This window comes from Diabrotica virgifera, chromosome 4 (genome assembly GCF_917563875.1).
Source record: "Diabrotica virgifera virgifera chromosome 4, PGI_DIABVI_V3a".
NCBI classification, from domain to species: Eukaryota; Metazoa; Arthropoda; class Insecta; order Coleoptera; family Chrysomelidae; genus Diabrotica; species Diabrotica virgifera.
This window is the reverse complement of record NC_065446.1, coordinates 152,859,760-152,919,223: the sequence shown is the minus strand read 5'-3', so window position 1 is coordinate 152,919,223 and position 59,464 is coordinate 152,859,760. Positions and strand designations below refer to the sequence as shown.

Below are 59,464 nucleotides of genomic sequence, written 5' to 3'. Positions count from 1 at the left end.
CGGGGATTCGATTCTTATTTTTGGAAGGGAAATCGCGCAGTGAAATCAAAGAGTGCTTATCCTAACAACACAAAACATTCCAGGAATGTACTACCAAAGTTCTATCAATATTTGAATGCCCTGGCAATTCAGGGAACATTCGGTGAACATCTGATTACATTATTCCTGGAATGTTCCCATAAGATATTCTGTGAACATACTACCAATGTTCCTATATTTTAAGCTGCCAAATAATAAATACTTGTAACAGATATAACATTACTTATAACAGAAACTTATGCAAAAACGAAGAGAGGCATTTATAATTATTCTTAATTGCGTTCATTTTCAAATTCGCCGCGTGTGTATTTGTCAGAATTTGTGAACGGCGCTTAGAGAGGGCATCACGTGACTAAAAACGACCAACGAAAACGACCACAACGAACGACCTCACTTCGGCGCTTCGCGCGCCTTCGCTTCGGCCATCTTGCCGTGCGTGACCGTTGGATTGTTTTCGATTTGGTAAAGTTTGGTAAACGAAACGTGTATGCTTTTTATTGTTTGTTTTGTTTTGTATTGGTGCTTGTATAGTGCATCAAATGATGTCCTGTTCTCAACGAAGTTGCAGTAGCAGAAGCAATGTATTCTGCAGGAATAACCCATATTTCAGAAAATAAATTAATACTAATACCCTAATAAATACTATTCATAAAATACCTTTTAAGTAACCTAGATATAACAAAGTGCACAAAATGCATAAATCAGAAGAATTATTATTTTGTAAGTTAATAATTGGTCATATCCATTTATTATTTTAATTGCGAATAAGCCACAAACTTCGCTTAATCCTAATTAAAATAGTAAATAAAGATAATAACAAAAGGATTATTTATAAAATTAAAATAATAAATCTTCTTTTTGCGTTTTTGCTAATGTATGCGTTTATAAACATGACGGTAGACCACACACTATAATAGTACCAACTACATAATATAATAAATACACAGAATATAAAGATATTGTCGGTCCGCTAAACTCAGAGTCACAGTACCACTGAGTCTCAGACACAACTGGCTAGTGAATTTAGAAAATAATTTTGAAAATTCTACCAATAAAAAATAATTACTAAATAGTTAATAATTACTAAATAGTTAGTAATAGGGCTTTTCATTCAGTCATTTGTTTCGAGCATCTATCATAATATGTCGTATAATCCGTGTATATTAATATTATACACAGATTATACAACATATACAGGAGCTGGAAACAAATAACAATCGATGAAAAGCCCTATTTTGCCAATTTTGACAAAATTGGCCAAAAACAAAAAAATTACCTACTAAAATCACTAGCCAGTTGTGACTGAGTTTAGCGAACCTACTATATTAATAAACAATTTTTAAGTTGTTTTATAACATTTTTGAGTTCATTAATCATATTTTTTATTTAAAACATAAATTCGTTAATAATACTTATGCATATATTTTTATTTTTAGCTTTCCAGAAGATCCTGCGAAGAAGGCGTGAAGTATAGATCAGATTTGTTAGTAGAGGAGTATGTTCAAAACATTTTTTAGAAAAAGATATTGACAGAACTTCACTTTCATCTGTTCATTGAGAGACTGTGCTGTTCCAATAGCTTATGCCACACACGTAATATGCTTAACCTAATTAATAATACAGTTCGTACAATATAGATACCGTTGCACTTCATTATCTACATCAGAGATCTGAGTTGACATTGTTTAATTATTTAATTAATATTCAATGTAAATAAATAAAAACATCAGAAATAGAAAACAAGAATTAAGTTATAATCTTACGTTAAAGTAAATAATAAAAACAAAAATATTATAATAAAATAAATACTTATTTGTTTGTGAAAAAGCTATTTCTTTGTGGCATTTTTATAATCAACTACTCTAATTGGGAAATAAGCAACAATTTACTTGAAAAAATAATTGTATTAAAGTTTCTACTCCCACATCGGACGTCATTGTCAAAATACAAAATATTATTTATTATTTATTTAATTATTATTTAATATTTATTTTCCAGATTTAGCCATACGGCTCACACTCCCTCTAAGGGGAAAATTGACTCATCTCAGATACCTACGGTATCAAAAGGATTGAGCTCTCGTGGGACTCTTTCCGCGTTATCGAGCCCTAAGTGACTTGGAATGCAGGTGTACCTCCCAAAAATTTTCGTACATTTAAGGCCGTCGCGAGTAGTACAGCTTTCTGCATGGTCTTATAAAGATGTTCATTAAGACCCAGCTTTTTTATGCTTTCGAGGAGGGTCTTCGGAATGACTCCAGTAGTAGACTTAATAATCGGTATTGTCTGGGTACTTTGCATTCTCCATTGTCTCCGTATTTGAATTTCCAGATCTCTATACTTGGCGATCTTTTCAGTAAAACTACGTAGATTATTTTTGTTAGGTATCGCCACATCAATTAGTGTTGTTTGCCTTGTAAATTTATTAACTAGTACGAGATTTTGTCTATTATGTGCCACTATTTGGTCCGTGAGCACAGTGTGGTCCCAGCATAGCTTGTAGTTGCCATCCTCAAGCATACTCTCAAGAACATATTGATAATATGAAAGATGGTCCGTTTGGAGGAGTCCCAGCTTGCTAACTATCTCTTGTTGAAGGATTTTTCCCACTGCGTCATGCCGTACCTTGTATTCAGTTGCAGCAAATGCCTGGCAGCCCTCTATAATATGTTGGATGGTTTCTTGGGCTTGACATCCATATCGGCATCTGTCGCTTTGAATCTGAGGGTCTTTGACGATATATTTCAGGTAATTTCTGGTTGGTATAACCTGATCCTGAATGGCCAGTAATGATCCCTTCGTTTTAGGGAACATCTTTCCTGATGTCAACCAATAGTTCGACGCTGTATTGTCGACATAGTCTTGGCTGACCTCATTGGGATGTCGCCCGTGCAGAGGTTTACCCATTCAGGTGCGCAGTTTTTTGTCCTTAGTAAGGTGGTTTATGCGTATTTCTGGTTCCCTCAGTTTGATCGGTGTTGTGTCATCTACTGCGCAAATTGCGCGGTGTAGAGTAGATGTCTCAGCCTCCACCTGAAAGTAAGTTCTTAAATTAGCAATCTGTTTATCTAATTGTTCACCTATATCCATAAGTCCTCTTCCTGCTAAATACCGGGATAATGTCGTTCGTTCTACTGCACTTTTAGGGTGGTGTTTTGTGCCTTTGTGAGGTGTGTTCGTACTTTTCGATGAAGATTTTCTATATCCATTTTTGTCCACTTAACAATACCAAATGAATAGCTAAGCGCGGAACAAGCGTAGGTGTTTAGTGCCTTAAACAAATTTTTACTGTTAAACTGTGAACGAAGCAGCTTTTTTACCCTTCTTATAAACTCAGTAGTTATCTCACTTTTCATTTGCTTATGGTCAATTTTCCGCGCCTGCTTTACTCCAAGATATTTGTACATATCGTTATCTCCCATGGCCTCGATGTTCTGGCCATTTTGCATATCGAATCCACCGGGCTGTACCTTTCCTCTGACTATATTCAAAACACGGCACTTGTCTAGACCGAACTGCATACTAATACCATTAGAGAATGTTTCTACAGTTTTTAGCATCTCTTCTAGATGTTCTCGGGTCGAAGCCATTAATTTCAAATCATCCATATACAACAGGTGATTGAGCTTCGCTACCACAGTATTGTTGTTTTTAATGCTAAAACCTGAATCAGTGGAGTTTAATAGCTGGGAAAGGGGGTTCAAAGCTAAACAGAACCACAATGGACTCAACGAGTCTTCTTGAAACAGTCCCCGGTTGATTGAGATATTTTCGGTTTCGATATTGTTTTCACCAGGTATTTGGAGGTGAATTTTAGTCTTCCAATCTCTCATTATATGCCTTAAAAAGGTCACTATGTTATCATCAACTTTATATATTTTCAATATATCTATTAGCCATTCATGCGGTACTGATTCAAAGGCCTTTTTATAGTCAATAAAAGCAGTAAAAATGTTCCTATTTTTAGTGAATGCCTGGTTAGGAATGACTGAGTCGATGATAAGTTGTTCTTTGCAACCCATAGAACCCTTAGCGCATCCTTTCTGTTGAGGCTCTATGATATTGTTTAGAGCACAGTGTTGGTAGATACGCCGGGTTACACAGGATGTGACCAATTTATACAAAGTTGGAAGGCAAGTAATTGGGCGGTACTTGGATGGATCTTGGGTGTTATTTTGATCCTTGGGTATTAAATAAGTAGTTCCCTGAGTAAGAAATGATGGTATTTCCTGCGGATTAGAAATAACATGATTAATTAATGTTGATAAGCACTCATGAATACTCCAAAACTTTTTAAGCCAGATGTTCTGAACTCCTTCTGGTCCAGGAGATGTCCAGTTATTGATGACATTTGAGACTTCTTCAGTCGTGAATGGTTCGTAGTTAGCAGGGACGTAGTGGTGACAGTTGTGCGTCGTATCTTCCATCCAGCCAGCATTGTTGTTAAAAGCAGCTGGTGTGGAAAGTTGATTTCCCCAAAACTCATGAATTTCTTCTTGGCTTGGGTAAGACTTGTCGACACTTTCTACGGTGGAATTGAGTTTTCGGTAGAACGCCTTCTCAGGGTTCCCAAAAAGTGCATTGTCACATTTTCGATTGTTACTAACTTTATACCTTCTTAATCGTCCTGAATAGATGGAGAGTTTTTGTTTTAATGTATCCAGACACTGTTGGACTGTGTTATTTTCTGGATCGTATCTCGAGTGTCTTGCAGTCCTCCGCATTATTTCTTCAGCTCTCTTAATGGCTTTTCTACTTGTTACACCTCTTATATATTCTGTGACTTGACCAATATCCCTACGCAGTAATTCAATTTTTCCGAGAAGTCTTTTTTCCCAGGGTGCAATTCTATTACCAGTCCTTCCGTTATTAGTACCCCCGTCGTGTTCTGATCTTAACGCCCATTACATTGGCAATTGCTGTTGCTGCACAGTAGATTAGCATATGCAGATATTCCAATGTGTGGGCTTCTACGACATAATTGGGTAGGATTTCAGTGTTCACAATTTGTAACAGCGCACCTAGTCTCTTACAAGAGTTTATTCGTGGTAGCGGTGGTCTGCTAAGTGGATTTATTCCATATATTTATTTTATTATTATTATTATTTATCCATATTATTACCTGTAAATAATATTTCTTCTTATTGTTAATTGTAAAGGATAGAAAAATTACCATTTATTTTAATTTTTTTTAGAATCAACTGAGAAGAGTAAGTGTTCTACAAAAAACCAGGAAGGAAACGGAATAAATGGCTACGAAAGGCAAAAGAAAGTTTTACAAAGCAAATGTGACACATTTTTTTATAGGAATATCAGTAACTTACATTTAAAAAAATGTATGATTTCGTATAATTTTGTATAAAATATATATAATTATAAATATATATAATTTGTATAAAAATGTATAATTTTGTGCAATAAAAATGTTTATATTTATCAAGGATGCATTATTTGGTATGGCCACATATCGTCAGTGATGTGACAATACCTCCTATCTGTTTTTTCATGAGATTTGTAAGAGAGACTAAACACTTGTTTGGGTCACCTCCTGTTTTCATATATTTTTTGACTTGTTTTGTAGTAAATTCAACTATCTATTTACTACAAAACAAGTCAAAACTTACGAATGAAAAGAGAAGGTGGCCTTAAAAATGTGATTCGTCTCCTGCAAAACTCATGAAAAAACATATAGGAGGTATTGTCACATCACTGACGACATATTTCAGAGAATGTCTAAAAAATATACTGTGAATGTCCTACGAACATTCGTGGACATTCATGAAATGTTTCAACAAGATATTCAGTCTAAAAAATATACTGTGAATGTCCAAAGAACAATCGTAGACATTCATGGAATGTTCCAACCAGACATTCAAGGAATGTTTAAAATGCGGACACAGCACTTTCCTGGGACTTTCCAGGGACATTCGTGTGCTTTTGGGGACATTCCAGGAATGTTTTCAATGTCCTGTGTGTACCTTCTAGGAACATTCCTGGAATGTTTTGTGTTATTAGGGTACATGCTTTGTATGGTAAATTTTATCCTCCGCTGATGACCGGCAAAAATTGGTCTTTTGAGTTCCAACGTAATGTCTTAGACTAAAAGTTTGCGAGACATCTGAGATAGTAGACATCACAAAAGATCGCATGAAATTTTGGGCACAAGGAAGCTGTCAGCGCGATATGTACCACGTGTTCACACTCATCCTAACGACACAAAACATTCCAGAAATGTACTATCAAAATTCTATTAATGTTTGAATATCCTGGACATTCAAGGAACATTCGGTGAACATCCGATTAAATTATTGGTGGAATGTTACCACAAGACATTCTATGAACATACTCTCTCTCTCCTGTCGTTTCCCCATTACTGAGGATCGTGATTTCTTCCAATATTCCTAACAATGTTTCTCCATTGGTCTCTATCTTCAGCTGCTCTAAGAGCTGCGCAGAATGAGTTTCCAGCTGAATGCTTTATTTGGTCAGACCATCTAGTTGGTGATCGTCCTCTTGATCTTCTCCCCGGAACGTTTCCAGAAACAATTAATCTCTCCAAACTGTCGTCACCTCTGCGAACTACGTGACCAAAGAACTGCAGAATTCGTTGCAGACATATTGTGGACAGCCTTTTTTTAATATTGAGTTGGTTTAGAATGGAAACGTTTGTCCTATGAGCTGTCCAAGGTATGCGCAGCATTCTTCTCCAGCACCACATCTCAAAGGCATCAATTTTTTGGCGCTCGCATGCGCGAAGAGTCCAAGTCTCTGCTCCGTATAGAAATATTGAGAATACAAGGGCATTCACCAGTCTCATCTTGATATTTTGAGAGATAGATCTGTCTTTCCAAACTTTAGTTAGGCGACTCATCGCATTTTTTGCCATACCAATACGTCTCCGAACTTCTGCTTCACAGTTACCATCGTTAGTTATACTAGACCCGAGATAGACAAAGGTGTTTACTATCTGGTATTCCTGTAATATGTTAGTTGAATAGTGTCAAATCTGTCGACCACCATTATTTTTGTCTTAGCTTTATTGATTTTCAGACCAACTCTATTGCTTTCGTACTCAACTCTTCGCAGAAGATCAAACATTTCTTGCTCATTTGCTGCTATAAGTGTAGTGTCATCAGCAAATCTTAAATTGGAGATTTTCTTACCAGCTACTGTTACTCCACCGGCCCATCCTTCTAAAACCATCCTCATGACATGTTCACCATAAATGTTAAATAAGTCAGGTGACAACACGCATCCTTGTCTAACACCTCTCTCGGTCTTGAATTGGTTTGAGAACTTCTGATCTAGTCGTACTGTCGCTATATATATGAACATACTACCAATGTCCTATATTTTAAGAGAGGCCATTTACTATTCAATTTGCGTTCATTTTCAAATTTGCCGCGCGTGTATCTATGTATTAGGCAATCCAAACCACGTGATTTCTGGTTGGCGTTGGCATACAAAAAGTTACAGAGGTTATGTTTGTAATAGCTATTTTTCATTGTTAATCGTCGTATTTTGGATTCGTTTGGATTTCGTTTGCAGTATTTTGTGAACTTTATAAACTTTACCACAATGCAAAGTGATAATTTAAGGAAATTATTATTGGAAGTTGGAGAAAGGTCGGGGAAACAATTTTTATTTACTGTTCATTTTTCCCTGATATTTATCAATATTGATGAATTTTGCAAGCAAAAACATTATTTCTTTTATGTTTTAGATATTTATTAAAGCTGAAAATAATTGGGGAAAATAATAGCTGAAAATAATTGAAAATAATCCATATAAAATTTAGCCAGAATTGGATTTTACAATAAAGTGCATTCCACCAAATTACTATTATAGATATTTATACATATCTGGTGGAGTCTCACAGTTACTACTCTAAGCAGCAGATGAAAGCATACAAAAGCCTTCAGGCACATAAATATTTTACTGCTGGATTTGTTTTTAAAGTTGGAAGTCACGAGCAACTCATAAGTACCTACAAGAATATTGAGGAAATCCAGATCTTTGATACTACTGGGCAAGCTAGAAGATTGAAGAGGACAAAGCCTTTTGAAATAGTTTGAGTGAAAGGTGATAGTGAAAAGCAGAGCATAGTGCTTGTGTGCCTGTATATGTTAGAATAGTGCATCATCTTGTTAGATTAGATAAGAGACGCTATGGGGTAAGCTCTTCATTTTAAGGAACAGTAGTAATTTAGGTTAAATTAAAATTGCTCATTGGTCAGTTATGACCAGATCGTAATTGTAATGTACAATTCAATACAATAAATCATCATCGTAGTGATGATTATGGAAAAAAATATATGACAAAATTTTGTGCAATAAAAATGTTTATATTTATGAAGGATGTATTATTTGGTATGGCCACATATACTTCTGGTATATCGTCGGTGATGTGACAATATCTCCTATCTGCTTTTTCATGAATTTTGTATGAGACGCAAAACCATTTTTCGGGTCATCTCCTGTTTTCACATGTAAATTTGGCATATCTTGTAGTAAATAGATAGTTGAATTTACTACAAAACATGTCAAAAAATATCATGAAAATAGGAGGCGACTGTAAAAAGGGTTTTTAGTCTCTCTTACAAAACTCATGAAAAAACAAATCGGAGGTATTATGTCACATCAGTGACTATATCCAGGGAATATCCTATATAAAAAATATACTGTGAATGTCCAAAAAACATTCGTAGACATTCATGGAATGTTCCAAAAAGACATTCAAGGAATGTTTAAAATGCTGACAGAGGACTTTCCTGGGACATTTAGGGGACATTCTTGTGCTTTTGAGGACATTCCAGGAATGTTATCAATATCCTGTGTGTACATTCTACGAACATACATGGAATGTTTGGTGTTATTAGGGCAGGAGTTTCTATGTAACTTCATAATCGTCAACGAAACTTGGATCTACTGGTACTCACCAGAAACCAAGAAACAGTCGAATCAGCGGATATCATACCGCGAACGTGCACATAAGAAGGCGAAGACTGTCCTATCGAATGGGAACGTGATGACCAGCGTTTTCTGAAATTGATAAAGTGTGATATATATCAACTTACTCGAAAAAGACAAAACAGTCACAGGGCTTGAGTATGCAGCGTTATTGGGTCGATTCGACGCCGAAATGCAGAAAAAACAGAGCCAATTGGGAAAGAGAAAAGTGCTCTTCTACCATGACAACGCACTGGCTCACACATCCGCCGTCATCATGGCCAAGCTGGTCGATTTGAGCTACGAACTACAATCCTACCCGCGTATTCTTCAGATTTGATTCTCTACAACTTTTTTTCCAAACCTGAAAGAGCTACCGGTCGGACAGAAATTAAAGTCGAATGAAGAGTTCATCACCGCCACGGAAGCCTACTTTACAAACCTCGAGAAAACGTATTTTTCAGACGGGTTAAAGAAATTGGAGCATCGCTGCATCACGTGTATCGAGCTAAAAATAGTCTATGTGCAAAAATAAATCACCACTTTTCCAACATTTTCGTTTTCCTTTTTAAGGCTAAGTAATTATCGGTCCACCCTAGTAAAAATCCAGCCAACATAATGAATAGTTCGATAACAACAATATAGACATCGATAACACACAGTTAGTCCGGACAGTGTGGGTGCACTAGCTAGGAAAAATATTCTGATTCCATATTTTTACATCAGCTTACTTGAAAAAGTCCGCTTACAACAAAGTGTCCCCTTATAGATGATGTCAAGGGAAATTGATTTGTATAATTCTTTTGTCCGGATAAAGTGTTTTCGAATAATTAGCTCATTCTTAGCAACAAAGTTCCATAGTAACTTTTCTCTGGTTTTCGAGCTATTAACAATTTTAGGTTTGAAGAAGCGCAAAAATGACCATTTTCAAGGATCAATAACTCAGTCAAAAATTAATAGTTTTAAGTTTAGTGATCGGTAAATTAAACTGATTATTTCATTCGTAGGAGATTCTGGCCAATATGAAGCTATAGAAATAAAAATTAAAGTGATAATTTTTGATAATATCCCGTCGTTAAGCATTACAGCATTACGTCAGATGCCCTTCGTTACTATGCAAAAATGAACATTCAGTGACATTAATGACAATTAATGTTTTACAAATTCTCACAGAGAACACCAAGAAACACGTTTAAAAAAACTAGTAACACATATTCAGGTAAAGGTATCGATAAAATATTAAATACAATGATTTAAAAAGACAGCTTTATTCATGAAATAAACTCAAAAAATTACCCTCGATCTCTAAAATTATTATCGACTTGTTGCCCTCGTGCCACTTTGACATAATTTTACTCCCCTTCGGGTCGTGAAATTAAAACTGTCAAAGTGTCACTCGGGAAACAATTCAATAATTTTAGAGCTCTCGTGCAATTACTACTGAAAACTCCATTTTATAGTATCGCGGAGAGTTTTTGTCCTTTATTGCAACGCATTTTTTAATTGTTAGTTTTTTACCCAACCGAGTTACGCGACTGTTATAAATATGTATAATTGGTAAATGATCAAATCCATGATTCCACAATGATTCTCTCATTTCATCTACAAGGACCGTTTTCCTAATTCAGATTTCCCTTTTTTTTGTTCCACAAAACATAAATTCTCCTAGTGTTAATCAGAATTTTGTTTTGAAGTTATACTTCTTTAGGCGCGTTGGGTGCAAATTTATATGTGCGCGAATTCATCAAAAGTCTTGGTCCTGAGCGCAGCTCAAACGTTATACGGGCTCTGATTGGGTAATTACAATGACCTGTCAACAATTGTTTAATATAGAAGCTATGGGTAAACAAATATTGTGTATATTAGTTTTTATTTTTGTGAGGACAGAGAAAAAAGCAAGCTTATAATTATTGTAGTGACTTTTTAAATAGATTTTAAAAGCAACAGGTAATTATTGTAAATGTTTCAAGATTGTAATAAAAAATTACATAGGTACTCATCTTTTTGGAAAATGTATGTACCTATCTAGTAGGTAATGCTTTAATTTATATAAATTGAATACCAACAAAATTTCTACCATTCTTCATCTAATATAATATTGTTTTCGTACTCTATGTTTTGTTGTATTTTAATATTTTAATTCCACAAAAATCAAACTAATTTGATTAAATTTAAGACTTAGAAACAGTAAAACGTTCAGTTGGCCTATCTTTAGTTAAAAATTTTGCCAACAAATATTGTTCAGAAATAATTTCTTTGTGGCATTTTTCAATGTGTTTGTGTGTGTTTTATTCTTTTATTTTTGTAATTTTTGGTATTGTTTTAATAAAATTTTTTAGAAAGTAGTAAGTATTAAAATTAGTTTAATGTTTAAATAAAATATAAATAAACTGTTTAAAGTACATATTAATTTCGTTGGAATCATATAATAAAAGTATAACTTCTTACGTGCGTACAAAGTACACACACATTCTTTTGCTTCGGCAACTCATGGCCATTGGCATGGTAGGTACGGTGAATTTTTGCAGTTAGGTACCTAGTGTCATGTGTAGTGTGTGTGTTGAGTAAGTGTCATGTTACTTTGCAAAGTCGACGTCATTGTCTTTGCATCTTTGCAAAGAGACGCTAATTGTATCCGAACGTCTGCGGTCCCTCCGGTGAGTACCGATCCCACAAGGACAGAAACTATTTTCATTTATTAATTTATAATAGCTAATCAGAATTAAATTATGAAGAATTTACAAATTACTGATATCCTTCGAACTATATCCATTTTTCCATTACGTTAATTACAATTATTCCATCCAACTATTTACAATATATATGTTAAATAGGTGTAGAATGATTTTAAATGTTTTTTTAATATTACCAAGTTTTGAAATATTTTCGGTATGTCTCAGGAATGTTATCACGGGTATCAACTCCGCCTTATCTTTTCGTTTTAAACTCTAGTTACACTTGGACAGGAGACGTATATGTTTTATGTCCGTTATGTTTTTGTTCTACCTCTGAACGGTGTTTACTAGCAAGCAAGCAATACAGATAGGAATAGAGGCCTCACGCTGGCCTGCATTAATCGGGGTAGGATTTCGTGTGGGAGTGCACGTACCAAGGATTTCCATAATATTGTAAGCACTTTACTGATAGAGAGTCCCTACAGCACATCAGAGGGGGGAAAGTGAATGGTCTGGAGCATTGGGGCGGGGTGGAGTGATTCCTGCACACATGAGTTAATCCTCTTCGCCCCATGGAATTGTATTACCCGAATGTTATTTTCAAGGGGTGAGCAAGTCTCCCAGGCTGGATTAATCACTATTGCTTGCTTGCTTGCGAGCTGCACACTGCACAGTCACATCACTACGATAAATCGTTGTCGTGTATACCGGCCATTAATCGTGTCTTTGTCTGGGGCCTCATTAGGTTCTTCGCTGGCCTGTTTGGGTGGTTTTGTAGTCTTCTGTCGTATTTTTGAAAGTAACTGGCGATTTATTGTTTCACAGCCTTCATTTGAAGATCGCGATTGATGTATTCATTGGGCGTGTACCTCGGCACATTTGTGATAACGCGGAAGATCTTCGATTTTAATCTCTTCTGGATATCGATATTGGAGCTCGACGCAGATCCTCACAGTTGGATTCCGTAGCTTCATACTAGCTTTATCACTGAGCTTTATAGTAGAATTTTATTGTGAAAATTCAGTTACGATCTTTTTACTATTAACCAGTAAATTTTACTCAGTTTCAGACTCAACTGTTTTCTTTTCGCAAATATGTGTTTGTTCCACTTTATTATGTGATCAAAGTGCATAGTGCTAGTAGATATTGTACATCATCCCTCTGTTATAGTACTTAGTTATTTAATGAAACGGTTGGGCATGTACCTTTTCGATTAGTGAACGTTATATGTACTGCCTTTTTTATATGCTTTCGTTTACTTTAATTCGCCATGTTTGTCACTTAACTTTTATTATATCAAGACTGATCTGTAGCTCTTGGAAGGCGCCGTACGAATTTGAGTGAGTAGCAAAACTTGCTGTGTCGTCTGCATCTGTTGCTGTAATGATGTTTTGACTTGTAGGAAGATCTGCGCCGTGTAGAGGAGGTAGAGAGCTAGCAGGTCCAAGGACACTATCCTAAAGGTACTCGACCTTTAATTGGATGTGTTTCGACCCTATGTGTTTCGACGCGATATTACCTTCGTTAAGACATGCTGGTTAAGTAGTGATAAAATTGTGTGAAAAGATATGAATTTATTGGCCCTAAAAACACAAGATTAACAGTAAAATATTAAGATAGTCCCGTTAGAACTTCACTGTCGATGTTAGATAAATCCGACACAAAACAGTACTTATAATGTTTGCGTGAGAGAATGGGCGCGTTCACCAGATGCAACGTTGGCAATCAGTTTGCGCTTTATGCTTCTGAACGACTTGCTAACGTCAAACATGTTTGGAAAGCGTTCGCCATTTTTGCAAACATAAAATATTTAAGTTGAACTTTGCAAACGTGTTGAATATTGAAAAAATATGGCGGGAATTTAAATTGTATATATTGTGGAATATATTGATAAGGGTTTTATATATAAAATAAAGGCTACTGAAGACATTCTGTTACGTTATTATCTATTAAATAAATTTTCTTTTTTCCTTTAATAAAAAAAAAAATAAATTCAAAAACGTATTTATTGAGAAAATTTATTTTAGGTTACGTTCAAAACAAGCAAGCAAAATGTCAAATTTTAACCTAAACAACCAACCGTTCAGCTCGCTGTCAACAAGTTTAGAATCAAAGCGCAAACATTTGTGAACGTGTTTGCATCTGGTGAACGCAGTCAATGTTTCACTCTCCGAACTGCACTTCTTGGATAGGTAATGACGACTGCCTTTTTCGCATGAGGATATGTAAATATCAGTATAAGAATACGACGTTGCCACGTCATCAGAAAAGGCATTAAAATTAAAATAAACCAGAAGTGGACATAAACACTATGCAATGATCTTTTACTTTTACAAGGAAATAAATTTACAAAACTAAAATAATGCAATAAAGTGGTGAAATTAAGTACATTTTATTAGAAATTCATCTTCCTAAGGACCTAAAACAAATCAAACTTATCAACACACTACTGCTAAATGTCGATTTGTAACGTTCTCCGTCGTTTTCCGATTTGTCTATTCCTTCGATCCAACTTTTTATCGAATTACCTAGTTTTCTCTTTCCTTCTGGTTGCCATTTTAGTATTTCCTTTGGTATTCATTATTCATCGATGATTTGTATATTTTTAAACGTTAACAAAAGAGTAAAATTGAGACATAGTAAGGGTCTACATATCCATCCGTATCTATTATAGTGTACAAAATACTAACTAAAATAGTAAATTGATATGACAAATTTTTAATTTATACAGTTAAAATAATAATTCTTCTGATTTATGCATTTTATTCACTTTGATTTTTTTACTGGCACTGTATCTGTGTGGCTAAACGATACCATATTTTTCTAATCTTTTCTCAGACCACTATAATAAGAATCTTTACGAAGTGAATAAAATGCATAAATCAGAAGAATTATTCGAATTTAATAATTGGCCGTATCAATTTATTATTTTAATTGCGAATAAGCCACAAACTTCGCTTATTCCTAACTAAAATAGTAAATAGAGATAATAACAAAAGAATTATTTGTAAAACTAAAATAAGTATTCTTCTTTTTGCGTGTTTGCTAATGTATGCGTTTATAAACGTTTATAAACACGACGGTAGACCACACATTATAATGGTACCAACTAATGAACACACAAGAATATAAAGATACTAATAAACAATTTCTAAGCTGTTTTATAATATTTTTAAGTTCATTAATCATATTTTTTATTTAAAATATAAATTTATTAATAATGCTTAGTAATGCATATATTTGTATTTTTAGCTTTTCAGCAGATCCTGAAAGGCATCACCAAATGGGTGTTTTAATGAGTGGAACATGTAGAATATGTCAAATGACAGGAATTATGACAGGTGATAAATAGCAGTCTGATTTTTGCATGAGAGTTTAATCTCGGTTCGGAGAGTTTAAGTCTGTTTTGTCGGACAAAATAAATGTGCCCTTTTCGTGGTCTTACCGTTCCAAATTTTTAACCTGTTCCACAATTAAAACTACCCCTGTTACAGTGTTCCCATATATCAAAGTTTATCCGACTAGACACCCTTAAGTTATTAACAAATTTTCAGCTTGCTATTAATCAACTTTTTTTTCATACGCGGGATCCAGACCTATATGTTACACAGGTAATATGCTTAACCTAATTAATAATACAGTCCGTACAATATTGATACCGTTGCAATTCATTATTTACATCAGAGATCTAAGTTGACATTGTTTAATTATTTGATTAATATTCAATGTAAATAAATAAAAACATCAGAAATAGAAAACAAGAATTAAGTTATAATCTTACGTTAAGGTAAATAATAAAAACAATAAATATAATAAAACAAATACTTATTTGTTTGTGAAGAAGCTATTTCTTTGTGGCATTTCTGTAATCAACTATTCTAATTAGGGGAAATAAGCCACAATTTACTTGAAAAAATAATTTTATTAAGGTTTCTGCTTCCACATCCGATGTCAATGTCAAAATACAAAATATTATTTATTTAAATATTATTTAATATTTATTTTATTATTATTATTATTATTTATCCATATTATTACCTGTAAATAATATTTCTTCTGATTGTTAATTGTAAAGGATAGAAAAATTACCATTTATTTTAATTTTTTTTAGAATCAGCTGAGAGAAGTGGTCTACAATAAACAGGAAGGAAACGGAATATATGGCTACGAAAGGCAAAAGAAAGGTTTACAAAACAAATGTGACACATTTTTTTATAGGAATATCAGTAAATTACATTAAAAAAATGTATGAAAAGATTTTGTGAAATAAAAATGTTTATATTTGTCAAGGATGCATTATTTTGTATGTCCACATATCGTCAGTGATATGACAATACCTCCTATCTGTTTTTTCATGAGATTTTTAAGAGAGACTAAACACTTGTTTGGGCCACCTCCTGTTTTCATATATTTTTTGACTTGTTTTGTAGTAAATTCAACTATCTGTTTACTACAAAACAAGTCAAAACTTACGTATGAAAAGAGAAGGTGGCCTTAAAAATGTTTTTCGTCTCCTGCAAAACTCATGATAAAACATATAGGAGGTATTGTCACATCATTAACGATATATTTCAGAGAATGTCTAGAAAATATACTGTGAATATCGTACGAATATTCGTGGACATTCATGGAATGTTCCAACGAGACATTCAGTCTAAAAAATATACTGTGAATGTCCAAAGAATATTCGTGGACATTCATGGAATGTTCCAACAAGACATTCAAGGAATGTTTAAAATGCTGACACAGCACTTTCCTGGGACTTTCCAGGGACATTCGTGTGCTTTTGGGGACTTTCCGGGAATGTTTTCAATGTCCTGTGTGTACCTTCTACGAACATTCCTGGAATGTTTTGTGTTATTAGGGTTCTACCTTACGTATTTCTTTCTCTTATGGCTTTGTCTAATGTTCCATCGTTCAAAATATTTATACCTAGATATATTATATCGTCGTAGCAGTGCTTTATCGTGGTCATGATATCTAATATGAGACCTTTTTGATCTCAACCAAGTGTTCGATTTTTTTATTCACTTCTAGACATCATATTTAATAATCTTTAATTAATTTTCGGGCCATATAAGTAGTTTATATCGTCATAATCTTGAGCCATTATTACTTGATCGTCTGCAAAGTTACGTATATAGTATATGTATATAACATAGTATTGGTTATTGGTATCCCCATTGCTCTAAATTTTTGTTTCCATCTTTTTAAAGCACTTTCGACGTATGTTTTAGATAATATGGAGGACAGGCCACATCCTTGCTGTAATCCTTATGATAGGATGTTAAAATCTGTTCGCTAAACTCAGACGCATTTTTCTAGATATTTTAGTCGGTAATTTTGCCAATTTTAGTAAAATTGGCAAAAAATAATTACTAAATAGTTAATAATCACTAAATAGTTATTAATTTTGCCAATTTTTGCAAAATTGGCAAAAAACAAAAAAATTATCGACTAAAATATGTAGCCAGTTGCGTCTGAGTATAGCGAACAGACTATACAAAACTTGTTGTTATTTTTGTAATTGTTTTTATTTTTGTTATGGCTTGACTTTATAGTAGTTTTACGGCTTTTGTCAATTCTATATTAACATTCGTCCTTTTCATTGATTGCCACAGCTTCTTCAGTGGAACACTATCGTAGGTTTTCCGTGGGCAACGAACAACATAATATAGATGTGAATTTCTTGGTTCCGTTCCATCTTTTATTCTATTATCAGGGTTAAGGAGAAAATGTGGTCAATAGTGGATCGACCCGTAAAAAATCCTGCTAGTTATTGAGCTTCAGAATATAGATAATATTTTTGATCTTGCGCATAAAGATCAGTATACAAAAATTATTTTATATACATATAGGATAAGGAGACAATGAAAACTGTGTTTTATATTTTATAAAACATTAGTTTCTTTAACTAACATATATCATTAGAGAGAAAATTTTATATTGGTCGTAGAAAATCGGTAGCTTCGGTTGAACAATATGCTGACAGGTGACTGTATATAAAAGATAAGTATACAAAAACTATTTTATCTACTCTATCTGATATTATTATCTATAAGTTTTTAGTTTGTGAAAACTGTCATTATAGATAGCAGTGCATGAAGGATTTAAAGTGTGCGCGAAGTAACAATGCATTTTAAATGGGATTTATTTTTCGCACTGTTTTTTGGCACACTTTCATATAATCAAATACCCTTAACTTTCGCGTTGTCATGGTGATGACATGTGAGCAATAAATTACAACAAAAGGTTTGACAGTTTTGTGGTTTGAAAGAAGTTAGAATTTTTAAATATCAAAGTTCTAAACATTCTAAATGATTGTATGAAACTGTGCGTGAAGTACTTTTTGCGCACTTACTCGATGTATAACACAACACTCGCTACGCTCGTGTTCTAAACATCGCGCGCTTGCGCAAAAAGCATACTTCACGAACTATTTCATAATTAACTATTATATATATAGGATAAGGAGACAATGAAAAAAGTGTTTTATATTTTATCAAACATTAGTTTATTAACTAACATATATCATCAGAAAGAATATTTAATATTGGTTGTAGAAAATTGGTAGCTTCGGTTGAACAATATTCTGACAGGTGACTTACAAAGCATTGCTTAAATCGGTTAAAATTCCTAAAAAATAAATAAAGCTTAAAAATATGATTATTTACTTAATCATTTTCATATCCATTTAACATCCAGTTACCAAAATGCGTGAATTCAAGATCTAGAAGGTAGTATAAAATAATCCTATATTATATTTCTTTTCAACAAAATATAAAAAAAGAATAAAGGTTTTTATTGGAAATGAACAAATTGATAAAACAAGCAGCTAGCCTAGCTTAATAAGTTATAGAATATTTGCTCTAGTTTTAAATTTAAAGAAAATAAAAAGTACACTTTGCGTTCAAAAACGAAAATATGCCTTATATGGGGTTAACGAACGTAGAAAGAGGAAAGATTATTGGTGTGGAGCAATGGATGTACTGTAGAGACAAAACCATAGTAGTCTGCGTAAAAACCTATTATATGCTAGGTATTAGGGTGGTGCGAAAAAAGTCAAGTTGTTAGTTCCGTGTCGCTATAGTGCGCAAAAGTTGCGATTGGTAATTACAAGAAAAACAAAAAAATAATTATTCAAATCGGACTTTATCTTCCGATCCCGCAACGGGCTTAAAAATTATGAAAAAAAATGAAATTTTACCTTTTCTTCCAAAATTTTTATTTGTCCTCCATGTACATATTATTTATCGCTATGGTAAGATTTATTTACAGTTTGTATGGTTGAGTAATAAAAAAATAGTTTTACGCATTAACGAATATCTTTCGATCCCGCAAGGTCAATCAAAATCTATAAAAAAAATGAAATTTTTGATGATTTTGATAAATTAAAACATTTTTAGTTCTCATTTTTTTGTTACATTGTGCAGCTCTCTGCTTATTTAGATATTATATAGCAATATTTAAATAACCCAGAAATCACAACGAGGAGGTGGTTGCACTTCTAGCTCCACCCACACCCTTCTCTCCATCCAACCAATGACTGTGTGTTTTTTGCATTATTTACAAAGGTACATTTCTTTTTGATCTGCTTGTGTCAAGCTTTTAAACGCCAACTTTGTATTGTGATTTGGTGTTAAAATCTGGCAGCATGTAGCTTGATCTAAGTGTTGCCCTGATGAATCCATCTCTTGATTGGGACCCACGACCCACATACATTAGACGATGCAACCAACGTGACCAACTTTCCTCACCACTCGACAGCTTGCGGGTGGCATTGATAGTTTTGTACATTCCAGTCTGGCATGATGCAATGCAGGAACTTATATCTTCATTTGAAACTCTGCGAAGAACTGGTGGATACGATACATTAGGCATCAGACGATGCTTCTGTGACCAATTCTACGCACCGCTCGTCAGCTTGCGTGTGGCGGGGATAGTTTTGTACATTCCAAATTCCAGTCTGGCATGTCGCCTGACGTAATGCAATAACTTATGTCTTCATTTGAAACTCTTCGAAGGAGTGATGGAGAAGATAGTTTTGCAACATTCCTGTCTATTATTATTTTAGTGTAGTCCTGCGCTTCAAAACTTAAAGTAGGAGGAATGAAACTTCTAATACTTTAGCCCTTGGCATTAGTCTGTCCAGCTTTTAACGCTCTCCTTGTCCCTAGCTCTCTAATGTGTTTCCTTTCTCCCTACTACTTAAAATTTTGAAGCACAGGACTAAACTAAAACAATAGACTGGATTGTTGCAAAACTATCTTCTCCACCACTTCTTCGAAGAGTTTCAAATGAAGATATAAGTTATTGCATTACATCGGGCGACATGCCAGACTGGAATCTGGAATGTACAAAACTATCCCCGCCACACGCAAGCTGACGAGCGGTGCGTAGAGTTGGTCACGGAAGCATCGTCTGATGCCTAATGTATGTGGGGCCCCAATCAAGAGGTGGCTTGATCAGGGCAACACTTAAATCAAGATCCATGCTGCCAGATTTTACCACCAAATCACAATAGAAAGTTGGCATTTAAAAGCTAGATACAAACAGACCAAAAAAATGTACATATGTAAATATTGCAAAAAACACACACTTATTGGTTGGTTGGAGAGAAGGGTGTGGGCGGAGCTAGAAGTGCAACCACCTCCTCGTTTTGAGTTATGGGTTGTTTAAATATTGTCATACAATATCCAAACAAGCAACAGGATTTCAGAAAGAAATCAATTCGTGATAGAAGAAGATCAACTACACCCTTCAGAAGTCCACAAAATCATCAAGAAACTCAAAGGCCCCAGAGCTCCAGGACAGGAAGACATCCACAACATCGTCCTCAAGGAACTACTGAAGAAAATGATAGTACAACTGTACTACATTTTCAGGTACTGCCTTGAAAAAGCTCATTTCCCAAACAACTGGAAACACGCAAAGACGATACCTCTCCTGAAGCCAAGAAAAGATGGAAGAAGACCAGAAAGCTGCAGGCCAATTTCACTGCTAGAACCCTTAGGAAAAATACTGAAAAAAATCATATTCAAGAGGCTCATGAAACACGCTGAAAGAAGAAGAATCATCCAAGAAGACCAATTCGGATTCAGATAAGGAAAAAACTGCGAACTACAACTTGCAAGAGTTGTCAGCGACACCAAAATCAGGTTCAACAGAAAACAGAAAACAGGGATGGCAATACTGGACATCGAAAAAGCATACGACACGGTCTGGAAGAAAGCACTTATCTTCAAAATGGACAAGGCTAGATTACCACATCATATTGTTAATATTTGTGATACATATTTAACTAATAGAACTTTTCAAGTTACAGCTGACAAAAAGATGTCCAGGATACAACAAATTCAGGAAGGGATGCCACAAGGCAGTATTTTGTCTCCTATTTTGTATAACATTTTTGTTTCAGACTTACCAACAGATGCAAGAACCAATACAGCTTTGTATGCAGATGACACAGCAATCTACACTTCAGGCAAACAAGACAGAAGAATAGTCCAAACTTTAGAAGGCCACTTAGAGAGGATTTCAGAATTCACGGATAAATGGAAAATCAAGATCAACGCGGAGAAGACACAGTTCATCATCTTTACGCAGCAAAACAACCCATCCCAAGAAGAGCTAACGATGAGAGGAAACATCATACCAGCCACACCATCAGTGAAATACCTAGGCGTCCACTTAGACAGAAGATTGACCTTCCATCTGCATACAAAGCAAATTAAGAAAAAAGCCACACCCATTAAAAGACTAATTCTGCCTTATATTTTCAGGTTATCTCCATTGTCAAAGAAGAAGAAGATTCAACTTTACCAAGCATACGTCAGGTCAACAATGTTATACGCTGTCCCAATATGGAGCTCAACTACCAAATTCAACTGGAAGAGACTAGAAGCCACCGAGGCGTCATGCTACAGGATAATAGACGGCGCAGCATGGCAGGACCGGGTGACAAATGCAACCATCCAGGAAAGGCTCCAATATACACCACTGAGGGAGGTGGCCGAGAAAAGGACTCATTACTTCTTCCACCAAGCCACAAGAAGACTCCTTAGAACCAGAGACATCCTCGAGAATAACAGGATCCAGAGGATGATCAAAGAACAACATCGTCTAATCGACCATATGATCAGACAATAGCCAGGTGGTTGCAAACCGGTCAGGAAAGTAGGTACGGAGCCAGAAAAACAACCTACAGAAGAAGACGTCCAGGATACAACAAGTGGAGAATCAACGCCGAAAGGATGGAGTTCAAAGGAAGTGGTGCACTCGCGGAACATTTAGAAGAAAATAAAGTATCTTAGGAATGAAATGTATATATTATTAGGGCAATAAATGTTTTTATTTTTTTATTTTATTTTATTTTATTTTTATTTTTATTTTTTTATTCCAAACAAGCGAAGAGCTTCACAATGTAAGAGAAAAATAAGAACTAAATGTTTTTTAATTCATCAAAATCATCCGAAATTTCATGTTTTTATAGATTTTGATCGACCTTGCGGGATCGGAAGATATTCGTTAAAAGAGTAAAATTATTTTTTTTTATTACTCATCCATGCAAACTGTAAATAAATTTTACTATAGCAATAAATAAAACGTACATGGAGGTCATATAAATTTTTTTGAAAAAAAGGTAAAATTTCTTTTTTTTTTCATAATCTTTAGGCCCGTTGCGGGATCGGAAGATAAAGTCCGATTTGAATAATTATTTTTTGTTTTTCTTGTAATTACCAATCGCAACTTTTCCGCACTATAGCGACACGGAATTATCATCTTGACTTTTTTCGCACCACCCTACTAGGTATCCAAAATTAAGAAAGCTTAAACATAGACCAAAGTAAAGTCATCAAAAAGGAACAGCGGCTTGCCTCGATCTTTTCCTTCTCTAACAAGCTAGAAGGGACACAGCAATTTGCATCCAAAGTTAGTTCGTGGAAGCTACAGTTATAGGTGTTTTAGTTGAGATAAGAAAAGGAGTTCGAGCCTAAGAACTATATGTATAGCAGCAGAGAATTGTAATTGGTTCCCGTATTATCCAGACAGCATAAGATTTATCTGACTCAGCTAAAATACTAAAATTCCTGCCCAGTGTAACGAGCCCCAAAATTTTTAATTTGCGCAATATGAAAGCTCATAAATAGCTCGCATTTGTTTTTTAATTTCAGCAAGTGGGGAGGGGACAGCTCAACAGGGGTAATTAGGTTTCATCTTTCTCAAGGACAGGTAAATACCAAGAGGCACTTAGGTGCTACTACCGATTGAGAGAACCATGTGCACGGTTTTATATGTATGCGCATATTGCTTGTAGCCCCTAAGGATATGAGCCACGATTCTTCTTTTTAGGGCCTGCTTCACTAATCACTTTATGTGACATTCTATTTTCTTTCCTACCTTTTTCTTCGCAAGTAAGTCAACCAACTCTAAAGCAGAAAGGTAACATTTATTTTTGAGTTTCCTATCAATAATAATAAAAAATCAATATTTATTAGATTTTACTTTGAATTTTACCTGCAGGGGGCTAAAGTATTTGGTAAGTTAGTTATAAATTTGGAACATTCATTTGAAACGGTTCTGAGTCCTTGGTCCCAACATTTTTCTCCTTCAAATTTAAATATGCCTAAAACGTAAAAGATATTAACAAAAATATCAATTCAATTAGAAAAATAGTAAAAACCGTTTAACACTCTTCCCGCTTAATTATTTATTTTGCGAAACTCATATTGCGAAGCTCTTAGAGCAGCTGAAGATAGAGACCAATGGAGAAACATTGTTAGGAATATTGGAAGAAATCACGATCCTCGGTAATGGGGAAACGACAGGAGAGAGAGAGAGAAACTTTGTTAGTTGTCCATGTATCTTTGCCTGTATTCGATTATCGAAGTAGATGTCTTCGATGGTTTGTATAATATTGATTGGTATGTTTTTTCTATACAGTAAGTGTAAGACGTCTTCGACGTGGATGCGATCTTAAGCCTTTGTCAGATCTCTAAATCATCGATATGCTGGTTTATTGTACTCGATAGCCTTTTCAGTGATTAGTCTTAGTACAAATACGGCGTCTACGCAGGACTTCCAGATCTGAATCCCTGTTGTTCATCTGATAAAGTTATTAGCTTATTGATTTTATTGGTTAGGAATTTTGTGGTTAGCCTAAGTGCGGTGTTCGGTAGATTTATACCTCTATATTTGTTGGGGGTTAGTGAGCTTGGAGAGGTAGTACCTTTGTATCGGTTTGACTGAACACTGGTCCTCACAAGCTCACAGGGCTAGATGAAGCGAATATAGCTCTTCCAAGTGGAGCCTTAGCCTCTCTCTAGTGAAGACCGTAATGCGTGGTGAAGAGCCACATCCTACACGAGGTGCCCCTGTTAACGCAGAACATTACGGATCTAGACCGGAAGGTCGATAAATATTCCTGAAAATGGTAAGCAGCATTTCCAGTACCATGTTGGGGCGTATGGAAATTTATCCAGGACCGACCTAATATTGGATAGTAGGAGGCAAGACTGCAGCAGTTTGATTGGCTTCTATACTGCGACTCACCAACCCGTTCGGCAAGCGTGGTGTTTTATGTTGCCAACATCCCCTCAAATAAATCGAAATGTCAGATTTTAAAACAAAGACGAAAAGACCCCAGGTGAGTAGGATAAATCCAGAGTCTCACACTGATTTATCAGTGTGTCCCAAGGATTCTGGGGGGGACAAAAAACTGACGAAACGAGAAATACGAAAACCCTTTTCATTCTACGTTGCCACCTATAATGCCAGAACTCTATTGTCAGAAGAAAAATTCTTCGAAATGGAAGATGCAATCAAAGAAATTAAATGGGACGTAATAGGAGTCTGCGAAATACGACACCGTGGTGAAAACTTAAAGACGCTGAAATCAGGACACCTCTTCTATAGCATTGGCTCCGAAACCGAATCAGTTGGAGGGGTCGGTTTCTTCATCCATAAAAAACATAAGAAAAACGTAGTTGATATAAAAAGTGTGTCTACAAGAGTTGTCTATGTAACCCTAAAGCTCAACAATAGGTATAAACTGAAAATTATCCAGGTATACGCTCCAACAACACAACATCCAGACGAAGAAGTTGAAGACTTTTATGATGATATATCTGTAGCTCTAAAAGACACACCCACCCACTTTACAATCCTGTGTGGGGATTTTAATGCAAAATTAGGCCTTAAAGAAGACGAAGCAGAGACATCACTAGGAAATTTTGGAACTCTAGGTAGAAATGAGCGGGGAGAAACACTCTTAGGCTTTTTGCTACAGAATAACTTGTTCCAAATGAACAGTTTTTTCGTTAAAAAGCTACATAGAAGGTGGACGTGGGAAAGTCCTGATGGTAAAACAAGAAATGAAATAGATTACATTATCAGCGACAAAAAAAAGATTATCACAGACGTGAGCGTCCTAAATAAATTTACTACAGGAAGTGACCATCGAATGGTAAGAGCCACAATAAAAATAGACCTCAAAAAAGAACGAAATCGTTTGATAAAAAAGAAAACCTTGCAAGCCTGGACTCCCCCATTAAATATTGATAAATACCAACACCATATAAACGCTGCTTTGGAAAGAAATACAACTTCAGATGAAAGTATAAATAACTTAAATTAAAACATAATTAGAGCCATTGAAGAAAGTCAACGAAAAAACTGCCCAAAAAAGAAGAGAGATGAAAAAATAAGCCCAGAAACTAGAGAACTAATCAAAACGCGAAGTAAAATGAGAGAAAGCGAAAATACTGAAAAAAGTGCGTTAAGAGACATCAACAAGAAAGTGTCAAAGGAAATCAGAAAAGATCTAAGGAAGTATAAAACTCAAAGCATCCAGAAAACCATAGAAGAAAATAAAAGTTTGAAAGTTTTACGAAGGAAATTGACCAACGGAAAATGCGAAATACATAAATTAAAAAATAAAAACAGCGAAATAACATCCAACAGAGAAGATTTACTAAATATCGTAGAAGAATTTTATTTGGAACTATATAGGAGCCAAAGGCTGAATCAAAATAATCTGAGGGAAGCGGCTTCAAAGAAAATAAAAAACCAAGGCTCCGAAATACTACCAGAGATAACCACTAGCGAAATCCATCAAGCACTCAGAAAAATGAAAAATGGAAAAGCACCAGGTGAAGATGGAGTCGTAATAGAGGCCATTAAAAACGGAGGCCACATTCTTATAGGTAAAATAAAAAATCTCTTCAACTTATGCCTTCATCAAAAGTCGATACCTGAAAAATGGAAAAACGCAGTAACAATACTTTTGCATAAGAAGGGAGATAAGACAGATTTAGAACATTATAGACCCATTAGCCTGCTAAACCACTTATACAAACTCTTTACAAAAGTAGTGACATCAAGAGTAGAAAAGAAGCTAGATTTTTACCAGCCAAAAGAACAAGCTGGATTTCGATCAAACTTTGGGACAAACGACCATCTGCAGGCAGTCAAGTTACTAATTGAGAAGTCAATAGAATATAATAAACCCCTTGTCCTAGCATTCGTGGATTTTCATAAAGCCTTTGACACGATAGAGCTGGATAGCATTTTAGAAGCTCTAAATGAATGCCGCATTGACTACCGTTACAGTACACTCATCTATAATATTTATAAAGAGGCAACAATGAGTGTTAAGTTACATGATAAAACCAAACAAATAAGCATAGAACGCGGCGTAAGACAAGGCGACACACTCTCGCCAAAACTATTCATAACTGTTCTGGAATATGCCTTTAAGATGCTCAACTGGGACAATAAAGGGATCAAAATAGATGGAGAAAAGTTAAATCATCTTCGTTTTGCAGATGACATAGTCCTTATAACTGATGACCTAGGAGAAGTAAAGAAAATGCTAAATGAGTTAGACGCTATCTGCTGGAAAATAGGCCTGAAAATGAACTTTTCTAAAACTAAATTTATGACTAATCTGATTCCTAGCGGGCAGCTGATTATACGCGAACAAGAAGTAGAACTAGTGGAAAAGTACATTTACTTGGGTCATGAAATTAGAATTGGCAGAGATAACCAAACATGCGAAATAAAAAGAAGATTAACTCTTGCTTGGGCAGCCTACGGAGCTCTGAGAGACATATTTAGGAGCAGTATACCGATCGGTTTAAAAAGACAAGTGTTTGACCAATGTGTGCTACCGGTAATGACATATGGAGCAGAGACACTGACTCTAACCAAGGCAACAGCGTCGAAAATGCGGGTTGCTCAAAGGCGCATGGAAAGATCCATGCTGGGCGTAACTCTACGGGATAAAATAAGAAATGAAGATCTCAGACAAACAACCGGTATCGCAGATGTTGTAGAACGTATCACCAGGCTCAAATAGAACTGGGCAGGACACGTCGCCAGGCTGAAAGATTCAAGATGGGCACGAAAGCTGATGGAGTGGAGACCAAGAGAAGATAAACGAAGTAGAGGAAGGCCGCCTACACGATGGACAGATGATATCAGGCGGATTAGTAAAAACTGGCAAAAATCAGCACAAAACCGTGAAGTGTGGAAACAATTGGGGGAGACCTATGTCCAGCAGTGGACGTGAATTGGTTGGATGATGATGATGATGATGATGATGATTTGTTGGGGTCTTCTTTGTCTCCTTTCTATCCTGTTATGGTGATAGTGACAACTTAACCTATCAAATGGGTAATATCAAATAGAAAAAGATATGAACGGTTGGGAAAGCGTAAGTGAGAATGATCAAGACTAGAATATTCAATATTTAGAAAGTTTTTAATTGAAGATAAATAAAGAATATACTTGTTCTCATTTTTTCTTTAAACGGTCTTTCTGTGAGAATTCTAAGGAAACGGAATTTAAGGAATATTAAACTAGGTTTCATTTTTAGGTACCAATTTAAAAATATTATTGTTGTAATTTACCCTGTAAAATAAATATTTCCGAAAATCGGTCAGGAATTTGGACATTTTTAACAAGATTTTTTAAAGAAACGTTCGATATTTCCTGATTCTTAGCCGTTGCCTGGAAACGAAAAATAACTATACGGAAATGTTATTTCGTTACTGTAAGGAAATTTTTTTTTCTATGGATGCTATACAATGTGCAACTTCTCTCACTACTTACATACATTCAAAACGAATAATTTCTCAGGCAGTGAGAAAAGTCAGCCATTGCAGTGAGAAATATTTTTTTCTCACGGGTTCACCGCCGGTTTACATACATATGATCGCCATTTCCATGGTAACATGCACAATACAAACACAATTATTTTTGTCAAACAAAATGTGTTGTCAAAACTTATCAAGAATTACCCTTTATAAGACTGTTCAACTCTGAATTATAATGTTAAATAAATAAAGTATATAAATATTAAGAATACTAAATACCTATGTGTATATATGTATTTTATTTCAATTTAGGCATATAATATAACTAAAACCACCTAAATTATTTAATTTTGAAATTTTATCTCTTGACAAAAACGCATCCATAGAAAAAGTACAGTGTACAACACGAGAGAAAATGGCATATTTCTCTCTCGCTTGATTTGCGGCACTCGCCTCGTGCCTCGTCAACAAACTTCTGCGCTCGTGAGAAATATGTATTTTTTCTCTCTTGTGGTACAATATAATATTTCTTACAACAGATTCCGAACTTTATAATACTGCCAGAAATAAGCAAATGCGTCAAATTTGACAATTCAATATTTTTGTTTCTATAGTTACAAAACCTGTTTTTCTTGCCATCATGAATATTTGAGCCTAACTAATATGTCTATTAATTTGAAAATTTTAACATGTTTATTACAATAATGTAAATGTATCTAAAAATGTAAAATTCGATTTTCGGAAAAATAGTATGTATACCTTGTACGAAAAGCCACATTCTGTATTGCTTTGTCTCGGCTTGCGCCTCGAGGGCAATCTGTACATCGTCCGGGAATGTTAAGCTTTTCCTACTGGGTACACAATGTAGGTATGTACTATTATTTTGTTTTAATTTTGTGTAATAACGTATATCCGTTTGTTCCTCTTGTCTTAGTTTTGTTCTTGTTTTGCACATAGTATGAATGGCAGTGTCTTGCAATAATTTAGTTTTTGTTAATGACTATAAAAATGTTGTATTGAAAATTATTATACAATATTTTTTACAAGAAACTTGATTACAAGAAATTAAGACATTATGAATACTTACGTGCAGCTTTCTGACCATTGTCTTCACAAAGCTTAGAAAGAACCTGCTCATCTATTACTTTCCATTTTTTAAGAGCTTGCCAGAAATCAGACTCAAAGCAAGGTTTTAAATTATCCATGGGTTTCTCAACACAGTCTGTTAAATTTGAATTAATCGAGCATCTGTTTTCTATAAACTCAGGTAAAGGTAAGTGTTCTTGTGCATGCGAAAAATATAGTTTTAGGGCATCCGGGTCTTTAATCAAACATGTGTTTATATGGCCTGATATATCCTATGACAAAAAACGAAAAAACAAAAATAACATTAAAACCAAAACTTGAACATTTCCAAGTCATTCAGGTTATATGCCCATAACAGATATCCCTGATTAAGATATTGACGAAATTTACAACAAGATAGAAAACATCTGGAAGAAAATCCTGCAAAAGGAGCTAGTATATATTATTATAGATTTAAATGCCAGATGGGAATAACTGAAAGGTGAAAAAATTTAAAATAAATCACATTTGAGAGATATTGACGGATCATCCAGCTTACGTCATAGAAACAACAAAAGCCTTCGTCTTCTACAGTTTGTCAGTGAAAACAAACTGGTGGTAAAAATAAACTTAATAAATACCTTTTAAGCAGGCTATCAACGTGGACTAGTCCAAATAAAGAAAACAAAAATCAAAGCGGCTACATCCTTGTGCGGAAAAGATGGAGAGGCTCAGTATGTGTGTATTCACAAAGAGGGGAAAGTAGGGTGGGCTGAAAAAAAAAGTTTTTAGATATAAGAATTCTAGTAGCGCAGAAAAGTGGCGCATATGCACGCTAATCACGGGAAAAATAATAAAAAAATTCCTGATTATATTCATCAGATCGCGTAAAGGGCTCAAAGTTTTAGAAAAAGTTAAAAAAACCATTTGTTCAAAAATCTCTAAAAAATATTCAAATATTGTTAATCAAATTCTAACAGCGTGGAGAAGTTGGGGAATGGTACGCCAATAACCAGAAAAATACCTTAATTATTGCTGATTATATTCTTCAGAACGCGCATAAGGGTTAAACTTTAGAAAAAAGTCAAAAATCTGTTGATTTCATAACATGTATTTAGACAAACATATTTAGACAAACCTTGCAGCTCTTCGCTAATTTCAGCAATAACCATTTGCTGAAATGATCCAGAACTCACCAGCACGGAGGTGGCTGCAAATTGAGTTCCACCCACACCCTACCCAACCATCCAACCAATTTGGGCGTGGGGCTCTAACTTATGGGATTTGCCTTGAAATTTTGTTTAGTTTCAAAAATTGGCATCATAGCCCTAGATTTCAAAGTAGCTCTTATATACCCATCTCTGTTGTGATGTCCGCACACTTTGCCTGCTGCTTCCGTCACTAGCTTGACGCATCTCTCAACAGCTTGAGTGTGACGTGGGTATTTTAAAAACTCAAAGTCTGGTATATTTTCGTCCGTTATGAGAGATGAAATTATCTCTGTTGTCATCTTCTCTATTAAAGGAGGTGGTGTAAGTATACATGTATTCCAATCTATCAATTCGATATAGTCCGTAGCATTAAAATTTAGTATGGGAACCTTAAATGTTCTAACACTTTCTGTCGTCGTCTTCTGATTCTTAGACTTAAGCACCCTCCTGAAACCTAATTCCTGGATGTGTCGTCTCTCATCTGTTACCATCGCCAACAGCATGTTCTCTGGATGACAGAAGTACTCATTTCTAGCGATGACAGGATCGATAATATTTTTAATGTTGTCTGGAAAATTTCTTGTAGTTTCCACGACTTTAAATATGTGTTTGGGCCCGTATTTCACTGAATTATATTGTTTTATATCAAACCATACAGGAGCATATGTCATCATAATATAATCCACTAGTGTCTTTAACTCTCTTGAAGGACTTGTTTGGGAGATGTATAGTCTTAAAACACGGTTAGCACATGTTAACCAAGGGGAGTGACTGATTGGCCGAGGATCTTTTACAGCAAGTTCTGGTTCACAGTGTCCGGTCTGGATTGCTTTTACCATGTCCAAAAGGTACAACTGGTCTTTACTCAGATCTTTTTTTGTAATATTTATACTTTCTGATTGGATTGGTAAGTAATCTACAACAGGTTGTTTCTCACAAGCACGCAGCTGTTTTCCAATGATCCCAGAAAATGATGTAGGTCCCGCTGTTTGACCATCCAAGTATTCAAACAAGTGTCTGAAGGGCAAATCTTTGAAGTGTAGTAAACAAATAAACCACTGCACTGGACGCTTAAGCTCGACTTCAATGGAATGTATGACGCCACTTTTCCAACCGGTATTTATAACCGTGCCATCACATCCGATTGCTTCTACTGAAGTTATATCAAAATCATTATCATTTAAATTTTTAAAATAGATTTGGCTATTTCAATTCCTGTACCGTCATTTGACGTTACGTGGCCAATGAACTGGTAACCTGGTTCACTAATTTATTGAAATGTGTTCCTCTTTTAAAGTTCTTCGATACATTTTGTTTCCTACCTTTTCTTGCACAATAGTTTCATCTTTTCTACCATCAAAGTAAATTCCATTTAGCAGTCTTGACTGATTTGCTTCTTCTTTCACAGTTTGGCGAGCTTTCTGCTTTTCTCTTCTTTACTTATTTTTGTCGATAACTTTGGACATGTTCAAATCTGATACAATCGCTAGATCATTTAGAACACCAGAAGCTATAGCAGCTGTAGCTCTGTCAGACACACCATATCTATCGCTTAATAAGGCAGCAGACGGCAATTTACAACGCATTTGAGAGGTTGACGTTCCTGGCTGCGATAAATTGGTTTCATTGTTTCTTTCTTTAGGTGGCTTTCGAGTAGATCCTGTTTTATTTGTGTCAATATCAGTATCAGGGTAGGATTCTGAAGTTGTTACTTCTTGTAACGTACGTTGTTTCCTTCTTTCGTCTTTTAACTGTATATTTAAAGTTTCTTTTCTATCCAATTTAGCAATATATCTTAATCTAGATGCACACTGGTCAAGTAGAAACCTTCTTTCAATATTTGGGACCCTCTTTATTTTTTCACAAATACAGTCAATAGCTATGGGACAATCACACAAGTTTGCAGTTTTTCCACATACACAAGTAAATGTCATAGGACACTTGCAGGCTGCAATATCGAACATTTTAGAATTTGCTTCAGCTACAAAAGCCTCAAGGCGTTTCTTATATGTTTCCTTTCTATGGTCCCGGTTGTAAGATTTCCTTAAACGATAATATTCATCATGGTATGAGTTGATCATTTGCACAATTCGTGTGTGAGTAACCACTGGAATTGACGCTTTACTGTATATTAACTCTAATTGAGAAGCAACAGCATCTGCTATAGGAGAAAATGGCATTTTTTTCTTAGAATTTTGTGATATAGTAATTTTATACCTCTCTTCAAAGCAACACAATAGAACGTCCTTGAATGTTGGCAGCATTGCGCCACTCAGTTCTTTTGGTATTCCAAATAACGGGTAAAGATGAGATTGTCTCGTAACAATTATACTTTGCTGACCCGCCATTGTAATATTACACAAAATAGATCTGTATTATAATACCTGTAAGATCTGTCGTTAACGCACACAAACACGCACATGCACGATCAGTCGATCACTCTTATAAGAATCACTAGCACAGTACACAACTAACTTGCAGCGCAGTAGCCGACAGAGACTGGCGCACCAAGGTCCAGACACAATGCAATGGCGTGCAGGCTATTTATACCCATAGTTTAAGCTCTTTGCGTGATCTAAAGAATATAACCATGAATATTTTATGTATTTTTCTGGTTATTGGCGTACCATTCCCCAACTTTACCACGTTATTAGACTTTGATTAACAATATTTAAATACTTTTTACAGATTTTTGAACAAATGTTTTTTTTTACTTTTTCTAAAACTTTGAGCCCTTTGCGCGATCTGATGAATATAATCAGGAATTTTTTTATTATTTTCCCGTTATGAGCGTGCCTGTGCCTTATATCCAAAAACTTTTTTTTTCAGCCCGCCCTTGGGGAAAGGCTCAGTCCTAAACGTAAAAGCTATGCCTGGAACGGTTCCATGACATCTCGTAACGCGAGAGTTTGTAACCGAACAACTGGCAACGGACAATTCGTAACAGCGACAGTTCGTAACTATAAAAATTCGTAACGAACCATTCGTAACATCTAAATTGAATTATTCTGTTTATTTTTGTTATTTCATATTTCGTGCATTTCATATTTCGTGTTTCAGAATATAATAAAGGTATTTAAACCAAGTATTAAAGTATTAAAAGCCATCCCTCGTATCAACTATAACTGTTGATTTCATATATAAACTTTTAAAAATATTGTTAAAAGTGTGTATTTGTATATACTTGAATATTTGTTTGTGTTTAAAAACTTTTAATATATTCTGAAACACGAAACATAAAATGTGTTAAACATGTTTATCCCGGTACTGACTCGTTAAATTAATAAACATAATTTTAATTATAACTGTAATAACAGTTAGTTTTCACGTTAACAAAAATAAACAGAATAATTCAATTTGGGCGTTACGAATCGTCCGTTACGAATTTGTATAGTTACGAACTGTCGCCGTTACGAAGTGTCGTCGTTACCAACAGTCGCTGTTACGAATTGTCCGTTACCAGTTGTCCGGTTACAAACTGTCGCGTTACGGCATGGAATATACGCTGGATCACATAATGGTCTGCTAAAAATGAACTACAGGCTCAAAAAATCTGTTTAAAAGAACAAACATTGGATGCCAGAGGAAACACCAGAATTAATTAGCTATGATGAAGCATACTACAAAAACGTAAAACAACACTAAAAAATCTGAACTAAGCAGGAAATTAAATCGTATGTGCATTAGAAAAAAAAAACAACCACAAATAACGTGTATCAAGACCTGGAGCAACATGCAAACCGCCACGAAAATTAAAAACCATTTCTTCTTCTTTAAGTGCCATCTCAGCGACGGAGGTCAACAATCATCATAGCGATTCGGATTTTAGAGACTGCTGCTCTAAAAAGTTCATGTAATGTACCTCCCTACCATTCTGTCAGGTTGCGCACCCACGATATCCTGCGTTTCCCTATGCTTCTTTTTTCTTGAATCTTTCCCTGCATAATGAGTTGGAGCAAGTTGTATCTCTCTCCACGTGTAATATGTCCGAGATATTCCAACTTTCTTTTTTTGCTTATTCTCAAAAAACTCATAAAACTCAAAAATCACAAAAAATTTTGTATTCAAAATTTCCAATTCTTTATTCATCTTTCTCAGAATCTTTTTGTTTGTGACGTGTTCTGTGCACGATATTTACACCCACAGCTCGAATGATTCTAGTTTTTCCCTTGGTGCAGCATTCAAAGTCCAAGCTTCCATTCCATAAAACAAAGTTGAGAAAAAATAGCACCTAGCCAACCTACATAACCCTTAGTTCCAACTTCAAATCTCTTGTACATGAAATATTTAAAAAATTTAAATATTTTGCCAGAAAGTACAAGCCACCCTTTACAGCCATTCGAGTCTATAATGGAGAAGTAAAATGGGGATCGAGAGCACTGAAGAGACCTGGAAAAATAACTGCACATAATTATATAAAGATACTTCATAAGATTCATCAGTCTCATACCACAAAAACATGCAATCGCAGAACAGAATCATTTTACGAACTGAACGAGTAAAGGCTCTCAACAAACTAGGAAACCCCTGAGATCGACGACATACCAGTAGAGACTCTAAAAGCAATGGGCGGGATTGGCATATAATTATGTAATGCTGCCTATTCTTCTTCTTCTCGTAGCACTGTAACCCGAGGTGGATCGTGGCTGACTATAAAAGTCACTTCCATCTTGAACGGTCGTACATATTAATTGATACAATAGACAAGTAGATAAATTTTTCTCAAATCTGATCATATTATCTTATTTCTCCATTGTATTTATATAACATATTACGTTCTAAGGACCTTCTTACTGTTGATCCTTTCTAAGAGATTAAATTGGTAACGCGTTATTATGTGGTATATGGACTTGGCCAGCTCATCTTATATGTTGGTATTTATTGTGTTGAACTACGTGGCTAGCCCTATGCATTTGTTTGACCTTGATATTTTTCTCATTTGCTATTGGTTAGTATTCGAGTCCTGATAAGATCCAATGATTCTTCTTAAACACCTTCCTAAACACCAGCGTTATCTTTCCATTTTTTACGAGCTTTTGTCAGCATCCACTTTTTAATCCATACACGAGCACCGGGAGATTTGCAACATGATCTGAGTCATAAGTGAGTGGCCTGATGAGTGGTGCGAATCAAACATTATCCCTATAGATTACTCAACTACGTTCATCGATGTGAGTCAAGCTTTTGACAAGGTGTGGCATCAGGGACTAATCTATAAACTAAAAAGGGACCTACACCAGAACATGTATGGCATACTATACTCATACCTAAAAGAAACATATTTCCAGGTAAAATATGAAGACGAGATAACCGGTCTACATCTCAAAAAGGCAGGCGTTCCTCAAGGTAGCGTTCTTGGGCCTGTATCTACTATTTACCTCCGATTTGCCTACGGACAATAAAGTATATACAGCCACATTTGCAGACGATACCGCGATAATAATAATAGGGTTTCCTGGCAGATGCTTTCACTGTATACACTAAATAGTAGTGGTTACAAAATGCATCCCTGTCGTACTTCTATACGTATCTCTATTTCTTGTAATGTCTCATTTTCTATTTTGATGTTAGCTTTCTGATTCCAATATAGATTGAGAATTATTCGCAGAGCTTTATTTTCTACGACGGTTGTTTCAAGAATGTCTCTTAGATTATCATGGCATAATCAAACGTTTTTTAAAAATCGATGATAAAGCACGCATGTATTTATTGATTAACGTCTAGGCATCTTTGCGTAAGAACAATCAAACTGAAGAGAGCTTCTCGAGTACCTAAGCCTTTTTTGAATCCCATCTGTCTATTACCAATATCTGACTCCAACTTTTAATAAACTCAGTTGTGGATGATTTTTAGAAAGATCTTTAGTAGATGTCTCATTAAACTTATTGTTCCATGTTCTGAACATTCTTTTACATTGGATTTCTTTGGCAGTGTAACGAATGTAGACAACAGCCGCTATTGAGGTATAATACTAGTATTGTATATTGTGTTAAATAAGTGCCATATTATACCTATTGATTCATCATTCAAAAGCTTTAACAATTCAGTAGGAACCTCATCAGGTCAATTTGTCTTTCCAGTTTTTAAGTTTCTAAGTACTATTTCTACTGCACATTTTAGAAGTTCAGGTCATGTTTCACCATTTACCTGAACACTGTTTTAGTTGTTTCTGTCCTCAAATACCAATTCCCTTATGTATTCACTCCATCTATTAATTTTCTCTCTTAAGTCTATAATCGTGGCTAAAGGTTCTAAATCAAGGCCAGAAAACAAAAAAAAAGTATATAATAATCTTTCCGTCTTTGTTCTTAAGCAACCTTAATTGGTGTCTTCAGAATGCTTCTCAGTTTTTCAGAAAAAAAATTCATAGTCGAGTACTATTTTCGGTCATACGAAAAACATCACGAAAACTGTGTAAGCTTAAAAATTTTAATTTTTGATTTAATCAACAATGGTTTCAGCAGGACAGGACAACTTGTCACTGCCAGGGAGTCTCTTTGAATACTGCGCGATCGTTTTGGGAGTTGCCAGTTTGCCACTCATCAGAACTAACGCCACCTAATTCGCCATCGTATGCCATTTCGGAATTGTGGACTAGACAGATCCACCGTATGCCATTTCGGAATTGTGGACCAGAATTCAAAATTTTTCGTGCCAGAGACCGTGGCGGATCTAAAAATTTGCCCTGGAAGGGGAAATTTGACTCTGGGGGAACTTCCACTGAACAACAAACCAAAAGACATAAAAAAGATAAACTCGGACTACATGAAAGACATAAATAATAACTTAGAGGCATTACTTCTTCTTTCCTCTTTTACCCCCCTTAATTCGTCCAATTTTGAACATAGGCTTTCCACAGTTTCCTATATTCGTTTCTGTTTAGTGTTTCTTGTTTTCAGTGCGTTCCTCCTGTCTTTTTAATATCATCTTCCCATCTCATCTGAGATCGTCCTTTTGCTCTCTTTCCTGTCCATGGTCTCCATTGTTGTAGTGTCCACCTATTGTCCATTGTATTGCGAAGCTCCATTTTAGCCTTGCTATACGTTGTCCTGCGTCTTTGACTTTTGTTCTATTTCTTACCAAGTTGTTTTGTTTTTGTCTCCCAATTAGCATTAAGCTCCCTTAATTTGCCTAACTAGCGTGTTTATTGGGTTTAATTTGTCTTTCTGTAGTTTCGGTTTTATGTCAGCTAATATATTATTCTGTTTAAACAATTTTTTTCTTTAATTTTGTACCTTATTAGGGGGGAGGGAATTTCCTCATTTTCCCTCCCTGTAGATTCGTCATTGGCCAGAGGGCACTCTTACATCTATTTTACCGGGAACGTCATCGTAAATAATATTTGCAAGGCTATATCATGCATACTAGATATATTAATTTTCATAAACATTTCAATATTCGAAAAAGTTTTTTAAACCTAATAAAAATATTAGTAAAATAAAATATTTTTAAAAGATTTTTAATTGAAAAACTTATTAGTCCATTTCCCTGGTGATACCTCCAAGGCTTCTACAATATGCAAGCCAAATGGATGCTGCAGTGAAAACAAAAGGGAAGGAATTCTACACTATGCAATTCACAACCCCGTCTGCAGTTTGGTAAAGTTCCAACGGAAAATGGACCTAGTTACTCTATAGGAGTAATACTAATATAAAAATAAAAATAAAAATAAAAATAAAATAAAAATAAAAATAAAAAAATAAAAAATAAAAAATAAAAATAAAAATAAAAATAATAAAAATAAAAATAAAAATAAAAATAAAAATAAAAATAAAAATAAAAATAAAAATAAAAATAAAAATAAAAATAAAAATAAAAATAAAAATAAAAATAAAAATAAAATAAAAATGAAAATAAAAATAAAAATAAAATAAAAATAAAAATAAAAAAATAAAAAATAAAAAATAAAAATAAAAATAAAAATAATAAAAATAAAAATAAAAATAAAAATAAAAATAAAAATAAAAATAAAAATAAAAATAAAAATAAAAATAAAAATAAAAATAAAAATAAAAATAAAAATAAAAATAAAAATAAAAATAAAAATAAAAATAAAAATAAAAATAAAAATAAAAATAAAAATAAAAATAAAAATAAAAATAAAAATAAAAATAAAAATAAAAATAAAAATAAAAATAAAAATAAAAATAAAAATAAAAATAAAAATAAAAATAAAAATAAAAATAAAAATAAAAATAAAAATAAAAATAAAAATAAAATAAAAATGAAAATAAAAATAAAAATAAAATAAAAATAAAAATAAAAAAATAAAAAATAAAAAATAAAAAATAAAAATAAAAATAAAAATAAAATTAAAAATAAAAATGAGCAAAATGGTATTTTTTTATTTTTATTTTTATTTTTTTTAAACATTTTTATTTTTATTTCAATATTCATTTCAGTACTGTATATTTTGCCGCATACTCTATTAGTAATATCTGTCATTATGTAATAGATGTGTAGCAACTACTCGAAGTGAATAGAAATTTTCAAAAACTAAATTTATTTTTATTTGATCTATACTACTTTATTAAGTAATCTTTGTTTAACCTTTTTTATAATGTTTCCCAAGAAATTCACTCATATCATGTATTGAAGTACTTATATCTCACACGTTGGATCTATTGAATAAAAATAAGTATTTGCTTTTACTTACAAATATTTAAGTATTTACTTAATAGTAATTGAATAAAGTCATTTCTTTCATGCTTTATTTATTTATTATTAAGTAAATACTTAAATACTTATAAGTAAAAGCAAATACTTCTTTTTATTCAATTGACCCAATGTGTCGCATTTTATGGGTCTATTGAATAAAAATAAGTATTTGCTTTTACTTCCTCGTATTTAAGCATTTACTTAATAGTAATGGAATAACGCATTAAAGAAATGACTTTATGACTTTATTCAATTACTATTAAGTTAATACTTAAATTCGTGTAAATAAAAGCAAATACTTTTTTTTATTCAATAGACCCAAGAGGAAGACAGCCCTACATTTCGGCCATCAAAATAAATACAGATTTGAAGTTTTGCAGAGATATTTAGGTTGATGGTTCACGTTTTTTAAGCAACTCAACTGAAATTTAAATTTTAAACGCGGCCTACTGCGAATCTACAATTCGGGTACATTTTCGATATTTTGCTTCGCGTTAGAGATATCGGAAAACTATCGAGGACAGCCCATTTAGCTGTCTTCTTTACAAATAGTGAAGAAACTAAAAGTATAAACTTTATCGTAAAAATCGGTATTGGTGTTATAGGTAGCGGTATAATATATTTGGAACAACTTTTTCAAATAACTTTTTCCGATATCTCTGGCGAGAAACAAAATATCGAAAATTTACCGGGTTTGTGGAGTCACAGTACCTAGGCGCGTTTAAAATTTAACTGTTTGTTGTGTATCTTAACAAGAATAAAAAACCGCTAAACGCCGCGCCGTAAAAATGAGTGGCGCATACAATATTACAGCTACAAAAGATCTGATATTAATATTACGTGGCGCAAAAATGTATTTTCATTTTGATGCAAAACAAAATTCTAGTTTTATTTTAAAAGAATTTTTCATAATATTTGCTCAATTTGAAGTAAAACGCGCCACAAAAGAGTAACTTTGATACAGTTTGAATTTTGAAACTCTTTTGTGGCGCGTTTACTTCTTTTTTAGCAAATATTATGAAAAAATATTTTAAAATAAAACTAGAATTTTGTTTTGCATCAAAATTAAAATACATTTTGGCACAACGTAATATTCATATCAGATCTTCTGTAGCTGTAATATTGTATGCGCCACTCATTTTAATGGCGTTTAGCGGTTTTTATTCTTATGTAAGGAGTTTTTCAAAGTTATTTATAAATTAAATGTATAAAGTTGAATGCAATGTTGCTCGATTACACGTTAAGATTTATAAATGGTCGCCTTTGTCGCATTATCTCCCAAATGATCTAGTGTCCATCGAATGTACACTAGATTTCTTTTCTATTCGAAATAAATTGAAAAAAATATTGGGATGGCCGGTAAATGAACTCGGATTGCCCGTGGCAAATTAGCGTCGTAACCAATACAACTACATAAACCATTTAGGGAATAATCGTTTATTGGATTATACTTTTGTAGCTTAATAGATTCTAAACGGGTTAACCGATATTGTTTACTAAACATGGCCGTAGTATCTTATGCATATAAGATCAAGTATGATAACTGAAGCTATTAGAGGAATTATTAAGTTTGAAAAACCGTATTTCCCATAAGAAATAGATTTGATCATACTTATGACGCCTATAACTTAAAAGTTCGAATTTTGCCGGATATAAGGTATACACCGTTAGATTCGTCTAGGGTCCTTCTACAAACACTTAGTTATTGGCGTAATTCGTAAGTTGAAATTTTGAGTAATTGTTAAAATACCGAAATTTTTAAAGTTTAGTTTTTCAGTTTTTCGGCGATACTGAGCCGTGTGTATGTCTGATCATGACAGCTTATCCACCATTTGAAAGCTTAACTCAACGCTATTAATTTGTTGTATTTACTGTTCTCCTGTCTCTTCTTGAACAGAAGATATATACCGCCAAAAAATATGCCGTTTTGTACCTACCAAGTCCTATAGCTGGCTTATGGGTAGTCAAAACTCACAATCTACACCGGTTTTGAATCGGCCCTCACCCGCTCTTCAAACACAGAAAAGAAATTCAGATCGGTTTAACTTTTCCACACACATACATACATACCTACATACAGTCGGAAAAATGAAAGCATACCCATGAACGAACATATAAAACACGCTGTATTTTCCTGTCCCCGTGTCACAAAGAAAATTGACCATCGCAAGTTCATGTAATAATAATTATTACATGTATTTGCGCTGGTCAATTTTTTGTGTGACACGGTGACAGGAAAATACAGCGTGTTTTATATGTTCGTTCATGGGTATTCTTTAATTTTTCCTACTGTACATACATACATACATACATACATACATACATACATACATACATACATACATACCCACAAACATTTTCCCTCTTTTAAATAAAAATTGACTCATATTTCTGAGCCCGGTAACTTTTAAATGATATAACCGATTTTTAAAATTAGACATGCGTTGGAAAGGTAATGAACGCTTCTATTATAAGCCGCAAAGGTCGGAGTTAAATTTTCGAAGTTTTTGTGAGTTTTGGGGACGAGAACGAAAAACAGACCCTAAATAGGAAGGGCCGTAAAATCCACACCCTTGGACCAAAATGAATGGTTGACATATGAATGGGTGAGTCTTTTCCTGAACTTTAAGATGGAGGTTGGCCCAATTTTCAATTCAGTCAGATTTAGAAAATCGAAAATTTCGTGTGTATATATAGTGTCGCGTGTAGGGGGTGTAGGTGTGCGCCACTGGCGAGAACTGCCGTTCTCTGGTAATACATAAATGTCAACCATCAATATGTATGACTTTGGAAAACTTCAAATCTGTATTTTAGTCCAGGGTAATAAGGTTTTTTCCATGACACTTGAACAGCCAGGGTACTGAAGCGTTTTTGCAAGCAAGCAATTTGATTCAACCCGACCTGTGGGAGATGTCCACCCTATCGAAAAAGTACATTCGGGTGTAACAATTTATTGGGGCGATGTGTTTTGACCCGAGTAAAGCAGGGATCACCCCACCTCGCTCCAATGCCCCAGGCCATACCTCCCCCCCGCCATAGCACGCTGATGCGCGATTGGGGCACAACTATCGTTGCCAAATGCTCTTCACAATAGAGTCCTGGGTAATAAGATTCCAATGTGGTGCCCTAATCGAATTACAAAACTAGGCCAGCGTGAAGCGCTCTATGCCTTTATCTTCTAGTTACTTATCCGCGGTACTAAAATTGCTTGCTTGCCCCAAGTCACTGTACCAAGCCCCACTGAGCTCGGCCCAATGGCTTGGTGCTCAATAATTTTATGATTTTTGTGTTTTTTATGTTTTTTTTTTCGGTGGCTTACGCCTTTTTTTGTTTTTTTTTGTGTTTTTTGTTGGCTTGCGCCTTTTCCTCTATTTTCTTACTGGCTGACTTACCTGGTCGTGGTGTTGGACCTACGCTTGGGTTGCGTGTTTCTTTGGCACTAGGTGTTTCGAGCTACGAACTGACTAATACTTTCACTTTTACTTTTTCTTTTACTTTGTCACTCTTTGTTTGCTTTATTCGATTTACTTTAATCCACTATTTACTGTTTAGAACGTTTGTGCTTCCATCGGTGGAACGCGTCATATCCTAGCAGCTCTCGCAATATGTGACTTGGGTGGTGCGCCAGCTCCGCGAATTTGACCCTTGCTCTATCTGTAATCATTTCGGTGACTCTCACCTGTTGAAGTTCTCTGAACAGGAATCTTTCTGCGACGTATATTGGGACTCTGGCTGCTTCTCTTAAGCTGCTGTTGTGGACCGCTTGTATCTTCTTTTTGTGGGTGTTTTGTCCACATGCGAGAGATGCGTATGTTATTACCGGTAATACATATGCTATTTATTAGTCTTAATCTCGTTTTTAGTCTTAATTTAATTTTTCTTCCTGTGAGTCCTCTTAATGTTGCTCTCGCCATGTTGGCATTCTGGACTGTGGCTTCTACGTGTTTTTGAAGGTTAATCCTATGTCCACGATGACTCCCAAGTATTTAGCTTTATTTTTCCACTCGATGGGGTTGTTCAGCACCGTCAGCTGTACTTCTGGCTGTTGTCTTCCTTTCTTATATAGTACCGCTTGCGTCTTTTCGGAGTTGATGGCTATCTTCCATTTTATACACCATTCCTCGATGTCTTCTAACGCTGTTTGCAGGTTGGTCACTGCGATATCTACGTCTCTGTGTTTGGCCGCTATCGCTGTATCGTCGGCGTAGAGGCTCATTAGGCTACCTGGTGTTCTAGGTACGTCAGCGGTGTATATTTCGTACAGCAGAGGTGACAGGACCGCTCCCTGCGGCACTCCAGCCTCCGGGCTTCCGAGCTCGGACAGGACTTGTCCTATCCGAACCCTGAAGCTCCGGCCGCCTAAGTACGAGTACGAGGAGATCCGCCTCGTCATTGCTCCGATGTAGCCATAACCTCGCATTTTTTATATGAGCCCCTTGTGCCTTACTCCAGTGTACTGCTTGTCGTTGAATCCAGCTGCTATGTACTCAGTTAATCTGAGTACTTGTAGCTCGCTGGAGTGCTAAAAGCTGAAGCGTTTTTTCGATAGGTAATACCTATAAGAGCAAATTGTAACTATTTCCTGCGTAGGATCTGGCGGCCTTTTTTATTTATAAACAATTAAGTGTCAAAAAATGGCATTTTTCATTTTTTCTCACATCAATGGAAAACAGGGAAACTTATGGTTTTTTTATTATAAATATCTTCGAGATTATGGAAAAAGCTTTAAAATGACGTATTACAAAGTTTGATATACTCATTTATTGTTAATATAATTGCAAAAATTTTGGATTTGCAAAAAAAATTATTTTCGCCATAACTGTTGCGAAAATTAGTGTACAGCTTTGAAATTTTTGTCAAATAGGGGTTTTTTGGTGCTTAATATGTGAGAAAAATTTCAAAGCGATTCATTCAATTGTTTAAATTTTATACAAATTGTTTATCCCAGAGAGCATTTTGTTTGCAATAACATAAGTCAAAAGAAAATGACGTTATGACCATTCCATAGGTGTCAAATGAAAGAGCATGAGCTATATTTTCAACTTGGTTTAAAAAAAGTAAATAAAAAATGCATTTATGAGTAATAACTAATTATGCAAAAGTATCGTAAATCTTTCCTTATAAATTTTTTATTTTGTTATATAAGAAATTATACATATTTATTACAATTTTTTATCAATTATGATATAGATAATATTGCTTGGTAGTTGTGCACTTAAAGCAGGGTAAAAAAAGTTGATTTTTTTGGAAAAAGTTATTCAAAAAGATAATAAAGAAAAATTGACTATACATTTGCATAATTATTTATTACTAATAAATGAATTTTTTATTCACTTTTTCAAACCATATTGAAAATGTAGCTCATTCTCTTTAATTTGACACCTGTTGAATGGTTGTAAGGTCATTTTTTTTCTGACTTATGTTATTCCAAAAAAAAAATGCTCTCTGGGATAAACAATTTGAACAAAAATTTAAACAATTGAATGAATCGCTTTGAAATTTTTATCACATATTAAGCACCAAAGAACCCTCATTTGACAAAAATTTCAAAGCTGTACACTAATTCTTAAAACAGTTATTGAGAAAATATCTTTTTTTACAATTCCGACTTTTTTCGCAATTATATTAACAATAAATGACTATATCAAACTTCGTAATACGTTATTTTAAAGCTTTTTCCATATTCTCGGAAAGAGATTTGTACTAAAAAATCATAAGTTTCACTGTTTTCCGTTGATTTCAAAAAAAAAGGGGAAAATGACACTTTTTGACAGTTAATTGTTTATAAATAAAAATGGTCGCCAGATCCTACGCAGGAAATAGTTATAATTTGTCCCTATAGTTATTACCTGTCGAAAAAACGCTTCAGTACCCTGGCTGCTGAAGTGTCACGAACAGGGTATATTTATTTTTGTCTTATTATCCTGGCCTATTTATACTGATAGCCGATATACCTATAGGGCTTGTCTTCATCTTAAATGCGACATGCTGTAAAATATGTCTTTTGCTGTTTCCAATCACAAATTAAAAATTTTAATCAAAAGGAGATAATTACCCTTAAAACGTCGAATGAGCAATTTCCATTAAAATTAACTCCATCAAAAATATACATACTATGAACCAAACCTAAAATATTAAACAAAATAAATTAACAGAAATAGAAATATGCGTTACTGTCATGGAAAATTGTATAATTTTATCGACAGAGCTTATAGTACGAGATCCGAATATATGTAGGTGAATCTGTACCTATCTGCTTGCCGGATGTACACAGACAAATATTTCTAGAATGGGCTGCCTATCAAAATCGTGTCATAGCTATCCTTAAGGGGGGGCCGTAGAGTTGGAAATCAATATTTCCATCACATTTTTTTTGAAAGTATGATATAATTATTTTATTTTTAAATTAAATAGGCATATTCAGTATAATTAATAGCTAACTAAAGAAAAAATTTAAGGAAAAATATTGAAAAAAAAGCCAACGGTAGCAAATTTTTAAAGACACCTCAAAAAACAATGGATTTTGCGGTGGACTCATGAGAACTCATCATTGGATAATGGTAAACAAAAAATTCAAAAAGATTTTATTAGCTTATGAGTTTTTCTAGGTATCGCTGTTTGGTTTTTTTATGTTTATCGAATTTTGGCTTTTTGATATCACTCTGAATTCAAAAAAACGAAGTTTGTTTTGCAAAAAAGGTGAAAATAAACCTATTTTTTTATTTTAAACAAAAAATAAGCATAAAAAAAACATCTTAAAAGCCTTAGCTTAAGTAACGTTTAAAGGAAATATATACAAAATTGCAGGTAGGTTTGTCAAGTAGATTTTGAGCTACAATGTCTACAGCCTTTGAAAAAGCAGTTTTGAAAAAAATGCGTTGAAAGTACATATTGTCAACTTTAATTGTCAACTTTAATATTCAATTTTTTTTGGCTGTCAAATCGTAACGTGATGCATACCGAAATATATTCTTGAATCGCGGAGTAATTTACAAAAGAAAATGAGAAATAAGTAGAAATAAATGAGAAAATAAATGAGAAATTAAAAAATAAGTTGATTTTCACCCTTTTTGAAAAAAAAATCGTTGTTTTGATTTCTGAGCCATATCAACAATTCAAAATTCCATAAAACTAAAAAAACTCGTCAGCGTAACCTAGAGAAACTCATCAGCTAATAAAATATTTTTAAATTTTTTGTTTACCACGATCCAATGATGAGTTCTGATGAGTCCACCGCAAAATCCATTGTTTTCTGAAGTGTGTTAAAAATTTGCCACTGCTGGCTTATTTTCAAATATTTTCCTTGAATTTTTTCTTAAATAATCTATGAATTGTACTGAATATGCATATTTAATTTAAAAATAAAATAATTCTACCATACTGTAAAAAAAATGTGATTTAAATATTGATTTCAACCCCTACGGCCCCCCTTAAGGATAAGAAAAATTTCATACAAAAATGTTTCGTTCGGCAAGCAGATGGATATAGATCGACCTATATTCGGATCTTAGACTATTATAAAAAGTCAAGAAAACAAAACAATAACAATTCAATTTACTAAAATTACATAAATCCTTAATATAATTAAAAAATAATAATAATAAAGTCAAACAGAAACAATAAATTGCAAATTTAAAAATTTAAATAAATTGCAAATTGCAAAGTCTACCTAGTAACAATTCTTTGTTTTTAAACCAAGAGGAGTAAACTAAAAAGACAGATTCACACCCAAGAAAATCACCAGAAATATCACCAAATATATCTTCTTTTTTGGTTGATCATATCGGCTTTTGACGGTAATCAATAAATATTATGTTATGCTAATACGTCCCTAAAGAGTTCTAAAAACAACTGCTTTTTATATACTAACAGACTAAAAATATAAAAATTAAAGGAATAACGCAGCAAATACAAAAAATCGCTGATATAACTTAATTAACCTATGAAAATGCCAAAAGTGTCAAAATTTTATAAATGTCATTAGTGTGAAAATTTGATAACAGTGCAGTAAAGTTGCATAAGGTTGGACCAAATTACAAACAAGCTTTACGGCGCGGGAAGTTTGAATTAATCCTCTTGGTTTAAAAACAGACGAGTTTAAATTTAAGCTGCTGCATACGACACTCAAATATAGATAAAAAAATAACAAAAATACTACTTTTGCAAAAGGTATTGTAATTTCTTAGTCATTGATTAAGGAAATCTTCTACTGAATAATATAGTCTTTCCGATAGGTAGGCTTTTGTCATTTTAAGGAATTTGGAGACAGATGCTGCAGATTTAAGTTGTAGAGGGAGAAAGTTGTAAAGTTAGTATATGAAATATAAAGGCACTGGAAGAAAATAAGAGAACAGAAGATATATAGAATAAGAGAAAAATTGATGAATTCACAGCAGATGAATGAAACTTTTAATTTCAAAGTTTTGATGATGATGATGATACTTGCTATCATTTTAAGACGTTTTTATATACTTGGCTTGGTCTTTTTAACAATGTAACTATATCCCGAAATTTTGTAATCCATTTTAAAAATAGTTCTATGCTGCCTAGACACTTGAAATTTTCAGAATAGCTCAGAACTAGCTAACAATGCAATATTTAATTGGTGTTATATGGATGAATAATTTTTTTTAATTTCAAACTATTTTAAAAATGTGACTAATTCAATGACATTTAAATTCCATTTTAAATTACGTTAATAAATCGATAGGTGCTGGCTCAGTGGTAGAGCATTAGACTGGAGATCGAGAGGTGCTGAGTTCGAAATCCGTCTGTCGCGTAACTTTTTTTAATTTTTTTAATAAAAATTATTAAAAGTTTAATCAAAATTCATATTTTATAAATTAATTTTTATATATAAATATTATATAAATAGAAACTTCTTAATTCCTGAGTTTGTCGGTCTGAATAAATAAAACACTCTGTTATGGCTTAAACGTTTTGGCTACTTGCCATTTTCAATAAGCACTTTAATTAATAATAATACACATTATATAATAAACAGAGCACTAAAATTTACATTGCACTTGTTGGATTGGCGTTTTGTTGTGGAATGCGAGCTTGACTTTTGAAAACATATGGTAGAATTCAAAATTCCGTCCGTTAAGGACCGTATTTAAAATATTTGCCAATGGCACATCATAAAAATAAAATCAATATGTTAAATTATGATATATATTGATCCTTGACGTCTGTTTTGTTATTTATACAATTTTGATCTTTCTTTACATGAATCATCTCCAATATACAACATTTGTTATAGTTTTGTTCTCTTTCTAAAATCTGTACATTTTCAAAATAAAGAGCATGGTTATTTTCTATGGAATGTTTGGCTAAGGCTGTAGTGTTTACTTTGTTAGTTTCTACACTCTGTTGGTGTGCAACAACCCTTCTACGTATAGGTTACCGGCCAAACCTGATTTCAGGACAAACTAGTTTGGCCCAAGCCAAACTAGTTTGTCCTAAACGCGATAGAGGAGATAATAATTATTATCATATTATATATTATTAAACCAAAAATGATTATCTCATGAGAGATAATAATTTTTGACCTAGACCAAAGGAGGTTTCATAAATATAGAGGTTTCTAAACTTTGGTGCGTCCAATCTTTGGAGTACCCTTAAACATTTGTCGGACAATATTACCAGTAAATTGTAAGTATTTTTATCAAACAATCCTGCAAGAAACATTAAAATGTGTACCCTCACTGATGAGTTAATGTTTGCAGGACGGTTTTAAAAAAATATTTACAATTAAATGGTAAAATCGTCCGACAAATTTTTAAGTCGAATAACTAAATCAAAAAAGTCTTATGAAGGAGTAAACATTTTATATTTTAAGTGTAGGCCCAAGACCTACCACAGCAACACGAGTTATTTTAACGGGAGACCATAGAGCACATTGAGAAGAGTCATTCAAATGAAAATTCGATTTTTAAAAGTAATTTCAACTTCAACTAATAAATATTTAATAAATATAAATAATTAACGCAGATAAAGATCGGATTAAAGAATACAGCATAAAATTAGAGCATCTTCACAATATACATATAAGCGTAAAAAAGAGTTGTAAGATGCAGGATTAGTGTTGCCGAAAATCGGTCTTGGTCTGGCAGTATTGGTCCTGTTCTTGCGTTTTGCAAGACCAAGACCAATACTTACCGTGCAAGATTTGAGCAAGAACAAGAATAAGCCTGCAAGACTCTTGCGTCTTGCAGTTAGAACTGAGGGTCGTTTTAGAGAGTATGTTATTTCGGGTATATTCTTAGATACTCTATGAGAGACAAAAAAATTTTTAACAAAAATTTGGAAAATTTGACTTATGCGCATTACGAACAATACCACAAACATACATAGCGAATCAAAATATCTATTAAAATAACACTTTTGACATATTTCACACGTGCTCAAAGATCATTATTACAATGCAAAAATAAAATATTTTTAAATTCTTTCCCATCTTCGCTCTGAAATTAATTAACGAGGTTTTGAGAATAGCCGGCTTTATTCATAAATTAATATTCTTGCGTTACGACCTTGCGATGCTGACAATAATGTCGTTAAAAATATGTAGCTGATAACAAATATACCTATTACATCTTATCGGTATATAGTATAGTAAGACTATTATGCATATTTTTTCTGTTGATTGTGCAATGACCTAATTTAGTTATTAGACAAAATTTGCTGAAAAAATGCGGCTAATACTTAAAAAGTATTAATAACGAGATACTGTCTACTGAGGCATTGAACAAAGAAATATTATTTACAGTGAAATGTATGCAAGACAAAAGTACATTTATAGCAGTTTTTTCTGTAGTTAAATTAAATTGGTCATTTGTTTTATCAATCGACTGTTCTTTTGTTACTCTTTGTGTTTGGTGATATACACTACTCCAAGAAATGGAGTAGTGGAATATTCTAGCTTATAAAATATTACAATTAAAACCCAACTATAGCCTCATATTTTCTTAACATTTTGTTTTTTGATTCATTTGCTTATATGTTGGAGAATAAAAAGTTAGGTACATACTTTTTTAGCTAGCCATGTTTTTCATCAATACAGGGTGTTTTTAAAAAATAAGTGTGGCAAACTTTAAGGGGTAATTACTCTGCACGAAAAATTAACGACAGTTTGCTTTTAAACGTATGTTCGCAAATGCTTCGTTTCCGAAATAGGGGATGTTAAAATTGTTCTTACAAACTGACGATTTATTTATTGCTTTAAAACCGGTTGAGATATGCGAATGAAATTTGTTTAAGAGGTTTTAGGTTTTAAGAGTTAGTTATTACGCATTTTTTACATACAATTAAGATTTTAGTATTAACCAATGGCGCGTATACTTACGTGTAACCGGTTTGTTTAGAATTACCCCTTAAAATTTGCCATACTTATTTCAAAACAGCCTGTATTGATGAAAAACATGGCTAGTTATTATAGTACCTAACTTTGTTGTTATCCAAGCGAATGAATAAAAAAACAGAATGTTAAGAAAATATCAGACTGTAGTAGAGTTTTAATTTCAGTATTTTATAAAGGCTAGAATATTCCACAGGATGATGCGAACTTTGAGAGAAAAACACAATTTGATTGGTACACTCATTGGTACCGGTAAGGTATCCGGTACCTGTAGGTACAACCACAATTTACCTTCTAGCAACAATATTATTACAGCAATATTGTTAACGAATAAATAATTCAAGCTTAAAATTTACCTAACCTGTTACGTTGTTCTAAGATATAATAGGCTAATGGGCAACTGCGAGACTTGCAAGACTCTTGCTGCAAGACCAAGACCAAGACCAGGTGTACTGTTGCAAGACCAAGACCAAGACTGTCTAAGTCTCGTCTTGGTCTTGCTTTTGGGCAACTCTATGCAGGATATTGATCTCTCTCAAAAAATAGACGAATATGATCATGATTTTAAAAGAATATATAAATGTTAGTATTTTCATATACAGAATAAGATCACCTATATTAAAATATATTTTACTTACCCATTAAAAAATAAAAAGCAAATCCGTCCATTTTAGTATCACTAGAAAGAATTAGGTTGCTTCTAGATTAAATTACGTTCTCTAATAACAACATTATCAATAGTGATTAACACAATTTATAATTGGTAATGTGTGGTTATCGTTATTAATTGCCATAAACTGCGCAAGATATATTTTTAGAGGATTTCCAAGATTATTATGTCTTGTGTTTAACTCGTTTAGTGCTAAATTTAAACTAAATTATTATAATAATCCAGTAGGTCGACGAAGGTTGCCGCTATTTAAGAACACGCGTTATTTATGGCCTAAGTATTTTGATCACAGTATTATATAGCAGGTTTATGTAAAATAAGACGACCTCGCTAGATGTTCCTACTGTAGACATAATTATGAAGTTTGTAGTATAAATACGTACTACAAATGTTATTCGGTCTTCCAACAGGTTGTTTTGAGTTTCTCATTATTAAAATATCGACATAAATAATCCATACTGATTTCGCTAACGACTGACTGTAGTTTTTTCTGTTTAATTTACGATTTTCATTTTAAAACAATTTACTTTTAGAGCTACTTTACGATAAAAATGATGTATTTGTGGATTCCCAAATAATACTTGAGTCCCATAAAGTAATACGCCAAAGGTGAGAAAAAATCAAACATTTAATTTATGTAACTTGGAATTTCCCTTTGGCTCGACATTTTAAGTTTTTTCCACGGCTAAATAACTCTGTGATAATTAAAAATAAAATAAACCATCCCAAGGTAATATGAGTTAGAGAATCTAATTAATTGTTTTAGCACAACAACCAAAATGTTGACACTGCACAAATTTAAATGACGCTATTTTTGGCGCTTTATGAGAGGCGTGCATAGATGAAGAACATAATACAAGACTATTATTATGGTCTTTAAATTGATGTATTTGGTACCGGCCAAACCCAATTTCAGGACAAACTAGTTTGGCCTAGGCCCTAGGCTAAACTAGTTTATCCTATCTGTCACACGGATTCTAGCGGGGACAGTATTACGACAAGTAAACATAACAAACCTAGAGAACCCTTAAAACTAAACGTCGCTACATATAATGCTAGATTCCTGGCAACAGAAGAACGAATCATGGCGGTAAAGTTAGCAGCACCATTTTATTAATCCGAATTCAGACTAAGACTATAATTAATTGCTACAATTTATTGCCGAAAGAAAAAATTTATTACTGTGGCCCTTTCCGAGAAGCAGCGGGTGCTGCTAGCCTTACCGTAAAGTTAGTGGCACCCCCCGTTTCTCGGAAACGGCTACAGCAATAAATTGTTTCTCTCCACAATAAATTTTAGCAATAAATTATAGACTTAGTCTGAATTCGGATTTATAAAATGGTGCCATTTATAGGTGGTGGTTAGCCATTTATAAATTGCCAATCAGCTTACTTCCAGCGATCAGCAATATAGTGGAAAGAATTATCCTCAGCAGACTGCAAGCGGAAACAAACAGACCAGAGCATTCCAGTGAGCTGCAAGTACTCATATAAACTGAGTACGTAGCAGCGGGATTCAACGACAAGCAGCACACTGGAGCAGCATTCCTGGACGTAAGCAAAGCTTTCGACAGAGTATGGCACAAAGGGCTCATATACAAAATCCGAGGTTATGGGTACAGCGGAGCGATGACGAGGCTGATCTCCTCGTACTTAGGTGGCCGGAGTTTCAGGGTTTGGATAGGACCAGTCCTGTCCGAGCTCGGAAACCCGGAGGCTGGAGTGCTACAGGGAGCGGTCCTGTCACTTTTGCTGTACACAATATACACCGCTGACGTACCTAGAACACCAGGTACCCTAATGAGCCTCTACGCCGACGATACAGCGATAGCGGCCAAACACAGAAACGTAGACATCGCAGTGACCAACCTGCAAACAGCGTTAGAAGACATCGAGGAATGGTGTATAAAATGGAAGATAGCCATCAACTCCGAAAAGACGCAAGCGGTACTATATAAGAAAGGAAGACAACAGCTAGAAGAACAGCTGACGGTGCTGAACAACCCCATCGAGTGGAAAAATGAAGCTTAATACCTGGGAGTCTGCAACTTTAAGAGGACTCACAGGAAGAAAAAGTAAACTAAGACTAAAAACGAGATTAAGACTAATAAATAGCATAATATTACCGGTATTAACATACGCATCTCTCGCATGGGGACAAGTATGCAACACCCACAAAAAGAAGATACAAGCGGTCCACAACAGCAGCTTAAGAGAAGCAGCCAGAGTCCCAAGTTACGTCGCAGAAAGATTCCTGTTTAGAGAACAGGTGAGAGTCCCGAAATGATGACAGATAAGGCAAGGGTCAAATTCGCGGAGCTGGAGCACCACCCAAGTCACATACTGCGAGAGATGCTAGGGTATGATGCGTTCCACCGATGGAAGCACAAACGTCCTAAACAGCAAATAGTGGAATAAAGTGAATCGAATAAAGCAAACAAAGAGTGACAAAGTAAAAGAAAAAGTAAAAGTGAAAGTAGTAGTCAGTTCTTAGCTCGAAACACCAAGTGCCGAAGAAACACACAACCCAAGCGTAGGTCCAACAACACAATCAGGTAAGAAAATAGAGGATAAGGCGCAAGCCAAACAAAAAAAAACACAAAAAAACAAAAAGGGCGTAAGCACCAGAAAAAATCATAAAACAAAAAAAAATCATGAAATTCTTGAGCACCAAGTCATTGGACCGAGCTCAGGACCGGGCCTTGGTACAATGACTTGGAGCCCGATCAAGCAATTTTAGTACCGCTGATAAGTAAATAGAAGATAAAGGCATAGAGCGCTTCACGCTGGTCTAGTTTTGTAATTCGATTAGGGCACCACATTGGAATCTTATTACCCAGGATTCCATTGTGAAGAGCATTTGGCTACGATAGTTGTGCCCCCATCGCGCATCAGCGTGCTATGGGGGGAAAGGGATGGCCTGGGGCATTGGAGCGAGGTGGGGTGATCCCTGTTTTAAACTCGGGTCAGAACACCTCGCCCCAATAAATTGTTACAGCCGAATGTACTTTTTCGATAGGGTGGACATCTCCCACAGGTCGGGTTGAATCAAATTGCTTGATTGCTTGCTTGCTAGAACTGGCGAAAATTAAATGTGATGTAATAGGCGTTATCGATGTAAAACAGCGAGGAGAAACCCTGAAAAAACTTAAACCAGGTCACTTATACTGCCAAGTCAGCCATCATCATCAATGGCTTTACAACTTTCCGTGAGTCTTTGCGGCGTTTGCTTTTGTCTTCCATGTTTTTCGGTCCTGTGGCACTAATTTCCATTGTCTCTCTCCCATTTTCTCCGGATCTTATTTGACTGTATCTTTACACCTTTTTCTAGGCCGTTCTTCAGACCTTATTCCATCTAGCCTTTCCCAAAACGCTTTATAAACATTGTTTATAAGGCGATTGTCGTTACTGCTTATCACATGCCCTGTCCACCTGAGTAGTCCAAGTAATGAAACTTAAAATAGGACAAAACCTCGCAATTTTTACAGAATGGATCGATTTGCTTGAAAATTTGAGAGTAAGTGGTTGATAGTCCAAGGATCAAAATTTATATGAGGCCGAAAGGCGCTTTTACCATGGGGGTGGTTGCCACCCCATCTCAAGGGTGGAAATTATTTATTATATTTTGACCAAAAAAGTTGGTAAAAACATTCATTCTAAGCAAAAAATGTTCCATACATTTTTGTCATAAAATTAATAGTTTTCGATTTATTCGCTACCGAAAGTGTTAGTTTTATATCGAAAAAATAAATGTTTTTAATAAGTTTTCTGCTAGTAACTCCAAAAGGTTTCGTTTTATCAAAACAACTTTATTTAACAAAAATGTACCTTTTAGAAAAATAAACAAAACAGTTTTTTAAAATTTTTTTAAGACCAACAGTAATCGAGCTATACTTTATTATATGTTAGCTCTTCTTTGTCAAATGCTAAATATTGTAGTTTCAAAGTCAAAAGACGGGAAAACTATGCATTTTTCGAGGATAACTTGTTAAAACTAATTTAAAGTATTTAAAAATATCTATCTCCAGAAATAGAAAAAAAGTCTCTAGCTCAAAAATTATGTGACTTATAATGAAAAGAATGTCAGTACCTATTTTTTTTTCAGCAAAAAAGTGATCGGAAGCAACCGCCCTAATCACCACGCTGATTAAAATTTGTCATTGACCTTATTTGGTCTTCTTTATTCATGTATTATTAATAGGTTCTAGATGTTTGACCGGCCTAGAATGATTGGTTTTTAAAAAATGGAGTTAAAAGCGAATAACGAATTTTTGTAGTTTGGAAAAAATGGCATTTTATTCAGAATCGAAAGATTAGCATCAGAGATATGAAAAAATGTTTCATAATGAAATTGTAGCTTATTTAATTATCAACAGCCTGATTTGCAAAAGTTTTTTCTACGGCAAAAATCCAGTGAACTATTGACAATTAAATATTTTATTAACATGCAAAAACCATCTTTACCAACCCTTTCAAAGTCACCTCTTTTTGCGACTGAGGATTTTTGAAAGATATGATGATAATATGCTTATAGATCTTATAAAATCCTACGAAACTCTTTTTTACTAAACTTTCTGAGATACAAAATGAAAAAGTTACGTTTAAAAAATCAATATATTTTTTTGAAAAAAAAAGGAGAAATACAATTGGAAGCATAATAATGTAAATTAGCTGTGTTTTTAGTCATTGGCCTTATTCACTCTTCTTTATTTATGTATTATTAATATATTCTAGAAGTTTTAGTGGCATAACACCAGTTAATCATCATCAGGTAATCATCAGTTTTTAAAAAACTAGAGTTAAAAGCGACTAACGAATTTTTGTAATTTGGTAAAAAATGCCATTTTCTTCAGAATTGAAAAATTAGCATCAGAGATACGAAAAAATGTTTAAATATGAAATTGTAGGTTATTTAGTTCCCAAAAACATGGTTTAAAAAAGTTTTTTCTATGGCAAAAATTGAGTGAAGTGTAAATGAGTACATTTGATAAAACATTGATTTTTTCGATATAAAACTAACACTTTCGATAGCGAATAAATCGAAATCTATAAATTTGATCAAAAAAATGTATATTCTCCTTTTCATGAACATTTTTCAGTGCGTCACAAATTATAGAAAAAAGGTAAGTCCGTGATAATACACATTTATGACATTTATTCTAACGTGACATTTTAGTTAAATCTGACAGTTGTCAAATTTTATTTTCAATTTGGAATAAAACCAAATCAATTGTGTCTATTGCATTTATAAAATGGTATTTTCTTTCATTTGTATAGTCTTATAAATTGTACAGATTATATTGATAATATTATTATTTTATTTAATAAATAATTCTTTTTTGATTATGGCGCCATCTATCGACAACTAGAATAATCACCGAACTAGAATAATTACCGAAGTATTCCCAGACGTGCCTTTTTTTCTGTCACATACAATTTAATGCGTTAGAGAGAAATCGAAAAACTGTGACGCACTGAAAGATGATCATGAGAAAAAGAATAGAACATTTTTTGCTTAGAATAAACGTTTTTATCAGTTTTTGCGGCCTAAATATGATAAAAAATTTCCACCCCCGAGGTGGGGTGGAAACCACCCCCCATGGTAAAAGCGCTTTTCGGCATCATATAGATTTTGATCCTTGGACTATCCACTACCTATTCTCAAATTTTCAAGCAAATCGATTCATTCGGTAAAAATGGCGAGGTGAAAAGCTTCGGTTCCTGGACTAGAGTCTATTGGCCTTTATATATCTGACTAGATTTTGCTTTACGAATAGACTCTAACTCGTTATTGTATCTGCGCCTCCATTCGATTGTCACGCTGTCTCTGCAAGGGCTATATTTTTATCATTCGAAGGATTTTACGTTCCCACAACAGCAATTTATTTACTTCTCTTTTTGTTAGCGTCCATGTTTCGCTTCCATACGCGACTGCTGGTCCTATTATGGTCTTATATATCTGGATTTTTGCACCTCGTGAAAGAAGTTTTGACTTCATTAGATGTTGCATCGCAAAGACAGATCGGTTTACTGCCATTATTCGCATTTCAACTCTCTGTATTTCGTTGTCATTTATGATTTATGCTCCGAGATATTTAAATTCTTTAACCACTTCGAAGTTATGACCGTTAATAGTAGTGTTTTGCCTTATTCGCCGTCGTTCTTGTTTCGAAATGACCAAGTATTTTGTTTTGTCATCATTTATTTTTAGACCGATGTTTAATGCAGCCTCTTCAAACCTCGAGAAAATATCCTTAACTTCTAATGTTGATTGTGCCACTGCATCTACGTCATTGGCAAAGGCAAGTAAGATTTTTGCTCCCCGAGAAGTTATGCCAGGTTTGATTTTTGGATACATTTTTCGCATTATGTATTCTAAGGCCAGCTTAAACAACAGCGAGCAATGGGATAACGGATCTCCCTATCTCACTCCAGAATTTACGCATGAAACATTTGCAATGAAATAAGCAATGAAATATTTGATATTTTCCCCCCTATTCTAACTTGTGTAAAACAAAGTACACACATTTGTGTTACCGCAGTTAGTTTCTTGGAAACACCGAGCTCAATCATTGCCTTCTATAATGGTGTACGATTAATTGAATCATAAGCCTGTTTGAAATCTATAAAGATCTGATGCACTTCCTGATTATACTCCCAATACTTTTCAAGCAATAATTTATCTTATTGTAAATATTTTATCGATAGTTGATCTTCCAGGCCTGAAATCCCAGCAACTATTTCTTCGGCGTATGGTAGTAAGCAATCTTTTTAATAATACTGAACCGAAGCCAATATACGTAGTGTTGATTAGTGAGATTCCTATGTAGTTCATGCATGATTCCTGCGTTCCTTTTTTGTGTATTGGTACAATAATACTACCACACCATTCTTCCGGCATTATTTCTTGTTTCCAAGCCTTTTCTATTAATTGATGGATTTTATTTATGAGTTCATGTCCGCCTTTTGCATTTTTTAATTAGCTCGGCATTAATATTGTCCAGACCAGGCGATTTCTCGTTTTTAAGCGTTTTTATGGCATGCCTAATTTCTTCCATGGAGGTATTTCTAATTCGTCCATTGGATACCCATGTTCTCCGTTGTTTCCACCATTTTCATTGTTTTCATTGTTTTTTGTGTTCTTCTAGCTAAGGCTCTCTCTCTATCTCTCTGTGGAATCGTATTCGTTTTTCTTCTGACGGGTTCGACAGATAGCCAATTCTTTTTTTTTGTTTGTTTCTTTTAGTGTTCTTTCACATTCCTTGTCGAACCATTTTTCGATTTTGTTTTTTTCGTTTTTCCGATAGATTTCTCTGCAGCTTTTGTGATAATTATTTTTATAGAGTTCCATCGCTGATCTACATCAACATAAAACCTGTTTTTTAATTCTACTTGGTACTGTATTTGGTTATCTTCTTCGGTCAGCTTCGCCACATTGCATCTTTCGATCTTTGTGTGTTTATCTATTGTTTGTGTTGAAATTCTTGTTATGAGGTTGGCCTTCACAATAAAATGGTCCGTGTTGCTATCTGGCCCTCTCATAGTTTTTACGCTTGTTATGCTACTAAAATGTCTCCCATCAATCAATACATGATATTGTAATGGGTGGCTCTTTCAGGACGACAGACTCAATAAAACACGGGTTAAAAACAAAGTAAATATATTTAAGATATTTATATACAGTTCAAAATGAATATAAAATATTATTAAAATATATATAAAATATCTTCTGCAAAGACAAAATAATTTATACTTATTCAGCTTTTGCCATGCGGCTAACACTCCCTCTAAGGGGAAAATTGACTCATCCCAGATACCAAGGGTACCTCTCCTTAGGACTGAAATTTTTCCTCGACGCTGGTGAGAGGACCGAGTAATTGGTCGTGGTCCCTAAATTGTGTGAGGGGAGCACGACCAGTGAAACCATAGTCCCAGCGTCCAGCGTCTGTGCACCGGGTGGTCGCCGGACACCGCCGCTGGACGCTAAAAGGCGTGGCAACGACCTATGATGCTAAAAGGTTTTTATTGAAAATAAAAAAATCGATAAGACAATCAGATAGTGCAGCTCGGTACGGTATAGGTTATTTGCTTGAGTAGCAAATTGAACGAAAATAAATAAACTAACTTTTGCTTCCAAAAACGAAAATACGCCTCATGTGGAGTTATAGACAGGGCCGTAACTACCATTGGGGCAACCAGGGGTAACTGGCGCAACCGAGGCAACCGGGGCAACCGGGGCAACCGGGGCAGTGCACCGGGGCCCCCGGCCAAGGGGCCCCGCAGTGTCCCCGTTTGGTTGGGCGTGCATAGATTTTGACACAATGAAATGATACAATTTTAAAAACACCTTGCAGGGGCGCCCTAGAACGCAACATAAAGTTTAAATTTTTCAATGGGGAAGTTAGTCTTTTTGACTAAAATGCAATTGAACAGAACAGGGGCACCTGAAGCCTGAGCTAAGCTGGGGCCCCCGAGACCTTAACTTAAAAATTTAAATTATTACTTAGGAAATCAGTTATTTCGGCGTTATAAAACCTAAAATGCCATTCGAAGAGCTAAGCTGGGGCTAAGCTGGGGCCCCCGAGCTCTTCGGAAAAAAATATAAAATGTTACTGAGGAAATTAGTCATTTTGGCGAAACAAAAACTAAAATCCAACCGGAATAGGGGCCCCAGGTCCTAGCTACTTTGTCTTAACTAATTTACCCCAGACCACATCTTGGTATGTGAAAGGAACCACATGGTA

At 34.4% G+C, this 59,464-nt stretch overlaps 1 protein-coding gene across 2 annotated transcripts; it reads right to left on the bottom strand.

Annotated features, from left to right (window-relative positions):
* Positions 1 to 18,151: 18,151 nt before the first annotated feature.
* On the bottom strand, positions 18,152 to 51,141 carry LOC114333980 (uncharacterized). 2 transcript variants are annotated; one of them, XM_028283982.2, is made up of 5 exons: positions 50,690 to 51,141; positions 44,748 to 44,818; positions 28,846 to 29,116; positions 23,179 to 23,287; positions 18,152 to 18,297 (listed from the first exon to the last, which is right to left on the bottom strand). In XM_028283982.2, exons 1-5 carry the CDS (start codon positions 50,718 to 50,720, stop codon positions 18,183 to 18,185), a joined length of 597 nt encoding a protein of 198 aa, XP_028139783.1. In that variant the 5' UTR covers positions 50,721 to 51,141; the 3' UTR covers positions 18,152 to 18,182. The 2 variants fall into 2 exon arrangements, with proteins under 2 accessions (XP_028139783.1, XP_028139784.1); XM_028283983.2 differs by lacking the exon at positions 23,179 to 23,287.
* Between the last annotated feature and the right edge of the window lie 8,323 nt (positions 51,142 to 59,464).

What these genes read in the sequence shown, in the direction of transcription:
- LOC114333980 (XM_028283982.2), bottom strand. Translation starts at nt 50,720, where the DNA reads ATGGACGGATTTGCTTTTTATTTTTTAATGG. An exon ending in CAATGGTCAGAAAGCTGCAC is followed by an intron (nt 23,288 to 28,845) that starts GTAAGTATTCAT and finishes TTTACGTTTTAG; the next exon opens with GCATATTTAAATTTGAAGGA. An exon ending in AATACTTTAGCCCCCTGCAG is followed by an intron (nt 18,298 to 23,178) that starts GTAAAATTCAAA and finishes TTTATTTTTTAG; the next exon opens with GAATTTTAACCGATTTAAGC.